The 72089-nt window shown below is 39.8% G+C and overlaps 1 protein-coding gene across 1 annotated transcript; it reads right to left on the bottom strand.

The window, feature by feature from the left end:
- Window positions 1-14114: 14114 nt before the first annotated feature.
- On the bottom strand, window positions 14115-61354 carry ptchd4 (patched domain containing 4). The gene is made up of 3 exons (XM_053337255.1): window positions 60929-61354; window positions 50475-50970; window positions 14115-15790 (listed from the first exon to the last, which is right to left on the bottom strand). The coding sequence occupies exons 1-3, from the start codon at window positions 61352-61354 to the stop codon at window positions 14115-14117; spliced, it is 2598 nt and encodes an 865-aa protein (XP_053193230.1).
- Window positions 61355-72089: the final 10735 nt, after the last annotated feature.

The following is a 72089-nucleotide window of genomic DNA, read 5'->3' as shown; positions in this document are numbered from 1 at the left end:
TACCTAAAACAGAGAGTTCTGGAGAAAATGTCCAGAGTTGCAGTAAAAACAAAGGCCTGTTTCAGACAGAGGCTGAATTGAGGGGCTGCATAAAGGGTTTGTATAATAAATAAATGATAGGGAGTTTTATTTCTTTAAATTATGCAAAGATATACCAGTAGAGTCCCAGAATATAAATATAGAGCTGTAAATGTTCACAATATGTTCTCCTTAAATACTTTTTAAGGAATGATGTTCCTTTAACTCCTACCTTTTTCTGGCTAGCATTGGTTAAATGATCAATGGCTGAATTCCATTTAGCTGCTTCAGTTTCAAGGTCCTGGAATTGCACATGCTGGCTCACTGTCACACTGTCATGCTTTCCTAGAATAGAACAGAGCCGATGTTGAAAAAAATAAACATTTACTCTAATTTAAAAAATGTAATACATTTTCAAAAAATTACAATTATAAATAATTGTGATTAAAAATTGTAATTAAAAAAATGTACTGTGATCATCTCACAGTCATGCGAGATAATAACACTGATCTAAAGACGCCATCATTACACAGTCTGATTTCTGAAGATAATGAAATAATTAAGTTACGAGTCCAAGATAATATCCACTGATCAGTCTACAGCTATACTGAACTATATGCTCATTGCTTGTTGGTGGAAATTTACTACTGCAATTTAACAGACAACTGTAAAACAACAACAAAAGTCACTCACACACGTTTCATAGACAAAAACCTTTTTAATGAAAATTGTGTTTTTTGTTTTTGTTCTGTCAAGTATAAAAGATTGATCATATGCATACTATTTATAGCTTCAACATAGCAGGCAGTAGAAAAAGAATTTACATTTAAAATATTCAGAGCATTCAAAAGCATACGTCTTCTAATAAATTGAAACTGAGACATTCCCTTACATTGTCAACTCACTATGGTTCTGTTTCTGGCTGGTCTGATCGGTGGTGTTCAGCCCCTTGCTACACAAGAGAAATGTATACAGTATGCAAGCCTGGGCTCAAATTCTATCCCAAATCCTTGCAGGTGTAAAATCCACAAGTGTTTTGATTTGGCTGCCAATGCCAGAAGTGGGCGGTATTGTAATGTGCTGAGTGATATCAGTCAAAAAAATCCTATGAAAAGCTTTGGGGGAAATAAAAGGATTCAGGATAATACTTTGAGCCAGGTGATTTCAGTCTGACGCATTTGCATTTTTTAAATTTCTTTTTGTATATCTCTTTTTATAACAGTAAATCAGCTGAGATGATTAAGCTAGGACATCCAGGAGGTCCTTGATGCTGATCATATATCACCTACATGTTTGCGCTGATGGAAGACTGCTTGCTCATTTGCTGCTGCTGCTGTGAAGGTCTGTGCAATTTCACATAGCTGATGTCCATCATCTGAGATTCATGACTGTATAACTGCAACACAAGTCAAACAGAAGCTCACATAATACTCACACAAGCTGACATGATGTGTATTATTGTGTATTATTGTGTATTACTGTGTATTACTGTGTAATACTGTGTATTATTGTGTATTACTCTATTGTATATCTGTTGGTTTGGGTCTGAATATTAGTGACTACTTTCTTCAACCTCTGTTAGAGGGCCAATACATGCAGAAGTATTGACACATTGTTGGTTCTGCAGCTGTATCATGCAGACAGTATGTTGCTGATGCTGGTTTATGAGCAGTTGCGATAGATAATGATGCCTTCAATCCAAACTTGAATTTCTTGACAGTATATTGAACACTGATAGCAGCTGGGCTTAAAGAGCAGAAGATTATTGTATGTAACAGTAAATATTACTATGTTTGATATAACACTGTATCTAAAAGGACATCATATGTCTATCATATGTATGTTGTTTTTTCAATCTTTTTATTTTTTTGTGCTATTCCTTTATTTTAGAGACCTGGAAGTGATAAAGACCAGACCAGAAAAGCAACTTGACCAACACACCAGCAGTTTTGCAGTCATCAGTCGATACGTTCACTCTAAGCCAGCTCATTTTCAAAATGCTCTCTATGTTCGAAAGTATTGTGTATCCAAACTAGCATGTTCATGTTCATAAAGACATTCATCCACTAAACAGCATTAAAACTAACAATACAACCAAATCTCTTCCTCTTGGTCTTATTTCTGTCATCCAAACAGAACAAAACACACATATGCTGTTCTCATTCACAATATTTCTGTTTGTTTTGTCACGATGAGCTGAAATGTTATCACCGGTCATTAAGTATGGAGGTGTCATATTTTTAGAAACAATATTGGTTAAGAGTGTGTTTATAATAAGGCTTCTGTTATAAATCTGCCCTTCAGAATCAAACCAAGAAATGCAATTTTTCTTTTTTCCCCACACAGTTTTTAAGTAATGAAATGCAGCATTTAACATACCGGCTAAAGACAAAGCACAGACTAATAAATAATACAATCCCTCTTTAGCTGTTGAAGAATAAGTTCTATATCAACAACGCATCTGGCTGATTGTCATCCTATTTTGTGTAGCATACAGGAGAGGACATGTGTTGTAGAATAAAAAATAAAATGGTCTGACATTGATTATTTATCCTTGCTTTCATTGAGTGTGGAACAAACAAATGACATTATATTTTTTTCCAACTCTTTTTCTGAAGCAGAATTCTTGTTGTTTATATGAATGTAATCTGATTGAGTGAATATTTCTTCCATTATTATTTCTACATTACTATATTTTGTTTTCAAGGGTCTCTGTATAAAAGCTATATATTAACCAGGCAAACAGTAATGCTCTGCATATATACAGCTTAATGACCATGTTTGTATTGAGTCATTGTCTATATATTAAAAATGATAAATAGACAGCTGGTCTTTACAGTTTCATCCAGCATGATTTCAGGAAAAAAAGCTGGCTTAGTGTGGACAGAAATCCAAAAATGAAAGAAAATAGTCTTTAAATATAGTTAAACTTGGCTGTAATCTCAAAGTGAAGTGACCAGGACTCTGAGTGAAGGTCAGAGATTTGCAACATTTGTGCAAACAGTTTAAGATGAATTATCGTAAAGAATTACTGTATAGTGTGAGCCTGTCTTGCTGCTTTCTATCATCATTTATTAGCCACATTTCACAGTGTTACAAACTGTAAATAAAACATAAAGGTGTAAATAAAATGATTAACAGAGAGAGAGAGAGAGAGAGAGAGAGAGAGAGAGAGAGAGAGAGAGAGAGAGAGAGAGAGAGAGAGAGAGAGAGAGAGAGAGAGAGAGAGAGAATTCTGTGGCGGTAATTCTCACAGCTGCCTTGAGCAGGAAGTTCAGACTACTTGATTATGTAGTGAAGAAAAGTGATCTCATTGAACAGGAGAGGGTGAAGGGATACATAACAGGATTGTTGATTTGGAGATGTTTTTTTTATTTATATATTTGGGGAAAACTGCAAAGATATTATATAGCCTAATAAATGAATAGATTACAGATCTAATCAGTCCTCAGCATGGGAGCACACAATTCATCAGTGGGACCATGCAGGCATGATAGAGATGACACAAAGGGGAGGACTGGTGGTGGTGTTGAAAGAAGGCGCTCAGGAGGAAAGAACGGGGAAGTGTGAGAAAAAAAAAAGAGGAAGGAGAGAGAAGGTGAGAAAGAGAGAGGGGGTTAGGAGGTGGGATGAGCAGGAGGGGAGGAGAGAGGAAGCATGAATAATCCATTGGAGAATCACGACAGGATTAAGACAAGGTGGGAGCCAAAAATATCCCCGGCCAAGGCAGCTTGGCGCAATAACGCTGCAATGGAGCACAACACGACAGCAGCCACTCCTGCTGCCAGTCTGTGTCAGCTCAGGAAGTGAATCGTTTGGGGATTATAAAAAGCCACTACGACGTTGCACTGTGCAGTAAAACTTCAAGTGTCATGCAGTATAGAGCCTAGTCCTCACACTAGTGCTCTACTCTCTCTACTGTCTGTATACTGTACACATCTAGGATGCAATTTAGTAGTAGTAGTTTTACCACTAAATAATGCAAAAACTAGGTAATCACTTATTTCATCACTTAATATTTTATATTTCCTCAATCATACTGATTATTTCTAAATCCTGACTTTGAAATTCAGTACCTTGTGGCTGAATTTTGGCATCCTACTGCAAAATACAAGTCCACCCTGACTAAATATGTACTGAGAAATAAAGGGACACTGATTTTAAACATCAACACAAGTGTACTTGTCATTTGGAGTACTACTCAACTTATGAAAACAGTTCTACGATGTCTTCAGTAGCTCTGCAGGGAGCCTTTAGAAGTTTAAAAAAAAAAAAAAAACATGATGTCATTGGGGTTTATCAGTTTAAGCTTAGAGACTGCAAATTTTGAGGCAAAGCTTGTGTATGTGTACCTGGGGGTATGGAGTGTGAAAGACGTTGGCATAATGTGTAAAAGGAGGCTGAATCAAAGTCACCACCTCTACCTGAAACATGGATGCTACACCTAGAGCTTTCTGCCGCTAGCTCAGCTGCTAGCTCGGCTGCTAACTCAGCGGCTAACTCAGCTAACTGGCTAACTGTAGACTGTAGTAGTAGTAGTGTTAGATGTAGTTACAATAACGGGCCACTAGGCAGGTTAACCACTGAGGACTCTCGGTCTTATATAGTAGGGGAGGGACCAAGGTTACGCCACTACATCATGGTGTACCCGTTTTTTGCAGGCTCAGAAAATCAGGAAACATGAAAGGGTGAGAAACAGTTTAAGGCTTTATCTCCACAGTACTGCATAGTTATCAGCCTTTTCACATGTTTTCTGTAACCATTTTCCAACATGTATAATATGTTTAGAAGTAAATCAATGAATTGACTTTACACAGACTTTAAGGCCTTTAACTGGCTCAAGGCCCTTAAATTATTCTCTACAAGATGAAATATTAATAAATACTTGTTAACACTCAAAAACTTCTAATTTCTCCATTAGGACTGTATTGGATCAAACTGGACTGACAGTGCCAACTTCATCTTTACTCAACTTACTCCCAATACCCATAAACCAGTGAGAAACGCAATGACAAAAATACAAATAAAGACATTCCTTGATTTAACTAAATCTGTGGGTGCATACAGGACCACAGTGCTCATAATAAGAAGCTGATTGAGAATAAAAGGTTTAGTGTCTTTTTAATGTTTGATATAAAAAGTGTGAACAAATTTGTTTTATTCGTATGTATCACAAACTAACTGACATTGGTCCCTGGGACTCTGGGAAAATTGACTAGTGGAGTGTCTTTACAGGGGTACTTCAATCAATCATTTATATTTGCTCTGGGACCCCCAAGTGAGTTAATCCAGCCCTGTGTGCTCTGATCTAAAAATATGCCTCTGCTGCATTGATCTTTTTTTTAAAAACCTATCTTTCGCAAATCCCCAGCTTCATAGAAGTGCAATCAGAAGATGTAAAATCTGACCAAAACTGAGGTAATTTCATTTTCTTTCCAGGCAAATGAACTTGTTCCAAGAATAATAATAATACTAATCACGTGATCCAAAGGGAATGAAGTCAAACATCTACACTTCACAAAACATTTCTTCTGAAACAAGCAAATCAGCATTTGACACAACAGACAGCAACTTTCTACGTGCTGTAAATAAAGTGAGCCGGTAAGACTCGTTACATCAGCAAATGACTCAATGTGAACATTTCTTATAGTGCTGCAGTCACCCTTTATTCATACATCTGCCTTCACTGAGAAACTTCCCATCATCCCTGCTGCTGAAATCTTCTCAAATTCAAATGAGGGCTTACCTCCTGTTTTGCCAGCATAATTTTTCTTTATCACCCCCCACCCCCACCCCCAGTGACTAGAGGTGGTGAGAAGGGGATTACAATTCATTCTTTAGCAAAATCTCAACATGTCAACCACAATGTCTGGGCACACACATGCAGGCTCTACTCTCAGTTTCATAGCTACATTAGGACATGTGATTGTGAGTGAATGGTATATGTTAAATAGTTATGAGAAAGGCATTAATAATGAACAGTGCTTTAAAAAAATTCCACAGTATAGTACCATCAAATAACAAGTTACCATCAAATTCAGTACATCTCCACTCACCTATTCACACAACACACATCACAGTTGACAACATTGTCATCTTTTCACAGTGTATCTTCAATGCACCTGATTCCAAATATGTACTTCACTCAGTCACAATATATGAAAAATACTGCACCTTAAAGACCTGCATTGAAATTGGGGGAAAACATATGTACGGCAACGCCATTTGTCATATGCTAAAAAGAGGGATACCACGCAATTTGAGAAACAGGAAACAGTCAAATCAGCAATTTGTATATTAAGACTAAACTGCAGAACCTGGACTCTAGGTAGAACCACAGCATGACTTTGAGTAACTGCATATTAGAGTTGCTAAAGACTGTAAGTTGAGATGCAGAAAACTGTAGTTTCATCTAATTTCACAAATCTACATCCATCTTTGGTATTAACTTACTATATTACAACCTTCAAAGAGTGTTCTGGAAATATGTAGGTTCTAAATGATTCTTAATAGAACCATAAAGATAAAAACCATTGGGGAAAGATTGGGCTAATGATCTGTTCAGTTACTTTTGAAATACCTCCAAAAAATATCTGGAAAACATCAGCTAAAGGTTCTTCAATCTACCAAAATATTTGTAGCATTTAAAGTAAGACTGTATAATTTTTTACAGACAAAATACTACACTATTATTTAATAAATAAAAGGTGAATATAAAAGCAACAAAACAGACCCTTTCCCACTCATGGATTTTGCTGGTTTGTTAGCAAACAAATAACATTTTAATATTGCTGTAACTGAACAATTATTTGCTAGATGATTAGATTAATCATCAGAAAGCTGTAGTCCAATCACACTACAACCAACACAAACTGAATGTTCTCTAGTGTTAACTCACAATCTTCAAAGTACATTTTTCTGTACAGTAGGCTATGTGGTTACTTTTAAAAGTTCCCACACAACTTTTCTTGAGGGTTTCCCTACAATATTCCTCATACCGTATTTACATTCAAAGTAAGATTATATACATTTTAAAAGAAGGAATAGCACATTTTCTCTCTGGCTGACTAAAAGTTATACAGAAGTAGTAAATTGACCCTTTCTCAGTTCAATACCCTAGAGAGGTTTCACGCCTCAATGTCTCTGGCTCTGGTGTAGTAGTAGTTTGTGGAAGCTAATGGTAGCTAATGTTCATCTAGTTTATTGTGTTTGAATGACAATAAAATACATCTTGAATCTTGTTTTCGTCATACTTTAGTTAGATATTTCTGTATAAGGACATTACTGGGTGAACTTGGCTACTTTATGACCTTTCTCTACTTGTTCTGATGCTAGTCTAGTTTTTTTAGCATTCACTTATGAGTGTTATTTAGAAGCCACATCAGAGGCTGATCACAAAGATATGTAACAAAATTCAACCTCTTAATTTTACTATTAGACTGATGTAAGAACTGAATAATTTAATTAATTTAGCTTCTCTGCCACAGATTATGTCTGAACTAAGAGAAACTGTCAAACCTGTTGGCAACTGAACAGAAATATCTGCTGACAATGAGAACAGCAACTTTATCAATGATACAGTTTTTCTTTACAAATTGGAATTATTTAAGTGTTATTAAGTGTTGTTCTTCACTTAAATTACCAAATGTATGTAGTAAAGCATCCTTGTAAGTGTTAGTGTTCTCCTTGTGGCTTAGGGGTAAAGATGTCTCCAGTATAAGTCTGGCTTTTTAACATTCACAGTGCACACAATTCAATTTCAGCTAGCATTACTAAAGAGTAGCCTCTCTTATTTTCAGTTTGAAAAGGATTTGCCAGAGTTATAATCTCTTTGTGAAACCGTTCCTAGGAATGCTGCAGATACATCACAGATACATCAATACTAATACTACTAATAAATTACTGCACATCATATGTTAACATCCTTCTTACCTCCATGTTTTCCCCCAGAACATTTCCATTAGTAAAAATGATTTGCTGGGTAATAAATAGTTAAAGGGAAAGTTAACAATGCTAATAAGATTGATCAGACTGTCCATAGAAATCACATAGCATTAGTGGTATACCCTTTTACAGTAAGACACAAGGCTCAGACTTTGGCAAAATCAAACTTCAACAGAATCCTCCAAATAGATCAATTAGCAAACAAGGTGTTCTCTTAATAGAATAACATGGTCACATTACACTGTTATGATTGTTTAGGTCAAATCGGGAAATTCATACAAAAGCCCCAATCAGACAGAGTTGTTTGGGCCAATGTGGGGAAATAGTAGCATGCAAATTGATTATTGACAGCAATGGAAACCTTTGGGTATTGTACTAGATAGATAGATAGATAGATAGATAGATAGATAGATAGATAGATAGATAGATAGATAGATAGATAGATAGATAGATAGATAGATAGATAGATAGATAGATAGATAGATAGATAGATTCCCGATTTAAGACGTATAAAAAGTGTAAGAAGAAGGAACAGGAATGAAAAGGAACTAAAATTGAATCTCACTTCCATTTGAACATGTAACCTTCTGCATAATGTTGAAACTTTGTGAAAAACACTGAAACTAGATGCGATTAAATAAGAGGTTTGATGAACATCCGCATCATGAGCCTTCTTTACTTCTCAATTTTACAAGATCTATGAGTTACAATAAAACAGTAATTTGTCCTCTGAGGCTGTGGTTGAAACAGATTTGCCATGTAGATTATTCAACAAGCAGAGTGGTGATTGCATAATTTTATTGCCCTGTATTGTGGAAATATTGTGCTGTCCCTGGTTGTACAAACAGAACATGTGCTGGTGAATGGTCAAAGGACTCCATTAGGCTTACAGTACACTTGTTCCTGCCCAAACATTGACTTCAAAAATATCACCGGAGAGTTTGTCACATATATTTTGTTTGAAATTCTGGTTTTGAGTTTGAATAAGATGCATTGCACTCATTAGCTCATTAGTTTAGTGAGAAAAAGATTTGGAAGCAACCTAACCTAATATCAGTACACGTGTGGATATTTTCACTGCAATGTCACAGTATCACATACATTTAAGTTATGATATGCCCATAGAATACAAAAGAGGCTACATGAAGATTCAAGAGGAGGTTATAGGATAGATCCAATGAAACTGATTTGTAACATAAGAAATTGTGCAACACTTTGAGAGGTTTGATTGACTGTAAAATGGTAACTATAATCTGCTTTCAAAAACAAATACCCATGGATGGATGATGGTTGGTTTTCACATGATGATAAAGCAGGTGTATAAATGTGACCCAAATAACCAAACTTTATGGCAAATGTGTGGAAGTCAAACTATAGTGCACTGAAAAAAAACATACATAGTTCAGCTTCATAGAACATAATACATGTCAACTTCAGGAGTATTATAGCACACCAGGCCAATTTGCAGTTCAAAGGATAAGACTGGCAGTATTCTGTGCCTAATTTTTAACAAAATCCATGAAAAGACCAAAAACTATTAATTAATTGATCCTGGCAACAAGTGTTGCTTGTGTAGCCAAAGTCTTATGAAGGGTTCCCACAAGGTGCATCTGTGCTGCGTTCTGGCTTCAATGTGGTTTTGTTCCATCCTACTCCACCAGGAGCATTTCTTAAGTAGAGCGTTTTGACTGAGTGCGAGCTGTCAGCCTTTTATATTCACTGTTACTACAGTAATTACAATAGCCTAGTCAAAGCTGAACGAGCACCATAATTACTGCAGTGCAACTAAACAGCCTGATTTGGTTGATTTGCACAGATTTTGTTGATTTGGTGAGTTTTCTTGATTTTTGTGCATGTACTACTTTTTATTTGTTAATATATGACTGGGAGTCTGCATGGGGCATTTTATTTTGAAAATTGCCCAAATGCTATTTCAGTTACTGACTTCCTGCCCAGCTTGATCTGCTCTATGTAGCTTGACATGGCTTTGACGTGGCTTCATTCAAAAATAGACTAGATGTATATGTTAAGTGGAACAGGGACACTTATGACGTGCTGAGGTACGTCTGGTGGGCTCATACACATTGACTAGAGTGGCTACAATCAGTTCCAATGGCCGTGTTGGAGCTGGAACGCTATGCAGATGCACCTGGTGGGATCAAGCTGTGATATAGAGTATTCCTCGGTGCCATAGAGCTCTATTGTTGTTCAAAAGATTAGATAGATAATTAGATAATTCATTAACATGCTGCTGAAAGTAGTCCAGAAAATGCAACATTTCCACCTGTTAAACTATTTTGTTACAAACTACAGTGCCCAGCTGTGAGGCAATTATATAGCTTTTTTAAACAACATGTATATATTTGTGACCAGTGGGGACTTCATGTCACAGACAGGGTAAGGAATTCGGAAAGTATCAAGAGATGGACTAACACAGTGCTGATTTTGGTTTCATAGGATTTGTTGACAATTTGTTGAAAATAATACCAAGCTCATCTGTCAAGCCATGTTTTTGTCAAAAAGAAGACTAAAGACACATTACGAATTTCCTTTAGACACTGAATATCACGTTGTTTCAAAAAATCCTTTGTAAGACTCAGTGTGTTGCCAATTCTAAACGGTTATAATCTTGAAAGGTAGTGAATACAATCTACAGCAATAGAATAGCTTTCTAAGCAGCAATGACAGTTTACCTTCAGGAACAGGACACCAATTAAATTTACAAATAATGTTTCAGAAGAGTTTACAATAATGCTTAATATAGAATTGTTTGCTTCTAAGCTTGGCCTGCCTCATAGCAAACTGCAATAGATATATTTCACCTATATTCTGTAAATTTCTAACCTATGTCTTGTGATCAGTAGAAAGCCTGATAGACTGTTTAGTTCTTTTAAAAAGGGTAGTTGAGTAATGAATGCTTCCCTTACATGTGATGGCCAGATAGAGATTATATAGGAATCAAGACACACAAACAAACAGTAAAATGGTGGCCACAATTTCCCATATAAAAGAGTGAATCATCAACAAACATTGACACTGCAGTGTGCAAGGAATAAGATCTAGTATACTGGTAACATTCCACTGTTTATTACTGGCCTACTGTGTTCAACTTTTTTCCCTTTTTATTCTTTTTTTTTTAAGAAAATCCTGTCATTAAAAATCTTTCTATAGTATATTTTTTCTTAGAAAATATAGAAAAGAGTATTGTACAGTTATTTTACACATGAAATATCCTCTGGCTTTTGTTTTGGAACATATATGACTCATTTTGTTCTTTTGCAGCACATGGTGTTACAGAATATGCATTGAAACAACAAACATAAGTCACTACAGCGTAGCAAAATAAAAAAATATGCAGACTTCATACATAGAAATTAAATACATGCATACATACAATACAGTGCCATGCAAACACAGTCCATTTTGGGAAGTAAATTATTTAGGATTTGCATTTCTTTCCCATTTTTCAAACATTTCATGCCTTCTTGCTATACATACATGACATGGCTTTTACATAATGTGGTGTTCACTGCAGCTGCTGCAGGAAGTAGGTTGCCAAAACCTCCCCATTTCTAAGTAGGGCAATCAATGTCTGCTTGATTAAAGTCATACGAATCTTATCAGAGACCATTCAACACATACTTTCTAAATCCACAGAAGTGTTTTCATATTAAAATATGACAGGTAAAAGATCTTTCTTTTCCACCTTTGTGTCTCATTTATTCACTGATATTAATTTATTTAGAAGTGGATCTTAAAAGCCTTTTTGATAAACTAGTAATTTGATAATTGATACTGACAATCTTCTTAACTCTCATACACTTTCTCACTGATATTTGGTCCAGCATGAAAACTATATCCTCCCCCAAGTTACCTGATTAGCTTTGTCTGTCTTGTGTGGGAGCCTTTTACTTCCTCAGTGGCAGCACAAAGGAACTAGACAGCAGTGTCCCTTCAATGACAGCCTCGTAAGAACCAGCCAATCCCCTAATAAGGTATTGACTGGTCTGCAATCAGCCACATCTGCTCACATACAGGGCCTCTCTACCACATACCACAAGGTAATATCTGTCTGCCAGAGGTCAGTGTGAGATTGGATCTGCCAAGGCTGCTGACCTTGGGAGTGTTTGTTTTGGGACTGTAACAGAGATTCTTATCGGCCCTTGGCAGATGTAGATAAAACTGCTTACCCTCTGGGGAGACAGCTTTTTAGGACTTGTAAGACTAAATACTGAAGAAGAATATTTGTGGATAGTTTTGATGGAATGTTACCTGAAGTACTACAGCAAAACATACTTAGTTACATGACCAGACCAGCTCCAGACCTACAGGGGGTCTGCACCCTTACTTTTGCAATGTTCCCAAGAGGGAGCTGAAGTTCTGACACCACTTCCAGTCCATTGTCTGTTCCACTAGCTTTTGTAACTCTTTATTATTTTATTGTGTTTTTCTAAAGCAGTGAAACATATTCCTTCACTTCTGATTGCAACAAAGTTAAACTTGTGTTAATTTATTGTGTTTCAAAAACTGCCCTTCCCATGAAAATCTTCTAGCATAGCAGTATGCATATTATACATAATGGTAACAGTGTCTTCCTCATCAGTCTGTCTAGCTGGTGATATTTGATTCCAAAAATATTGATTAATGCAGCTTTAAAGGGTGGGGAAACATAAATATTACTATTTACTCAATGTACCTCATGTGGAGATAAATTGAGTGAACAACATGCTCTTGATCAAGTTTATGTTGTTCTGGATTATTTGTTTTATTACATAATTTCTAACATCAGTTTGATTTTTAAATGGTGTTTTCTTACTTCTGAAACAGACCGGAAGTTCCCAGTTTCACTTAGGCTGTTTATCAGTTTTTCACACAGAAAGTATACTTTACAGAATGTAATTTAAAGCCTGCTTCAAAATTTGCTTCACAAACTTGAACAACACTAAATAGCAATCATTCAAATTAGCTCGATTAGTTAATGATTCACGGTTGATTTATATGAACTTACCAAGACTTTTTTGTTGTCATAGAAATCTATCAAATTAAAATCTCTGTACACTATTTGGCACCACTGCTAGTACTGAATTGCATTCACACCTTCCAATTACCAGTGCCATTCCTTTGAGCTATTGTAAGATGATCATGGAGACATTCATACTCTCACAGAAACTTTCCATTGTTATCAACCTACTGGAAAGTTGAATATTTCAAGTCTTGGAAACACTCTTCACTTTTGGTTTTACTGGTCTGGTGCAAAAGCAGTTAAGGATTTACTTAAGTCATACTCTGCACTGCAGGACAGTCACTGATCATTTCCTCCTCATATGATGCAGCCCACTGCAGTTCTTTTTGCCATTGCTTAAGACCTTATATGACCTCTGGAATAAAGCAGGAATATTTGCCTCCTGCTTTAAAAAACATTTTCAGTTCTATTCACACAATGCAATGTGCAGGATAATTCTTCATAATGGACACAGTGTATGCCATCTGCCCAGTTCAGCTGTTCAGCTATTTTTAATGTTACAATAAAGCATGCGGTGTGCTTTCGGTCCACAGTTTCTCTCGTTCCACAGAAGTTTGGTTTTGTCTCTTTTTGCTGTTATCAGTGTGAAGAATAAGCTGTGAGAAGTGAGGTGTGTGCACAGTCATCTTCTGCACAGTTATTAATTTATACACCTTTGTATGATCACACTAACCAATTTCACCAACTCGTCTGAGGGTCCTTGGCTTAACAGACTGCTATGCTCCTCACTCACACCTTTTGAGACAAGTGCTGAAGAAGATGAACATAGAATTGAGAATATTAAAATGTACTAATGTACTGTATGTTTGGAATTTACTTACAGTTCTGGTCCCTAACTTGTTTTCATGTGCCGAATAGTTAGGAAAGTTTTAGAACCATGATCATGTTGCAGTTTGTGCAAATGAGATACACTGTCCAGACTGAAGGACTTAATGACTGTCCAGTGGGGCTGCGCTCTACTCTGGCCCGCTTAGCTGCTATTGGTTGGGAGTGACAAGTGCCCACTCCACAGGGGACATCTCAGACACCCCCCTGTGCCCTGAGAGGTGCCTCACCACTCGAGAACACCTCTCATCCACCAATACTTGACGGACACCCATTGATACTCACTGCTAAAATTACAAACTACTCAGACATTTGTCACATGATCAGGATTCTCCCTGACTTCAATGCACTCTATCTCCTCCCTTTCTCTTTCCCTCTCCCTTTCCCGTTCCCTCTCCCGCTCTTTCCGCTTGGCCCGTTTCTTTTTCTTGTGTCTCTTTTTGGACGGCGGGAAGAAGGTTAGGAAGACGGGGAGGATGACGAAGCAGTGCAGCACGGTGCAGCCCGCAGTGAGGAGGGAGCACTTAAACAGTGTGTAGGTCAGATTGGAAGGCACAAACACCAGGGGCATGATCCCAATCACAAAGCAGGATGTATTCTGCAGGATTGCGGCCCCGTGCTCCTCCAGTGCCAACTTGATGCACTGCGTCCTAGTGTGCTCGGTGGCCAGCACAAAAGTATACAGGTGTGGTGCACAGTGATCCATGGCGAAGTTGAGGGTATAAATAAGGCACAGGATTGAGATGCTGTCCATGCCAACGTTCCAGAGGGTCATCAAACCCAAGACACCCAGCTCCACGGACGTAACTGTGAGGATTAGCCAGAAGTTCCCCAATGGGTTGATGACCAGGAAGAAAGTGAGGATGAGGATGGTGAGTACGCTGAAGCCTGAGGTAAGGATGGGCGAGATGACGGACGAGCTGTAGCGGTCCATAAACACAAACGTGGGATTGAAGGCAATGAACTTTATGCTGTTTATCAGCATCAATGGACGAAGCTTCTCAAGAAGCTCCACCACCTCCTCGCGTTTCTTCTCTGTGGTCCGTGCCACCAAATACATGCGTGAGGCGATAATGTCATATTCATCAGTCTCACGGTTCTTGGAGAATATTATGTCCTCAGTGAAGTGCTGGTACTCTGGGCTGCGCAGGAACGAGCCCTTGAGGATGGTGATGAAGTCGTTCTTGGTTGATGCACTCACATTCACCACCCGTAGGTAGTGGAAAAAGTTGTCCATCCAGGAGATCTTGTTGAAGCCATGGCTCAGAGTCTTTAGGTGCTCCTGCACTGTGGAGTTCCAGTACTCAATGGGCTCGTAAATGTAAAATCCAATCACAGGACTGTAGTTGCTGAAGTATTTCTGCTGGGTCAGAGCATACGAAACACTTGGAGAGTTACTAGCCAGCAGGTTCACAATGTTTGATCCATCACTGATTTGTAAACATCCCATGAATGAAAAAGAGGCATAGATAAGATACAGAATGACCACAAAGGGTTTGACATAGGTGTTGGTAATCCATTCTGTGTAGTGCTCACGCAGGAAGTGCTGGATGAAGTGATTCTGGTAGGGGACACTGTCGTGGTGTGTGGACAAGTCATGGCCATCACTCATCATGGTTTTAAACCATGTGGGCTGGCGGTCCAAGTATTCCACAGAGGGGATTTTACAACAGAAAACACTGTGGTAGCGATTCTGCTCCAGTTGTCCAGCAAACACCAGACAGGAGCCATAGAACGAGAAAACGTAAAAGTAGTTGACCAGGATTGCGACACACATGCTCTGGCAGAAAATCTTCACTGACTCAATGTTGGTGAAAGGACTAGCTCCCATGCCAAATGTGATGATGTAGAGTGAGCTGGTCATGGTGTAGCACACCATCACATCAGCAAAAGCATCTGCCACACGCTCTTTAAAGGGTAGGTTTTCCCTTGTTCTCCTCCAGCCTGCCAGCAGCTCGAACACCCCTTTGGTTCCATGGCCTAGAATAAAAGAGAAAGAAAAAGAACCCAGTAAGGATTATGCTTACACTGATATGTTAGTGCCATGTACAATTGCTTTAAACATGTATCATCTCTATATTAATATTAATATTTTTCCTCTTGGCAAGAAGCACTGCTCAATAAAAAAAAAAAGAAGGAAACATCCCTTCAGCATTAAAAGCAAATAAAAATACCTGCTACATTTTTTTCTGGTTAACTTTGCTGTTTAACGTGTGTTGTGTCATAGAGTTGTGAAGTAGGGGAAGTCGTTTTGGATATCCAAGGAAAAACCCAATGCATTCTTCTGCATAGATAATGTCCTCTGCATAGGCAGTTGAAGGACTTCCAAGGCGTTTATGGGCATAATACAAAAGATGACCTGGGTCTGGATCTTGAATAAAAAAGTCTGCAAGACTTTGTAGAGTTGTTAACTATGCTCCCAAGAATCATTGTGGTAACAAGCGTCCTATGACTGAGCTTAAAATTGTTCTATCTGTGCTGCTAATGATGAACATTCAATGTTAACTGTACACTGAACACAATCTGTAGCTTTAATGTATTCTGTAACAATTCTCAATGAATTTGGCAACAATTGCTTCATTTTTTAACTAAATTGCAAACAACAACATATTTTGCTCTGAATTAATGTAGTGATCTGATCAAGGCACATGGGTATTGTAGTATTTAGTAGGCAAGAATACCAGTTTTGATACCCCAACTCAACATGTCAATACCAAGTACCATTCTGATACCAGTTGTATTTTCTAAATATAAAATCTGTATATCTCAATAGCATAAACACTTTTTTTTACACTGACAAAGGCTTGAAACAGAGATGGCTGTTCTATTTGTCTGAACACTGTTCCTCAAACCGTGTGTTCCTCAAAACCGTCTTCTAGTACATTGAGAGCTACTAGAAACTGGAGCCAAATTCTTTGTATGTATGAGCGTTACTTTTATAATGAACCTGATTCCGATTCAGCAGAAATCATTTTTATGGATCAGATTGGATCCACTAAAGTCAGTATTGTTGCTGATACCAATATGTAATCCATGTATTCCTATTATTTGGAATAATCTGCAATATTGAACTGATCGAGAAACATGTTTCTAAAGAAATGAAGTTTAAATAATAAAAATGAATGTGTCATCATCAATGCATCTCATTCTCATTCTAAGGCTCTATAACAGCCCCTAGAGACTGCTGGTTTAAGTACATACTTCATAAGTACATACTTCTTATAAATGTATCCAAGAGAATAAACATTGTATTAATGATTTTGGTATTTTTTAATCAGTGCTGGCAAGGGTTTTTAATAATGTGACAATACAAATTCAAAATTAAAGATTAAATTTAATAAAACAAACATTAATTCTGATTCATATCTGAGATACATTTACACTTTCCTCTCTACCATGCACCAGTAAACAGAGGGTCCATTCATGTGAGTCAAATCTGTGGGATTTTCACCAGTCAAAATTATAGCTAGATATTAATACACAACGTTCAAAGGCATATGCTCCATAGTGCAAAATCTCCCACACAGGAACACCTGCCCACCCACACATTTTTATTTGTAAAATGTAGGAGCTGCATTTCTGGTGGAGGGTGAAAACTGCTGCGAGGGAGTGTGTTATGAATTTCTGAACACTAGAATCAATTTAATGTTCCTCCACCGCACCATGTAAATATTTCAGTAACAGTGAACAGTGGATTCAGTCCATCTGTATATTTCAGTGCCAGCATCAGCTATAAAATATTCCTTTCAAATTGCTCCCCTTGACAGCAATATGAATTCCCCCCTGTTTTACACATAGATAAAGTTAATAAACTATAAAGAATTATGCTTATAATGAGTCAACTAGATGGGCCTTTTTGCTTGTTTTTCCAACATTACACCAGGAGCGTCTGCATGCATTTCCCTTCAACAGTTACCAAATAGGATGTTAAGTAGTGTGTTATTTTCTAGACATGACTGGAAACGCTCTGAGCTTTATTACACTGATTGATTGCTGGCAGGTGGAGGTGGATAATAATAATGAGCACAACTGGTAAAGCGTCCCTGGTTAGTATCATTACTAACACTGCTGATGGATTCCAACAACAATTTTTACTGAGCACTTGTATGATAAAAACTTTATCTTAAATTACATCTAATGTATCTATGAAATTATAATTCTTATTATTCTTATTATTAATAATAAATGTGGCATTCATACCGATTAGGCTGCTACTTATTATTTGGTTGCAATCTGAAACTGCACCACTAGATGCCACTAAATCCTGAACACTAGTCAGTAAAAGTACACAAGTATTGTCAACCTCATATATTGCTGTTAAAAAGTAATGGTTTGGTCCCTCTGACTGATATTATTTTATATGTACATATATTATATATCATTAGATTATTAATAGTGAAGCATCAGTGTCATCAGTGAGCAGCATGTTACTGTTTCAACTGTTTTATTCAGTTAGCTAGTTTAGTCCAGTGGTCCTCAACCTAAGGGTTGGGCCCCTCCAGAGAGTCATGAGATTAATCTCAGGGGTCGTGAGATGATTAATGGGAGAGGAAATAAGGAAAAAGGAAAAAAATCTGATAAATAAATCTGTTTTCAGTTTTTGAATTTCATCTCTTTGATTTTTGGTGCAATATTGGATAATTTGAAAATTTATTGAAACCAGTGCACTGCCTGTTTAAAATGGGCCTTTTTGGGATAGGCCAAATGCTTGGCCTCTGGTATTGCTGCTCCAATGTATAGACAAAAGAACACTGTTAATGTGAGGTGTGTATGATTATATACACCAACAACATGAAAGAAACTAATATTCTATTATATGATGTAACAATTATATAGTAGTAAATACATTTTCTTTTCTCAATCATATTAGGCTCTTAGATTGTTTATTTTCTGGGTCTTCAGTTCTGAGTTGAGTGGGTATATTTGCTCCAAAGATTTGTGCTTTGCCTGTATCGGCTTCACAATTGCCACAGTCTCAGTGCATATGACACAAACTGGTTTTAAACTGCCTTTGGGAAGAAGGAACATGTAAGAGTCAGTTCATTCTTGAAAGGCCCACAGTTATGACCATGAAACTAAAACTCAATAATAGAAGACAATCTGTGCTAGTAGCTGTTGTTAGTTTCCATTCTGTATCTTGCAGTTATAACTGTTGACTGAACATCTTCATCCATTTACTCCATCACCATGGAAAAATGAAAATAGACATCAAGAGATATGACATTAAGCAAGTTTTGTTTATGTATTGTATTGAAATGATCTCAGAATCAAAGCTGTCCAGAGAATTAAGTATCAATATAAAAACATGGTATGAGAATGAAGAGTATACATGAGTTACATTAAATAGGATAAAACATTAAAAAAAATACTGATAAGACTCTTCAGATATACCTGCTCTCACTATGATTTCAGTACTGTTTTGATCAAGTCTGCTTTCTTGTAAGAAAATAACTAATTTCATCAATGACAAATGCTTGGGAGATTTCACAGCTGTCTTGTCTCCCTGTGAAACTACCTATGTCTTTGAAAGCCTCATTGTTCAAATGTGAGAAAAATCCCAATTACAACAGATGAGAGAGAAGCGAAAGAGTTTGAGCAACAATCAAACACAGCAACACGCTCGCTGGAGTGATATGCATTCACACCCATGTCAAACTAAGACAGGCACTCCAGTGGGTGACATGCTTGAACCAAGAATCAAGAATGGTAACTGTGTCTCCTCATGTTCAGTGAAAATGATTCTTGAATTCTCAAATATTTCCCTGAATCTAAGACATTAATCAAGTCCGTGTAAAGTAAGAATAAATATGTGTTCTGAGTTTGACATACCACAGAGAAGTGTGTCCAAATTTGAATGATTAAAATCGCCAAATATATAAAATTAGGCTTCAAAGTTGTGTAAAACTCAGCCTCTGTCTCTGCTCCCAAACGCTGTGGGAGTGCCTGCCGAGTCCGCTGAAACCCCCGCCCCCTACCAAGTGTCACCTGTCAATCTTTTTTCTGGGATGAAATCATAATGCCCACTCAGCTGTGTGCTACTGTGACAATTCTCGTGAGGGTTTTATGGGAGAGAGAGAGAGAGAGAGAGAGAGCTGTAGACACTGAGCAGGCAGAGCTTTCAGCAGCATAGCAGCTACACTAATCCAATTCATAACTTTGTAATGTGGCCATCGGCCGGTTCATGGTACATTTAGATCGATCCAGGGGTCCATGTATCAGTGCACTCGCATCTTTTAAATTAAAACCGATTTCTGATTTATATTGGTTATTTGTTACACCCCCAGTAACTACATTTAGACATTGGCAGATAATTTTTGGATGTTATGTTACTGCTTGTAATGCTTAAGTCACTTCCTGTCAACATAGTCGAATGATTGGACAATGCAACGGATGCAGCGATCGGTCTCATAATCACAGAGCTATAAGAACGCTTTGCTCTCACACACACTGCATTTATAGTCACACACACACACACACACACACACACACACACACACACACACACACACACACACACACACACACATACACACACACACGCTGCATTCATAGTCACACACACACACACTGCATTTATAGTCACACACACACACACACACATTGCATTTATAGTCACACACACACACACGCTGCATTTATAGTCACTCACACACACACACACACGCTGCATTTATAGTGACACACACACACACACACTGCATTTATAGTCACACACACACACACACACAGGCTGCATTTATAGTCACACACACACACACACATGCTGCATTTATAGTCACACACACACACGCTGCATTTATAGTCACACACACACACTGCATTTATAGTCACACACACACACACACACACACACACACATTGCATTTATAGTCACACACACACACACACACACTGCATTTATAGACACACACACACACACACACACACACACACACACACACACATTGCATTTATAGTCACTCACACACACACACACACACATTGCATTTATAGTCACTCACACACACACACACACACACTGCATTTATAGTCACACACACACACACACACACACACATTGCATTTATAGTCACTCACACACACACACACTGCATTTATAGTCACACACACACACACACACATGCTGCATTTATAGTCACACACACACACGCTGCATTTATAGTCACACACACACACACTGCATTTATAGTCACACACACACACACACACACACACACACACACACTGCATTTATAGTCACACATACACACACACACACGCTGGCACTCTCTAGATTGTGGAGGTTGGGTCATTAGCAGGCGTCATGGAGCCGCTATCAGAGAGCCGCTATGAGGGAGACGCTATCAGAGAGCCACTATGAGAGAGCCGCTATGAGGGAGCCGCTATCAGAGAGCCGCTATGAGGGAGCCGCTATCAGAGAGCCGCTATGAGAGCCGCTATGAGGGAGCCGCTATCAGAGAGCCGCTATGAGGGAGCCGCTATCAGAGAGCCGCTATCAGAGAGCCGCTATGAGGGAGCCGCTATCAGAGAGCCGCTATCAGAGAGCCGCTATGAGGGAGCCGCTATCAGAGAGCCGCTATCAGAGAGCCGCTATCAGGGAGCCGCTATGAGAGAGCGGCTATGAGGGAGGCGCTATCAGAGAGCCGCTATCAGGGAGCCGCTATGAGGGAGCCGCTATCAGAGAGCCGCTATCAGGGAGCCGCTATGAGAGAGCCGCTATGAGGGAGCCGCTATCCGAGAGCCGCTATCAGGGAGCCGCTATGAGAGAGCCGCTATGAGGGAGCCGCTATCCGAGAGCCGCTATCAGGGAGCCGCTATGAGGGAGCCGCTATGAGGGAGCCGCTATCCGAGAGCCGCTATCAGGGAGCCGCTATGAGGGAGCCGCTATCCGGGAGCCGCTATGAGGGAGCCGCTATCCGAGAGCCGCTATCAGGGAGCCGCTATCCGAGAGCCGCTATCAGAGAGCCGCTATCAGGGAGCCGCTATGAGAGAGCCGCTATGAGAGAGCCGCTATGAGGGAGCCGCTATCCGAGAGCCGCTATCAGGGAGCCGCTATCAGAGAGCCGCTATGAGGGAGCCGCTATCAGAGAGCCGCTATGAGGGAGCCGCTATCAGAGAGCCGCTATGAGGGAGCCGCTATCAGAGAGCCGCTATCAGGGAGCCGCTATGAGAGAGCCGCTATGAGGGAGCCGCTATCCGAGAGCCGCTATCAGAGAGCCGCTATGAGGGAGCCGCTATCAGGGAGCCGCTATGAGAGAGCCGCTATGAGGGAGCCGCTATCCGAGAGCCGCTATCAGGGAGCCGCTATGAGGGAGCCGCTATGAGGGAGCCGCTATCCGAGAGCCGCTATGAGGGAGCCGCTATCCGGGAGCCGCTATGAGGGAGCCGCTATCCGAGAGCCGCTATCAGAGAGCCGCTATGAGGGAGCCGCTATCCGGGAGCCGCTATGAGGGAGCCGCTATCCGAGAGCCGCTATCAGAGAGCCGCTATGAGGGAGCCGCTATCCGAGAGCCGCTATCAGGGAGCCGCTATCCGAGAGCCGCTATCAGGGAGCCGCTATCCGAGAGCCGCTATCAGAGAGCCGCTATCAGGGAGCCGCTATGAGAGAGCCGCTATGAGAGAGCCGCTACGAGGGAGCCGCTATCAGGGAGCCGCTATCAGGGAGCCGCTATGAGAGAGCCGCTATCAGAGAGCCGCTATCAGAGAGGGAGAGTTGAGATGTCAGTGAAGTACAGAATTGCTTTAAAGATTCTTGTATGTGTTTTGACTGGCACCAGTCTACATGTTTGAACTGCTTACTCCCTAATCTACGTTCATACTCCTCAGGTCTGCTGACCAATCACTGCACTCTATTCCACGCGCTCAGTTAAAAACTAAAGGTAACTGAGCATTTTCAGTAGTTCTGTCTAAATTGTGGAATAGTTTGCCACTAATGAATACTGTAGATTTGGTCCTTCTACTGATCATTTTAAAACCCATCTAAAGACCCTTCTCTGTGCTCATTCTCTTTAGCCTTTTCATTATCTTATGAAGTCATGCCTGACCACACTCTAGCTTGTATTTGTTTGTATTTTATTTGTTGTTTGTGCAGTGCTGTTTGTGTCATGATCTGATTTATGACTTTGTTGTTATTTTGATCCTGTGTTCTTGTTTGATTGTAACCTTCAATCAAATTAGCCCATAACTTTAGTCTCACTGTAAAGCACTTTGGTCAACATCCTTTGTTTTTAAATGTGTTCCATAAATAAACTCGACTTTAATCAATGAGAAAGTGAGAAAAAGCAGGAGGGAGGGGAGGAGAGGAGCACATGGCTGGAAGCATGACTGCCGCTCAATGCTAATCAGCTTTGGAGCTAACTGACAATTCTGTCTGAACGCTGAAAAATGCAGAACTGGATGGCCAATTTTTAACAAGGACTTCTCAAGGACTGTTAGGAATAACAGATATCATGATTATTGCAGTCATAAAACTTAACTAGTGTAATTGTGATGTTTTTTTAACAATGGTACACACACACACACACACACACACACACACACACACACACACACACACACACACAGTGGCGGTTCTAGCTTGAATGACACCAGGAATTGTATCTAATATATGTATTATATATTATTTATTATATGTCCACAAGGACATCTAAATATATATGTTAAATATAAAAAAATGTAACAAGATTTGTGGAAAACAAGAATAATATAATAGAAATTAAATAGAGAATAATATTTCTCAATTGCACAAATCCTTCATCAGAACAATGGGAAAACACACTTCCAGAATCCAGTTATTACACTATTGCACTCAGAACAAACACAATTCTGCACAAACTATGACTGAATAAGTTATCAGAAATTAGAGAACCACAAGGACATCCTGTTTAAGGCCTTCCTTTATTCAAAATCGTCAATGATGTCATCATATGAAATCTGCTCCCCTATATCATGAAGACTAAACCAATTCACCTTGGAGGTGCACACATTCGTTTTGTATTACCTATTTTTTTAACCATTTTCACACAACTCAGAAAAATAAAAATGTGCGTGAACTATAGGCCTGTATTTATAAATGAATGAAATGTGCGTTATTTGGAAGAAAGTCGAGGTGTGACTGACTTTAGCCCACTAATTCCATTAGAGTATTGCTCTATTAAGTATTGCCCCTGTCTGTTCCAGTAGGGAGACCCAGAGGTGAACTGCCCCCCCTCCGCTTCTCTCTCAGCTTCTGTGCGTGCAGCACCATCTCAGCAAGCAGGGACGCATGCACAACAGAGGCGCCAGTTTTCCAATTCCCCAGCACACAGTGATAGATTGACTTTACGTAGAAATAATAGAAAACGCTTCGTGGTGCAAAGGTTTTTTTTTTTTTAAGAGTTCATGGTGCTCCCCATGAGTCATAACAAAATGCCCTGGGTGCTTGCCCAATACACTCATATCAGGGACCGCTACTGCACACACACACACACACACACACACACACACACACACACACACACACACACACACACACACACACACACACACACACACACACACAGACACATGCAGTATGACTACCATCTTAGCCACGACTGAGTCTGCAGGGAAGACCAGACTCTCATTTTCTGTTCTCATCATCTTCACCCACACTCAGACACCCACACTCTAACACACTCTAGAACAAACACACATACAGACTGCAAATGAACAAGTCTGTCTCCTTTCACCTGCCCTTTCCCTCTATAGAAGAGTTTGTAGGTAGTATAACACACTTGTTGGCGGTTGTAGTTAAGGACATCGGCACTTGGTTCTCACAACAACAAATTTGGTCTTTTCAAACAGAAATGATGTACGTGTTTATTTGTATATTAAGCAGGCAAGCGAGATCCAATCACAAGTGGTCACTTGAGACACATGCTGTACTTGGAGCTGTCCTCTTGTGATTGGATAACCAATATCACATGTTAATGCCATGTGTTAAAAGGGCCATTCATTCTTACTCTTGAACATATGTTATATTCTTGTGGAAAAGATGAACACCTGTGGGAAGGGATTGTTACCCTCCTAAATGAATTGTTCAGTGTACATCTTATTAAGTCCCCAGCTCTGTGTATTTTGGGGTTATTGCCGGACGATATCACTCTGACTAGAAGACAGAGATTATGGGTACGTTTGGCAATTACAACAGGATGTAGAATAATTTTGAGACCATGGAAGTCATCTACCCTGAGCTGTTTTAAGGAATGGATCTAATGTCAAGAATGGCGACGTTTGAACGGGTCACTTGCAGAGTAATGGGGAGAGAGGATATCTTCAACCAAGTCTGGGGCTCGTTTTTGACATTAATAGAGGGGATGTCTGATTAATAATGTGGCACCTGATGTAATATAAATGATAGATTGGTTAATTCAAGGGTCAAATGTAAGTTAGATATAAGGCACATGTTTTGTTTTGCTTGTTTTTTTGGTTTAGTTTTTGTCTTTGTCTATTCTCGTATGTGATGTGTTCTCTTGATGTATGTTTTCACTTAAAAGAGGACAGTGAACAGTTTGTATGATTCCAATTTTGTGATGTTATATTTGCTCTGTCTCAAAAATATTAATTAAAAAAAAAGGGCCATTCATTCTTTCAATTTGACCAGGCTATTCTGATCTCAGAAGGCACTCAACTGACTCATGACCTCAGGTGGTTTCTTTCAGGTCATTCTCTGACCATAAATATTGGTTTAGCTGGTGATTATCTTCAAACACTTCAATTTTACTAATAAACTGATAAGTAAAATAAGGCAGGATTTGAATAGATGGGGATTAATACCAGATGGAATTAGAAACAATAAAAATGATGGTTCTTCCACAATTCTTCCTATTTTTATTCCAAACATTACCTATATCAGACCCAAGACAGTATTTCAACACAATATGATTCCAAATTTGATTTGGAATATCGGTGGCAGGGCCCCGGGGGTGGATGAGATCCGGCCCGAGTTCCTCAAGGCCCTGGATGTTGTGGGGCTGTCATGGTTGACACGACTCTGCAGCATCGCGTGGACATTAGGGGCAGTGCCTCTGGATTGGCAGACTGGGGTGGTGGTCCCCCTTTTTAAGAAGGGGGACCGGAGGGTGTGTTCCAATTACAGGGGAATCACACTCCTCAGCCTCCCTGGTAAGGTCTATTCGGGGGTGCTGGAGAGGAGGGTCCGTCGGATAGTCGAATCTCGGATTCAGGAGGAGCAGTGTGGTTTTCGTCTGGGCCGTGGAACAGTGGACCAGCTCTACACCCTCTGCAGGATCTTTGAGGGTGCATGGGAGTTTGCCCAACCAGTCCACATGTGTTTTGTGGACTTGGAGAAGGCATTCGACCGTGTCCCTCAGGGGATCCTGTGGGGGGTTCTCCGGGAGTATGGGGTATCGGACTCCCTGATAAGGGCTGTCCGTTCCCTGTATGACCGGTGTCAGAGCTTGGTCCGCATTTCCGGCAATAAGTCGGACTTGTTTCCAGTGAGGGTTGGACTCCGCCAGGGCTGCCCTTTGTCACCGATCCTGTTCATAATTTTTATGGACAGGATTTCTAGGCGCAGCCAGGGTGTGGAGGGGGTCCGGTTTGGTGACCTCAGGATTGGGTCACTGCTTTTTGCAGATGATGTGGTCCTGTTGGCTTCATCAGACCGTGACCTCCAACTCTCACTGGATCGGTTCGCAGCCGAGTGTGAAGCGGCCGGGATGAGAATCAGCACCTCCAAATCCGAGGCCATGGTCCTCAACCGGAAAAGGGTGGAGTGCACTCTTCGGGTCGGGGATGAGATTCTGCCTCAAGTGGAGGAGTTCAAGTACCTCGGGGTCTTGTTCACGAGTGAGGGAAGGATGGAACGGGAGATCGACAGGCGGATCGGTGCGGCGTCTGCAGTAATGCAGACTCTGCACAGATCCGTCGTGGTGAAGAGAGAGCTGAGCCGAAAGGCAAAGCTCTGGATTTACCAGTCGATCTTGGTTCATACCCTCACCTATGGTCATGAGCTTTGGGTAGTGACCGAAAGAACAAGATCGCGGGTACAAGCGGCCGAAATGAGCTTCCTCCGTAGGCTGGCTGGGCTCTCCCTTAGAGATAGGGTGAGAAGCTCAGTTATCCGGAGGGAGCTCGGAGTAGACCCGCTGCTCCTCCACGTCAAGAGGAGCCAGATGAGGTGGTTCAGGCATCTAATCAGGATGCCTCCCGGACGCCTCCCTGGTGAGGTGTTCAGGGCACGTCCCACCGGTAGGAGACCCCAGGGAAGACCCAGGACACGCTGGAAAGACTATGTCTCTCGGCTGGCCTGGGAACGCCTCGGGATCCCCCGGGAAGAGCTGGACGAAGTGGCTGGGGAGAGGGAAGTCTGGGCTTCCCTGCTTAGGCTGCTGCCCCCGCGACCCGACCCCGGATAAGCGGCAAGAAGATGGATGGATGGATGGATGGATGGGTTAGGGTTAACCCCAACTGCAAAACCTTTACTGAATCACCTGTTCCAACCCATGGTCACATCAAATCACAGCTTTAAAATTGTGAGATGACTATGTATTTTCTGGCTTATTCTTTTCTATTGGTCTGTGTTCATGCTATGTGATTGGCAAGTATCAGTTCTGTGAAAACAAAAAAATGGCTGACATTCCTTTTATTCTCAGTGGGAAATGTAATATTTCAAAACAGTTTTGGAATTAAAATGCATTTCAGTAACATTCTTAGAAAGGAATGTGCATTTTATTTCATAATCCTCATTCAGTGAATGTATGTGATGTTTTGTTCATCAGTTATTATGAATAACTCCAGGCTTTCTATTGTTGCTATGGACACTGTTATTGCTGAAACCTCGTAGCTGCATATCTTTGCGTTTTGTAGTAATCTGAACTGTTATGTTATTTGTTGCTTTGTATAACTGTTCGAAAAGCAAAAACAAAACATAGAGCTTAAAGCTCCTCAGGGAGAAACTGTATTTAAGATCCAGTATTTGTAGCTTTGTGATTGTTTGACTGGAGGACCCATCCAGAAGTTTTTTGTCTCAGCTGACAGAAACTTGATAGTAAAGTGATGTAGATGCAGGCCAATAGAAAAAAATAGGAAAAAAAATGTCACAATTTTAGAATCGTAATTGTGAAATCAATATATCAGTGCTGTAGACACATTCTGATGTGAGACTGGGTTGCCTGTTCCACTTCTATCTGATGGGTGGATAGCCTTTGCTGTTCTCCAGCCACTACAGGCAGTATGTCAGGAAGCAGGGATGGTAAAGAGATAAAAGAAAGATGGAAAGCTGTAGCTCAGAATGAAAGGATGACGAGGTAAGAGGCGTTGTATCTCAAGCCTCTCCCGGATGCAGGTACAACTCTGAATGGATTGTAAGAGGGCAGTTCGTCACCAGCTGTCCTGCAGGCTATTTTCTGCTGAAGGAAGAGGTGGGGGGAGGACTACAGTCTCACTGCCTGACCCAAGTTCCTTTATAATGGAGGCCCAGGCTGAATTTGCCATCCCCTCCTCCCCTGTCGCACACCAAAAAGCCACTGAGTCATTAAACTAAATTACTGCTCTTAAGCCTCTGTGGCATGCAGACCCCCAAAACACATCCATCATGTAGCGAGAAAGCGTGTCAGCCATTCCCGCCTACCGTGGATTCTTCCAATCAGGATGACTTTTCACCATGCTGGTTTGTCATACAGGTGGAGATGACAGAGGAGCTAATATCGCAAAGAGGAGGTCCCACTGCAGAGGAGTGGCCCAAACTCAATAAAAACAGATGAGGGGAGTGAAAGTGAGGAAAGACAGGGGAGCCGAAAAGCAGTCACTCCTTATAAACTCCAGTCACTTCATCTTTTGCAACCATGAAAGAAGTTTCTGCAGTTGAACTCTTAAGTTTAAACACACATATCCACAGTGCTGGCTACATTTGCTGGCCTTGCTAATATAATTGTAGATGTCAGCTCATCTACTGTTTATGCTTACAGGGTACATACAGGATGACTATAGAAAGACAGTGTCACTAGCCTGACTGCCAGGTATTTATATACACCACGTTCCAAATTATTATGCAAATTGGATTTAAGTGTCATAAACATTTCTATTTTCTTTTTTCAATTAAACTCATGGATGGTATTGTGTCTCAGGGCTCTTTGGATCACTGAAATCAATCTCAGACACCTGTGATAATTAGTTTGCCAGGTGAGCCCAATTAAAGGAAAACTACTTAAGAAGGACGTTCCACATTATTAAGCAGACCACATGTTTCCAGCAATATGGGAAAGAAAAAGGATCTCTCTGCTGCCGAAAAGCGTCAAATAGTGCAATGCCTTGGACAAGGTATGAAAACATTAGATATTTCACGACAACTTAAGCGTGATCATCGCACTGTGAAGAGGTTTGTGGCTGATTCAGAGCACAGACGGGTTCGTGCAGATAAAGGCATAATAAGGAAGATTTCTGCCAGACAAATTCATCGGATCAAGAGAGCAGCTGCTAAAATGCCATTACGAAGCAGCAAACAGGTATTCGAAGCTGCTGGTGCCTCTGGAGTCCCACGAACCTCAAGGTGTAGGATCCTCCAGAGGTTTGCAGTTGTGCAAAAACCTACTATTCGGCCACCCTTAACCAATGCTCACAAGCAGAAACGGTTGCAGTGGGCCCAGAAATACATGAAGACTAATTTTCAAACAGTCTTGTTTACTGACGAGTGCCGTGCAACCCTGGAAGGTCCAGATGGATGGAGTAGTGGATGGTTGGTGAATGGCCACCATGTCCCAACAAGGCTACGACGTCAACAAGGAGGTGGGGGAGTCATGTTTTGGGCCGGAATCATGGGGAGAGAGCGGGTAGGCCCCTTTAGGGTCCCTGACGGTGTGAAAATGACCTCGGCAAAGTATGTAGAGTTTCTGACTGACCACTTTCTTCCATGGTACAAAAAGAAGAACTGTGCCTTCCGCAGCAAAATCATCTTCATGCATGACAATGCACCATCTCATGCTGCAAAGAATACCTCTGTGTCACCGGCTGCTATGGGCATAAAAGGAGAGAAACTCATGGTGTGGCCCCCATCCTCCCTAGACCTCAACCCTATTGAGAACATTTGGAGCATCCTCAAGCAAAAGATCTATGAGGGTGGGAGTCAGTTCACATCCAAACAGCTGCTCTGGGAGGCTATTCTGACATCCTGCAAAGACATTCAAGCAGAAACTGTCCAGAAACTCACAAGTTCAATGGATGCAAGAATTGTGAAGGTAATATCACAGAAGGGGTCCTATGTTAACATGTAACTTGGACTGTTAACATGTTTTTTTTTATTGAAATAGATTTTGATTTCAGTAATTATGACCTCCTCATGCTGCAAATTCAACAAATGACCATTTTCAGTTCTTTACAACCTATAAATGTTTTGAAACTGTGTTGTGCATAATAATTTGGAACAGTGCATTTTGAGTTTTTTATTTTTGAAAAAAATACTGTTATCATTGTGACGTTTGTTCAATAAAATTCTAATTATAACTGCTGATGACTTGAAAATTATACTGACTGTCATTCTCATTGACTATTTAGGAAAATCAGAGAAAAATATCATTTGCATAATAATTTGGAACGCGGTGTAGATATAGGCTGCTCGTTCTGCTTATGTCTTACTGCAAATACATAACTAACCAAATTGTCTCCAAACATCATATTCCACTGTAACCATGTGATCAACAGACAATAAAAAACTATCAAGCATGTCTATGCTGAATCACAATCAACATTCCCTTTGACTCTGGCAGACAGGTCTGTTACATCAGAGCACATGCGTTCAATAATTTACTGGAGTTGCTGATCTTTACAGTCTCCCAGATTTGGTCCGGGGGGCAGACACCCTCTCTACGTTTAAGAGTAGGCTTGGGACTTCCAGTGACGTCATGAAAGACATGACAGCTTAGAAACGGAGCTCCGCCAGACGAAAACAAAAAAAAGTGACAACTATCGGTAATAGACGTTCAGATATCAGTAAATCTGCAGGCTACACCATGGCTTCGAGTGCAAGACAAAGAACTCTCAACAAAGGTAGCTGGAAAGAAAAGGAAGAGGCATGGAGACCATCGAGTCCGGCTAACGCTAGCCTCAACACACCAGCTAGCAGCGTGAATCAACCAACGCTAATGCTAATGGAGGAGTTAAAAAAACTATGCCAAGAAAATCAAGACGGGCATAGCCAAACTAAAATGTCCCTTGGACGACTGGAGCAAGCGGTTACCGATATAAAAGACCAAATGGCTAAACATGAGGAACGCATGGGACAAATAGAGGAGAGAGCAAGTGCGGTTGAAGACACGGTCATGCGATACCTGGTTCACCGTGATATAGACCTCTCGGAAAAGTGTGAGGATCTCCAAAACAGACTGAGACGGAACAACATAAGGATTTTTCAGATTAAAGAGGGAAGCGAGGGCAACGATACAGCCGAATTTGTGAAAGGGCTGCTCCGAGAGACATTGAAACTACCACCAGAAATGGACATTAAGATTGAGAGGGCGCACCGTTCACTCGGACCTAAACCTAAGGATTCAGCGGCACCTCCCAGGTCAATAATAGTGAGATTTCTGGACGCAGCAGTAAAAGACGAGATCATACGAAAAGCATGGAGCCAGAAACAAGTGTTCTTCCAAGATAAAAGGATCTTCTTCGACCAAGACTACTCTCCTGATCTACAGAAGAAAAGAGCAAAAGTTCACGAAGTTATCAAACAGCTCAAAAATAAGGAAATACAGGCAAAATGCCTGTATCCAGCACAACTGAAAATAAGATTGATGACTGGAGACAAAACCTTCACGACACTAACGAGTGCTGCACCGCTGCTGAGGGAGCTAGGAGTCGAGGTGCGCTGTGGAGAAAGAGAGCACATTGAGGATGAGCTGAAGGAAGGCTGGAGGAACAGCACAAAGAGGAAGAGGGATACGGTGTTGCCAACATCGGATCTTAAGGCCCTCCTGCAAGGAGATACCTGAACCAACTCCACATATTAAGGTAGCCTAGAAGAAGTTTATTAACTGAACTAAAAGTTAAAGGGGACCTTAAAAATATTGAACGTCATAAACACTGTCATGATACAAATGTAAGTAACATTTGATAGTTGAATGTCACAAATGTATATATGTTTTACAATGTTCTGACGGATGCTGTACTTAGGGTTAGCATGAGTGGATTACACTCACTTAGACCTTTTTTACACACTTGTGTAATAGTGGTCGCTCTCATATTGAGCATTGTTCCCACAGAGAGGGCAGGTCACACCCCTCTGTCCCATTACCATCGGGGGTCGACCACAGTTAATTTAATGTGGACGACTGGAAATGTGGAAGTTCTGTTCTACGTTATTAATGTTAGGTTTTTTTTTTCTCTGACATATGTTATGGACCAAAGTTTACTCAAATGCATACAAGTAAAGCAAATCTATATAATAAGTTTGTTTAAACAAAAAGGGGATCACACCATAATGTCACATAGAGATTATGACATACCTGAACTTTATTAGTTACAATGTAAGAGGACTTAATAACCCAATTAAGAGGAAAAAAATATTTGGACAATTGAAGAAATTACATTGCTCTGTAGCCCTACTTCAAGAAACGCATTTACCTGAGATAGAACATCTTAAATTAAAAAGAGAGTGGGTTGAGCAGGTTTATAGTGCATCATGCAGAGGGGGGAAGAAAAGAGGAGTTGCTATTCTGTTTAGCAAGTCTGTTTATTATAATAATGAAAAAATATTCCAAGACGAGGAAGGCCGATTTGTCATGGTGATTGGAACGATTGGTGGCACAAAGATAACCATTTTAAACCTATACGCCCCAAATGAAGACTGCCCAAACTTCTTTAAAAAGATTGCAGGACTAGTGGCGGATAAGGGAGAAGGAATTATACTTGTGGGAGGAGACTTTAATTGTATTTTGAACACAAAATTAGACCGATTACCAGTTATAATAAGATCTCAGTCCAAAATGTCTAAAAGCTTATCAAGCATGATGTCAGAGTTGGGGTTGGTGGATGTTTGGCGACATTTTCATCCAAACGACAGGGATTTTACTTTTATGTCCCAAATGCATGGAAGTTACACAAGGATAGATTATTTCTGCATGTCGAAAACAGACCTATACCGAGTAAAAGAAACTACAATTGAACCAATCACTATTTCTGATCACAGCCCAGTTGTTTTGAAAATTGATTTAGGGCTAAATGACCATTTTAAGTACTGGAGGTTAAATGTCTCACTATTGACAGATACTCGAGTTAAACAAGAAATACATGCTGCTTTATCTGAATATTTTGCAATAAACGATGATGGTATTGTTTCTCCTTCAGTAGTATGGGACGCAAGTAAGGCCACAATACGTGGGAAGATTATTTCTATTGGCTCTAGAATAAAGAAACAGAGGCTTATAAAACAGCAAGAATTGGAAAATGAAATAAAAAGTTTAGAAAGAGAACATAAACAATCTAGAAAAGAAGATATACTTAAAAAGCTTAAGGAAACTAAACAACAATTAGATGAGGTACTAACACATAAGGCAGAAGGAAGTCTTAGGTACATAAGCAGAAAATATTACGAAATGGGAAATAAATCGAGCAGGTTATTGGCCTTTCAGCTCCGGAAGGCCCAATCCAACCGTATAGTTGCTAAAATCAGAAATCCAGAAACCAACCTTGTTGAGACTCACCCTAAGGAAATATCAAACGCATTTGCTAAATGTTATGAACAGCTATATAAGGCTGAGGTACAAGAATCTCAGAAAGAAAATATTAATGATTTCTTGAAACCTCTCAAAATGAGCAAATTGTCGAACATGGAGGCAGCTAAACTAGCAGAGCCTATCACAGAAGCTGAAATAAGAGAAACTATTGCTAAATTAAAAAATAACAGATCACCGGGAACGGATGGATTTAGCGGGGAATACTATAAATGTTTTGTAAATGAACTTACCCCTATACTATGCAAAGTATATAATTATACATTAAACTCAGGAGATCCTCCAAAGTCATGGTCAGAAGCAATTATTGCAGTCTTACAAAAAGAAGGAAAAGACCCCGTACAGTGTACTAGTTATCGCCCGATAAGCCTCTTATGTGTAGACTATAAAATTTTAACTTCTATCCTAGCCACTAGAATTCAGAACTATATAAAGAAACTGATAAAACCAGATCAAACAGGATTTATTATAGGCCGTCATGGAACAAATAATATAAGGAGAGCACTAAATTTACAATCAATTGCAGCAAGAAACAGAACACCTTCAATGCTTCTCAGCCTGGATGCTGAGAAAGCATTTGACCGGGTTGATTGGCTTTTTCTGGAACAAACGCTGTTAGAAATGGGATTTGGAGAAACTTTAGCTACTTGGATTAATACACTTTATAAAAATCCTAAATCAAAAGTTAGGGTTAATGGGTGCTGTTCTGATTCATTTAATGTGGAAAGGGGTGTGAGGCAGGGAGACTCTTTTTCACCCATTCTTTTTGCACTTAGTATAGAGCCCTTGGCGGAAGCTATACGTCAAAATGCACAGATCCAAGGATTGGAGGATGAAGGAGGAACAATCCACAAGATAGCCCTTTTTGCGGACGATATTTTGATTTTCATAAAAAACCCACTTCTTTCTATTCCTGCACTCATGCAATGCCTAAACAAATACAGCTCGGTCTCAGGATACAAAATTAATGAAAACAAATCGGAGGCAATGATGATATCAGGGAATTGGCCTATACAGCTAAACGATAACGTCTCCTTCCACTGGTCTAAGCAGGGATTTAGGTACCTGGGAATTGTTCTCACTGCAAACTTCACGCAATTATATGATGTTAATTATAATAAGCTAATTAGACAAATAAAAAATGACATAACAAGATGGGAGGTTCATCCCCTTTCTTTGCTTGGAAGAGTCGAGACAGTGAGGATGAATCTCCTGCCTCGAATGCTGTTTCTGTTCCAATCCTTACCGATGAAAGTGCCCATTACCACCTTTAATATGTTGGATAAACTCATTTCTAAATTCATTTGGCAGAGAAAGAGACCCAGGATAAGACTCAAAATTCTTCTTTTACCAAAGGAAAAGGGGGGTCTAGGTCTTCCAAATCTCAAATATTATTATTGGGCTGCACAGTTAAATGCAGTTGTAGCATGGATCAAAAATGATCAGGAAACTGGGTGGGTCCAGATTGAACAGAGTACAACTAAGGGTATATCTTTATCAACACTACCCTTTATTAACATGAAATCTGTTAATAATGCAAACATTGAAAATGAGTGGATAAAACATACACTAGAGGTTTGGACAATAGTTAGAAAAAAGCTTGGAGGTCCATTATCTGTGTCAAGGGCCATGCCAATAATGGGCAACATGGAATTTCCTCCCTCAGTATGGGATAGTGGGTTCAGAAGATGGGCCGATAAAGGTCTTAGCACAATCAACTCACTATTCAATGGAATAGAGTTCAAATCATTTACCCAGCTTCAGGAGCAATGTCAACTTCCTTCCAATGATCTGTATAGATACTTTCATAAGACACTATATAACAAATCATAAAGAAAGAGAGTTGCTTAGTAAAAACCCAAATAATATTGAGGATTATTTTATTACATTGGCGGAAAAACACCTCCCAATCAAAAAACATGTTTCACATATATATAAAAGGCTTATAAATGATACCTTGCAAAATACTGAAAGTATTAAAGGAAAATGGGAGTTGGAATTAAATATTCTAATTACAGATAATGTATGGGAAGAGCTATGTATAAATTGTCATAAAGGACTTAATAGTCAGTTATGGAGAGAATTTGACTGGAAATTAAAAATAAGGTATTTCAATACGCCACTCATAATTTCAAGGTATGTGAAAGAACCTAATGTGGAATTGTGTTGGAGAACTGTGGAAACATTGGAGATCATTCTCATATCTTTTGGGACTGCCCAGTTATCCAAGAATTCTGGAAGAGAGTCAAGGAAGAAACTGACACGATCCTACAAGTGAATTCCTCATTGGACCCATTGATATTCCTGCTGGGAGCTATACCTCAGGAAACATACAGTTCAGATCAAAGATACATGTTACGGATACTTTTACTGATTGCTAAGAAAATGATAACTGTTAACTGGAAAGATCCAAAACCACCGACCATAAACCAGTGGGTACAGAGACTGAAAAGGGTCTACACAATGGAGCGAATGACTGCAAGTCTACAACTGAAAATGGACACTTTTGAACAAAGGTGGAACTGTATTACTCTCTATTTGGACGACTAATGGAAGAATATGGGTTATTATAAGACTGTCGTACATCTCTAAGATTGATATTGTACTGCTGTTATTCCCTTTGGTGCAAATATTTATTCTCTGTGCGATCTCTCTTTATGGTATTTTTACTGCATTTTATTTACCTGTATTTCAATTCATATGGTCCTATGTCAGTGAATGTTTTGTTTTTGTGGAAAAATGAAAAATAAAAAGTTCAAAAAAAAAAAGAGTAGGCTTAAAACTTTCCTTTTTGATAAAGCTTATAGTTACAGTAGGGCCAGCCAGGCTTGTCCTGGACCAGCTCCTAGTTTATGCTGCTATAGGCTTAGGGCGCTTTCACACCAACAGCAGTCCATTCGAACCAAAAGCTCTTAGTTTGGTTTGTTTTCGTTGGTGTGAAAGCATCGATCGCACTCAGGTGCACACTAAATCAAACGGACCAAGACCTCCAAAAAGAGGTGGTCTCGGTCCACTTGACTCCGCGCCAAATGCCGACCTACTGGAAGATGAGGGAACGTCAATCGGACGAATCTTGATTTGTTTGCAGGTGTGAACGTGGACCACACAGCAGCCTGTATGCTACATAGTAACTATTTATTTTATTACTTTTGCCTGGTGCGGACCAAATAATCAAACTAGTGGTGTGAAAGCGCCCTAAGACTGCCGGGGGACTCCCATGATGCACTGAGCTCCTCTCTCCTCCTCCCTCTCTCTCTCTATCCATCCATCTATATCCATTAACATTCATGTACTATTAATGCATTCAATAACCTAAACTTCTTCCCCGGAGTTGTCTGTGCTTTCTCGTCTCACAGGTAATCTGGGCCTGTAGATGTTCGGATGACGGATTCCAGTCCCGGACCATCTGGCTCCATTGTTGATTTTCATTGTGCTTCTCTCCTCTATCCTTCCTTTCTCTCCTCTCAACCCCAACTGGTCGAGGCAGATGGCCGCCCACTCTGAGTCTGGTTCTGAGGTTTCTTCCTGTTAAAAGGGAGTTTTTTCTTGCCACTGTTGCTCATGTGGGAATGTTGGGTCTCTTTAAAGTTAAAACCTGAAGAGTTCAGTTTAGAACCTGCTCTATGTGTAAAGTGCCTTGAGATAACTCTGTTGTGATTTGGCGCTATACAAATAAAGATTGATTGATTGAATACAATGAAGGAAGTGTCTGTTTTTGCAGTATAGCATTTTGTTGAAGCTATGCTGAGCTGTTTTGATTTTGACTGAATTCTGAAAAAAGGAAAATAAGCAGTTGAGATGGGCTTTGGTGCGCATTAATCACAGAATAATTTACTGAATGCAGTCTAGCCTTCTGTGAGACAACAATGTATTTCAAGTCACAGAGAGTGCAAGGAGCACTTATCATTACACCCAACAAACCAAACAATCAATGCATCAACATGAGTCTGTGAAATAACAGAAAAAACACTGCTGTCACTCTCTCAATCTTGATATAAAATTACTTCATAAGCAATTAGTGACTGCAGTGAACAAAAAAATGCCCCATTGGACTGAAATATTCAATCGCAGGAAGTATGATGTCCATTGAACAAAAGTTAAACATTTTTCTGTGACCCATTAAAAATGCAAGGCCTCACCACTCTTTGATGATAATTTTAGCACAGATACGAGAGGTTCTTTTGAGACTCCACTTCCTGCTGAATGTCCCATTAAAAATGGATTATCCCCCAACACACCACTTTATTTACTCTCATCTGTGTAAGTGGCTCTCATCATGGTCAATATTCACACACTTTCAAAATTGTTAAATCTAATGAGAGGCTGACATGTAGAGGGTAGCAAGATGCAACTTGTTTAAACAAATTATTTTTGCATATTTTCATAGTGAATACAATAAAAAATACATTGATCATGCATTAATGGACATGATGTGTATAGAGTGTATAAACTCTACAATATATAATAGCTAGAGAGTTGTCCATTTATGGTAACTAACAACGACAAGTTGCTGTCAAGTCGTGTCTAAAATAGCAACTTTTGATATTTGACTGACACAAATGGTTGACAAGCCCTAATTGGCAGCGCTGTACTATAGCTGTTTAAGCTAATGTGATTTTGGCAGGTTGACAGGACAAACTTTATCACAGCGCTGACATTTGAAGTTCTCAATTCAAGTTGCCAAAAGGTTTAAGTGTGAGGTTGCAACTTCTATTCACTACTCTGGGTTTGGCCATTTACACATGACAACTGCCAAGCTGGCTGCTAACTACTAGTTAGCCAGCTGTCAGAAAGCTGCCGTTCTCCATCATTTCGTCTATCAAAATGATGTGGTGTTTTGTAACTCTCACAAATTCTTTTAATCAGACATTTTCCAAGAGTTTCATTTTGCAGTTTGGCTAAAAGCAATAACTGCCATTTAAGCTATCAAAATTGACATTGACTTTGGCTAAATTCTGTGTCTTTCACAGCTTGTTAAGACACTTAATTAATATAAGTGTGGTACCAGTGTGATTAGAAAATGACTTTCTTTTCTTTGTTGTTTTAATACAACAATGATTATGTTCAACCCCATCTCCATTCATTGTGTATCATCATCACCGTTCACTGTCCAGCACTTTACACTCAGCAAGAGCCTACCAAGCTAGCTGCTAACTCATCATAATTTTAAGAGCAGTGTTTCTATTTTGAGAAAACCAAGCATAAATAATAGAGATACCAGCATGCAAAGAACATATTAACCAACTGACAACCAAGACCTTCATTTAGCCAGTGAAAGAAATGTAATTTACTGGTGTTGACTCTCATTTAAGTTGCCAAAATAAAATCTATTCAGTCATCTAAATAAAGAAATTAAAAAAGATGCAGGGAATCATTGTGTATTATCATCTCTCTTCACTTCCTTGGCCTGAACATGAGATTGATGTTCTAACGTGATACAGACCTGAAGCCATCAGCAGTGGCCAAAAATCTCCAATACTTTCCGTCACACACATCAATGCAGAATTACACAGCTGGCTGATTAATGACATGTAATATGTTACACTTGGAAGAACCTGTAATAAGAAAGTCACTGAGGATATATCTAAAGTTGATTAGAATTATGTCTGTTTTACTGCATACCAGTAAATCAACAGATTACAATTAAACCATACATTCTGCTATGCTCTGAATTTAGTTAGTTAGCATTAGCTTGAAGATGCATTGTGTGTTATGTGGAAATGTGCTGCATCCAGGTATGTTCTCATTTTATTTCCATGACCGTGGATCCGTGTCTGACTGTGCATGTGTTTCCCAGTACACACCTGCCTATTTATCATGACAGGATACGTTCCTTTATATGTTGTATATGTGTATGTGTCTTGTGAGTGTGTGTGGCGGTCCACTATATCCTAACCAGGGAACTCTGACGGTAATGTGTAGATCAGTATCATTTGACATGATGAGGAGGAGCCACTGTGGTCCTGGAGATCATATCTCCATATGGCACTTGTTTAAATCTACACACACACACAAACACACATTTTGGCTGTTACGCGTACACAAGACTGCATCCATCAATTCCGTCATCCCAAAAGCTGACCAACCCAAGTACAGCTCAGTGCACTTACATGCATATAAGAAAAGACACACATGCATCAGGCTGGGTCAGCTGAGTCAGGGTTGGTGACTGCATGGCAGTGGGGAATACAAATGACTCGCACTGTGATGCAAAAGGGCTGACAAATGAAGCTGTAAAGCAGATTATCTGGTGTGTCTCTATTTGGTTCTGTAGCTGCTTCTGGAATCAGTGCCTAGGCAGCAGACTTTGCACTGCGTCTGACGGCACCTTCTGGGAATTCATGTTCATTTCCAGGCTGTTTAAAGATGTCCAACTTAGGAATAGAGTGCTATCAAAGTAAAGTCATAGCCATAGCAATGCTGTTATTGTGTGTTAACTAAAGCAGGTGGGACCCAAATGGATTGGCAGTATTTCTTAGGGCTGTGAAAGTATGAGCTTTTTCCAACCCCAGTGACAATGCAGGATATGCCTGGATTGGCAGTGTACTGCCAATGCCATTATATCTTGATGAAGATGAGGGCATAGCAGTTTGTCATTTCTCTCCAGCAGGTCAAAAGCAGCTTTAGATAGTCTAGTTTATTGTTGATGGAGCTGACATTGGCAAGGAAGATTGACAGGGGGCAGGTTGACTGGAATTATCCTTGCCACATTTCTTGTTTTCTTGGGCTCTTAGTGTGCCTCTGAGTGGTTGTTCTTGTGGGCCGATGCCGATGCCGATGCTGAGGTCTTGTGATGCATGCAGCAAGCCAAGGCAATGCAGATCCTTCAGTAAATCCCATCTGTTTTTTGAGGGCTTTTTTGGCATTTAAAAAAAAACTGTGGTGATGAATGTAATGAGCCCAACCCCGCGGTAGGCATCACAACTGTAGTATTGCATGACTAATGCTGGTTACAAGTGAAAAACAATGTTGCAAAATAACATGTGTGGCTGAGTTCACAAAAAAGTGAAAACAATGCTCTGAGTATGGGAAGTTTATTCTTAGCCTTGGGAGCAGTATGTATGACAAAATAATCAAATTTTAAAGGTCGATTTACAAGTTTCTTGGACTTTTCAGTTCCATCTCACAGTGTTCAACAGTGAATGGAGCTGGCACAGGTTTCATTACGTGACCAAAATGAAAAATAAGCATCAGTTTTAAATTACTTGCACTTAACTTAAATGTTTCTATTTTATATAACTTATACTTCCACTCCACAACATTTCATCTCGCCCAATGACAGCTGGGATTGACGCCTGCCTCCCCGCTACCCTATGTAGGACAAGCTGTTTGGAAAAAAACATGGATGGACGGACTACATCTCAGAGGGAAACATTGTACTTCCTACTCCACTACATTTATTTAATAGCTTTAAATAACCTTGTTATATTATCCATTGTGTCAAATCTTCATCTGAAAAGGTTACTTTTCAGATGCAGATTTGACACAATGGATAATATAACAAGCTTTTAAAATACAACACGTTGTTAAAGATGAAACCAGTCAGCAGTGTGTAGTCGGCTCACATTTCAGATGTCTATGAGTTGTTAACAGCTCCACCAAATACTGATTTTCCCCTCTTAATTTCACACATGCTTTCATTTCAATAAATGTTCAAATGATCCAATATTTCAGCAAAAATCAAAGATTATAGAAAAAGTCCAAAAACTCATCATCAATCATCTCATGACCGCTGAGATTTATTTGGTGAGTCTTTGGAGGGGCCCCACCCCTAGGTTGGGAACCACTAGACTAAACTAGCTAATTGGATAAATTAGCTCAAATTAGTTCCACCTCCAGCAGCTATAGCAGTAACATAATGCTCTAACACTGATGCTTCAGTATTGATCTAATGATGTCATAATAATATATCAGTCAGAGGGGTAAAATTAATACTTGTGCTTTCATACTTTTACTACATTTTGCTATATGGAGATATTTGGAGCTGTTAGTTCATCAGATCAGTCAGAAATAATGCAGGGAGGAATAGTACGAGCAGTAACAGCTACAGTGATGATGATGTCTGATGAAGAGCTGCAGACAACCAGCACACCTTCATCAGGTAAAGTGCTTATTTTACTTGCCCTGCTGTGTAATGGAAAAACACTCAGAGCTTGCCAGCTCGACTCCAGTCATGGCTCGGCATGACTTCCCCCAGAACAATGGAAAAATGCCATAATATTAACAGAGGGGAGCAGTGAACTGGCACACTGTGCATGGAGCAGATGACCATATAAAGACAACCATCACAAGCCAACATCGACTCGGGCTAAAAGTAGAAAAAAATGTTGTAAACTGAGTGTTGAGAGCAGTTTGGTGGTTTTTGCTCACAGGCAGTACTTATACATATGTTTACCTAATTAATGACACTTTTAATATAAACATCTGACAATGTAACATTATATGTGTGATTAAAAAAATTAAGAGCCACAGCCCCCCCCCCCCCCTTTAAGTTGCTTATTTTACCCAAGAAACTGAAAAAGTGTAGTGTGTATGTGGCAATACATATTGAACAATCAGTTCTAAGTCACATCACCATGGGAACGTGCAGATATGGCACACAGAAACTGTTATTCTTGTTGTCTGGTCTGATTATACTGTGACTTTCCCTTCCTGCCACTTAAATCAGATTTACCTGTAGGAAACGAGAGACTCTGCATGCTATAAATAAAGTGAAGTGCAAATTATGCAGTCACAATTAGAGATGCTAGTGACACATGCTACTAAAATCTGAAGAAATGCGTGGCGATAAACACGAGAAGAAGCAGAACAGGATACCGGGAATGGGACCAGGAATAAATCAGTTTGCCAGAATAAAATACAAGTCTTCCTGTTGCCCACAGCAACATCAAATTCTGGTGGTAACATTAGGAGGTGGATATCGTATAGACTCTGAAAGCTTCAATGCATTTTTCCATCTGGGACTATGTCACCATAGAGCTATATTAATTGATGAATAGACCTGGTTCATGATTCCTTCCTACAGTCCTTAATAACGACCCTGAAGCTGTCATACCACCATCATCCCAGAGCCACTCACAGCAATAACATCCATAGATCGATCATCAGTCATCCAGCACAACTTATAGAAACAGGCAGCAATTCCCAAAAGGCTTTTCACTATCAGCAGAGATGGCCACAGTGCGTGACTGGCCGCGAATGCTGAGCGGCACTCTATCTACTCTATCTTACCTTCACAGGATTAAAAAAAAAACTGTCTGTAAAAACATCAAGGTCTAGAAAGAGAAAGCTCCAAACAGCTTGTAAATCATGCAGCACCACTGACAGGAACATCACAGGCTGAGATTGATGTGGCAGAAGACAGAGTGGGTGTGAAGGAGAGAACTTTCCATGAAAATATCTTTAATGACCATTCTACAGCCAATCAAGCTTCTAAATGGGTGAGAAGAGCAGCTCACCAAAAACTTACATGTTTTGATAACCTGAAAAATTATTTCCATGAGAATAATCAATCATGTAAATACACTCAATCAACTGTTGACAAGTACCAGAAAGATTTTAGAAGCAACTTCAATAGAAATGAATATGTGCCATATTTAGATGCAGTATCCAGTTCTCCACAATCCATCCATGGTCCACATGCATACATGCAACTGCCTCTCACATTTGCTTTACACTCTTTCTAAACCTTCAGTCTTAGTCTATACGTCTCAGTTTATAATTAGTTTGATCAGATATGATCCTCCTTCAGTCATCATTTTTCTAATATACTAAGTGTATAAAGCTCCTTCAGTAAGCTTATGATGCCTTAGTGTTCTACTGAACGTTTTAGAAGGTCTTTTGTTCCAGCTTTTAGTTGTTGTTCTGATCATATGCTGTAGATCATGTTTCTAATGTGTTTTATTTATATATTTATTTGATTGTACTGTCCGTATTGTCATATGTATGTATGAGATGCTTGGTGGCAAATGAGTTTCCCCTCTAGGGGATAAATAGTTTTCTAATCTAATCTATGTGTATTATACTGTAGTTTACGCTAATGCATTTTGAGATGTAAGTAAGTGTCATTTTTTTCAGGTTTCATAAAGGAGCCAATCTGTCAACTGTAACACCTACTGCACTGCAAATAAACATATCTGCATATTCCCCTCTTATGCATTGCCATACTGACTGTTCAGAAGCAGTGGCAGAGAATAGATACAAAGTATGTATACAAAAAATGTATTGACTTGATTGCCCACATGGGAACCCACAGGGCTAAAATGAGCCATGATAGTTGATAAAAACACATATTTTAATGGAACAAGGAGACCCTCTATACAAACTGAATTCACAGACACATGCATATAGTTTTACCAAAATGAATGATATTAATCTGGAGCCTTCAAGACACAGAAGGTCAGTGGTCCAGGGGCAGTTTCCGGTTTAGCCCTGTTGGTAATCCAGCCTCACAAAAATGTGACTTTCTAGTAATATATTAAGAAAGTCAGAGTTTATGACTGATTATGGGGACAGGCATTGGTTGTTAGACTTTCCACCCACAGAAAAAAAGCACACAAACCTGCTCATGCTTCATGCAAGGCAGCCATTTGAAACAATTCCTGCTCTCACTGTGAGTCAAATATGGTTGAGCTGAGAAAGATTGGATTACAGCTCAGCACTGAGGAGCACCATCATGTCCCCCGTGGGATGTACAGTTGCTGCCTGTTGTGTTAAGTAAATAAAATACAGTTTGGGAAGGTCAATATACTGAGTTGATTTAAGCTTGTCAGATCCTGGGGGAGAAAGACAAAGCTATCACTCCCTCTCTTTCTCAGCATGTACTGTATGTTTCATTAGTCCTGCTCTGGTTTTTCTTCCTTTCCTCTCCTCTCTGCCTGGTTTTACACTTCTAACGGCCATCACATATCCAGTGAGAGAAGGAAGTGACAAGCCCAGCTCAGCAGTAATTGAGCAGCTCGCAGATGACAAGGCAGATGACACAGGGGAGTAAGACAGGAGGAGAAGCTGCTCCATATTAAACAGAGGTCTGCCCGAATGTGGAGGTTAACTGCCCTGTGCAGGGTTTCTTCTTCTCCATGATTCAAAGGGAAATGATGACATCAGCTAGATTGTTCAGAGAGAATAATGGTTTAGTTTTACTAGGATGTGAAAGAAAGGCTTTGATGAAACACATGAAGGGAAATGATGCAGCTTTAAGGTTTCAGCTTGTGAGGCTAGAAACTACATGGATGCTATCACACTACTACAAAAATAATTCTGTTTCTTCTTTGAGAGATACATTTCTATGAACTTCCCTGTGTGTGTCTTATAGGGCTGGGCCTCAAATATCACACTTACTTAAATCCACTGAAATGTGTACGTGACATCAAGTATCAAACCCAGTTCAATTCCAAACGTTTGCATCAAATAAGTGGTCAGATCCATAGTGCTGTGCCAACTTTTGACAATTTAATTTGGAAAAATGTACTAAAACATTTATTGTATTTACAAAGTATCAAAACATTTAAAGCCATATTTAAGTTGCCTTATTTATAACTTATTTACAATCTAGTTGTAGATTTCAACAAACTGACTACCCCTCCCTCTCTCTCCCTCTCCAAGTGTATAGGAGAACCTGCAGTTGCTGAGAAAACCACAAAAGGTCCTCTCTAGAGCCAGTGTTTGATTTGTCTGTTCTGGGCTACTGTAGAAACATGGTAGGCTCCTTGCAAGAAGACCCACTCCCCTAGTAGATCAAGCCCTCAGGAAGAGAGCCAGGCTTTGAAGCTAATTTATATATATATATTTATATGTATGTATGTATATGTATAATGACTGATATGTATATGTATAATGACTTTTTACAATCAGAATTTAATCCAGTTCATTAGATCACATTTGGTAAGTCTTGAAGGGTATATTGTTTTATTAGTTTTATTTAGCCAGACAGCTAAACTGGTATATAGCTGGCTCAGCCTGTGGAAGTCGCTAGTGTGCTTGCTCTGTGGGCTCCACAGATGCAGATGCTGTGTGGAAGAAGTCAAACTGTTTTGGCTTCATAAGCAACTGAGCAACTTTCATAGGTATGAACGGGTCCTGCCTCCAATCCTGTATCCAGCTGTCTTTATATATCCATGATGTAGATATAAAGGCTCATTCTAACGTAACAAAAACCAAATGCTTATTGTTTTCAGGTGTTATACACCAATAAAAACATACTTATGAATACTATATTTGATTTCCTTCCACTAGATGCTACTACTGTAAATGGGCAGCTGTGGCTCAGGAGGTAGAGCGGGTTGTCCACCAATTGGACTTTTGCCGGTTTGATTCCCGGCTCCTCCAGGCCATATGTCCATGTGTCCTTTGGCAAGATACTTAACCCCAAATTGCTCCCGTTGCTGTGCCAACGGTGTATGAATGGTCAGTTTCCTCCTGATGAGCAGGTTCCTGTGTGATACTGTAGCTCTTGTCATCAGTGTATGAATGTGTGTGAATGGGTGAATGTGACATGTAAAAGTGCTTTGAGTGGTCAAAAGACTAGAAACCCTTTTATAAGTACAGTCAATTTACCATTTCAATTCTAAACACTGAACCTTTAAGTTAAATGTAATCACACTTTAATTACACTTTATATATTATTCCTTTTAAAAGTATTTATTAATACCAATTACAATTAAATTCATATTTCAAGGGGCCTATTAAACTTTAAAGCTTCCACAGCCACGTGGTCCATCTTCTCTGTTTAACATGCGTTGACCAAACTAGCAGATACTGCACCAGTTTGAATGCACACAGGCCAAACTGTTATCATGCCTCCATCAAAATACCTGTAAATAATGGAGCATTACATGTAGAAGTCACTGTGTAACATACAAACTGTAACATTACACTAGTCATTCCAGGAAAAGTTTACTGCTCAACACTGCTATTGTACCAAGAATCTTTACCCCATTTGAAATTGTGTGCAGGTTTTCTTCAGTCGCCTCTCTTTAGTTGACTTCAATTGTCCTCGTCTGATGACTAGACCGTTCTTCCAGTCCTCGCTGTTAATAAAAGCTTACAAACTGCTCAAAGCTGCCAACACCACGTCTCACAGTGTTGAGTGGTACCTCGACGCACATAGCACTTGGCATTTAGGTCAGAGTTTAATTTCCGTCTCATCAGAGTGAAGAGTTTTTTGGCTTCGAGTGCCAGCAGATATGCACCATTTGGGCGGTCATATTGCTTTTACTTGTAGAGTGGCTTTCATCGGGGCCACTCTACAACACAGGTCTGATAGACAGAGAGGTGCGGGGATGGATGGAACTTCTGGTAGTTCCAAATGTCCTGTACTTAACAGTGACGGAGCCCAGTACGCTGCCAGGAACATGCTGCACAAAAGCTCAATTGCAAGGCAAAATTTATTACAGAAAATAAGCTATTGCATAACTTTCTTTTGTTTTTTCATATACAGTACAGATGGCAAAAAACACATATTCAAAAGAACAGCATCACCAATTTAAAAAAAAATCAAAATGAGACTAACTGTTAAGCAATATAAAAAAATCTTTATCACTAAAACTGCAACAACAACTTCAACTTCACCACCTGACGTATGCAAGACCAACATTCACTTTCCTTTAAGGCCTGTTTTTGGTCTCCACCAACTCAATAATAAATCTTTCTTTACTAGCTTAATGCTCCACTATGCTAACATTTTGATAATTTTATCTACATTTCAGATTACACATAGCAATTTAATCCATTGTCAATATAAAAACGATTTAGGACTGCAGCTTTACATGAAATGTATGACATTAAATGTGGAAAAACAGGAAAAGGGGATCGGACTTAAATCCATTTTAATAATCTGAAAGATGCTATGATCACAAAGTAATTCTACACATAATGGATTTAAATAGCACAGTGTGGTCCCAAGTGATATTGTAGTCTTCACAGAAGGGATGAAGGGAGCCAGAACCAACTAAAAAGCCAGGGGGACTATATTCAGATAAGATAATTAGGTCTGTAGTGTATATCACCACCACAAATGAATCATGGGACTGTGTAGAAGGAGATGCCAGTAGCTGCCGGCTAACTCATTAGCACAAAAGTTGAGAATGTTAAATGTTTTTCATATAACTGGACCAAATGCCTTTTAACTAGCCTATTTTAATGTAGTCACATATAACACTGTATGGCAACCGTTATAAACTAGTAAAATTGAATTGAAATCTAAACACAGCTTGATAAGATGAGAAAGTGACAGGGGGGTGTCACACTACCACTGCAGATTGGGTCATCTAGGTGACAAAAATCAGTATCAATTTCTGTTTTGAGTTTCTGCCCTGATGTGGCGTTGATATAGTGATAGGGGTGTGTCTAAACAGGACCTCCCACGAGGCGGGTGGACATCTGCTGCCTCTGAGTTCCTGTCACAAGAAATTACAGACTTAATCAAGTCCTCTCCATCTCCTTCACCCTTCTCTACCTCCTCGATCACACTCCTCTATCTCTTCCCTCTGTATCTGTCTCTGTCTATTCCCTGCCTCCACTTTAACACCCTCTCCTCTGACCTACACATCACACGCATTTTTCACCTTGCTCGTTTCTCCTTGACTTTCCTTTTTAGCATACCCCCCCCCCCCCCCCCCCCCGCCCCTACAATCACACCTCCTCCCTCTCCTCCCCTCCCCTGCCTCTAGGTCATACTGAGCTGATCCAACCTCCTGTTCCTGAGTCTTACTTAAACTTCAGTTATGTCAGCTGGCCTGCAGCAGAGCTGTACCAAAGCCCCAGGGATCCAGTGACCTTAGGAGTGCCAGAGGAGGAAATGCAAGATACTGTACAGTATTTTCTGAAGAATAAAATGAAGGAAGAAAAGGACAGGGAAAAAGAGAGAGGAACTACAATTAGTATATCAAGTGATGATAAGTTTTGTCTGAATATTGGTTAACTGATTAAGACAGTAAGAAGGTCTTATTATTGGAATGTACAGTAAGATGGTTTGTTTACTTTACATTACAATCATTTGCCGCTTTTGTCCAAAGTAATGCGCCCCTCCCTAAAAGCTCATACATTGTAGAAATTTGAGTTGAGTTTTTGTACAAATAAGTACAAATAAGTCACATACTTGCCAGTTTTGACATCATGTGTTGGCAAACGTATCTGTAAAATATCAAATCTTTTGAAATATTAAAGGATAAGGCTGCTGATATTCTACATTTTATACCAAACCTGTGAAAAGATGAGACTGTCCTCCCACGAAAAATGACACAAGAGTCAGTCTCCCAAAAAACGACATACAGTTATGTTTGATTGACAGATGCCATCTAGCGGACGTGGTAAATATGACCCGGAGCAGAATATCTACAGTATATATCAGTATGTGGAGGAGGTGGGGTGGATGAGGATGTAACCCAACAGTAGGCCTCTGTTCCTTTCCTGTTTACAACTGCGAGTCCAGAGCTTTAACCCACACCAGTGATCATTGTAACCTAAACCACCTAACCAAGTGTTTTTTATACCTAAACTAGACCTCAACCACAGTGTTGTCACATCATAAAACATCATTATTTTTAACAGTGGTTTCTAATGGTTTTGGAAAGCACAGACAAATGATGTCATGCGGCTTACTGGTGATTGGGTGCCAGACTAGAAAACACTCCTTCATGTCATTCTGGAGTCACATGGTCAAATCACATATTTGGTTGTATAATTTGAAGGACTTGTTAGAAAAGATGTAAACCATGAATGAATTGATCCAACTCTTGATGTACTGTAGTTGTATCTTAAGCCTGATATGTCTTCCTCTTTGCCACACAGCCACTCCATTACACTGGGTGACATGTTGCTTCATTACCATGAACACACACACTAAATTTATTTTGACTCAAGCCCAATTTCCACCAGGTCCATCAGCGGCATGGAAAAGAGCAGATTCCAGGACGTGACACAGATTCAGACACAGAATCGGCATAATAGTGTTAACTGTGGAACAGTTTTTCAAAATAAAAAAACCTGTGCAGCCTCCCGATTGTATTTCACTAACAAACACGAATAAACAGACAGATAAAGACTCCATCTAGCTATGTAGCCTACTGACACATGAGATAAGCACAAAAATCTAAGAAAATTACCAAATCAACCAAAATTGAGCAAGTTAACAGAATCGGGCCATTTAGTTGTGCTGCTACTACAGTAATTACTGTAGACTAGCTACTACAGTAATTACTGTAGACTAAAGGCACTTGTTTGGATTTGATTGGGCTGCCGTAATTACTGTATTAACAGTGCAACTTCATTTTAAAAGGCAGATTTCTCTCAGGCAGAGGTCGGAGCTAAACCATGACGGACCTGGTGGAAATCCCGGGTCAGTCCTGTTATGTTGCAGTAAATACAACTAAATGTGTTACAACAACTAAAATAACATATTTACTGTGTAAAGTGTTAAAAATTAAACAATGTATTTGACATTTATTTTTAAACATTTACATCTTTGTTAAAAAAAGAAAGACATATGGTTTGTTATTTTTTCCTGCAATATATTATTACTTCATCACTTTAAATATTAATCTGAAATATTTCATCAATGTCTCTTATTAAGAAGAATGTAATCTGTAGCTTAAAGACTAATTCCAACTGTATTTTTTCCATACAGTTGATTGGTATTCTCATATGCAATGCATTCTTATGGTTGATATACATTCTAATAGAGTTTATTATTAAATACATTACAGTGACGATAACATCAACTGAATCTCAGTAAACTAATGAAAAACCTTGCACAACTCTACTGTGTCTTCCAAGCTAAAATCTGAAAAAGACCAACAGAACTGCCTGACAAAATGATATGTTGCACAAACACACACAGACACTGCTGGAATCCCCTCTGAGCAGAATCCAATCACAGTTCTGTTAATCTTCCTTAACCGACCACTACACACACACGCATGTGACACACAGTCAGTTTCAGTCACGACCCCATCACTCACCCATGGCAAAGAACGGGATCCCCAGCAGCGTGGAGTTGAACTTCCCGTCCGATATGAAAAAGATCCCTGCAGCTGTCACGTTAGCGATGCATATCGTCAGCACGCCCAGGAGGCCCAGGAACGGCTTCCCCCTCAGGCAGTCCCGCATGGAGCTGGAGATGGTGGCGGCCAGGAGCACCAGCACCAGGCTGACCAGCACCTCCCCCTTGGCCAGCACGCCCGTCTGGTGGAAGTCCCGCCACAGGCTGAAGGAAGTGAGCGACTGGATGTGCAGCTGGTCAGGCACATGAATTGCCTCGACTGTGGACAGCCGGCTGACCAGGGCGCAGAATTCATTCTCCCAGCGTTCAGCGATGGCATCCTGCACCACTGGCCCATGGTTGCGGAGGTAGTAAGTGATCTGGACAGCACGGGCGAACTTGACCTGCTGGTCACGGCTGTTGGGTGAGAAGGACACGCCACCCAGCTGGTGGCCGATGAAGGACACACGGCCGTCCTGCAGGGGATTTGGAGGGAGGAGAGTGATGAGTGAAGACAGATTGAGATACAGTTTTACATAAAATACATCAATCTACCTTTTTTTCTGAAAATGTCGGCTGGGTATACTTTATTGTGCATGTGGTGATTTTCTAATTATTATGCATATAAGTATTTTTCTAATTATTCACTACAGTTTATTATTTTCATTTCAGAACCACATTAATGCATTGTGGAAACTTCTGTGAGTGATTGTGTGTGGATGCTGTAAATGGTGACAAAGCCTCCATATAAAGTTCAAACGCAACTTCAACTGCCTCTGTCTTTTACTGGACATCCCACAGCGTGTCTGAATCCTACTAACCAGCAGTAGTCAAACGGGTGAGGGCTACATCAGCCAACCGTACGGGTGAGAGCTTCCTATAGCTAACCGTTTTTTTCAATGACGTTAAGCTAATGTTGGACTAAAGTTCAGTCTAGGTCCGTAAAACTAAACCACATGAGCACTTTTTTCATGGCTAGTGACTAGCAAACATATTCCTAATTAGCATGTTAGCGTATTTCAGAAATGTTGCTGGTATTTCACAAGGTGTCTAATCCAACTTTTTGGCCATTTTAATCATTTTTAGCATGCTGGACTTTTGCTAGTTAGTTATATATAAACTGGCTGTCACTTTTTTGTCAGTTTAGCTGGACTTCCTGTGTTTACTGATTAACCATGTCAGTGTTTTAGCTAGTTTTGAATGATTATAAACAGTTAAACAGCAGAAACTAAGTTCAATAATGTTAGGTTGTAGTTTATTACAGCCAATCAGTCACAGATTTATGTAATCATGATTCTTTCTCTTACTTTAGGGGCTCCGCATACATTTCTAACCAGGAAGTATTGTTTAAATTGCCTAAATTTACTTTCAGTAATCTGTGCAGAACTGAAATAGTTCGTTAGCAAACAAATATCGCACATCTCTTCAATGTGCTGAATTGATTTTATTACTGTTAATTAGAGCGCGGCTGATATATCGGCCAGTATATGTAGTACGATGCGCCAAAAAGTTATATAGGTACCATTTTATGAATATTTTGTCCTTTTTCCTAATTCAAGTTTAATATATACATATATGTTTGACAGATCTATGTGTCTTTTATATATATAGTTCTTTTTATTATAAAATATCCAATAAAGTTTACTGTTTCGGTGCACCGATATAATTTTATATAATGGAATGTATTGGTAAAATTGGTAAATCATATTTTTGTATATATTCTGTTTAAGAGTTATCTGCTGATATATCAATATCATAGGGCGGCTGTGGCTCAGGAGGTAGAGCGGTCATCCTTCAATTGGAAGATTGGTGGTTCGATTCTCGGCTCCTCCAGTCCACATGTCGATGTGTCCTTGGGCAAGACACTTAACCCCAAATTGCTCCCGTTGCTGTGCCAATGGTGTATGAATGTGAATGAATGGTTAGATTCCCCTGGTGAGCAGGTTGGCACCCTGCGTGGTAGCCCCTGCCATCAGTGTATGAATGTGTGTGAAAGGGTGAATGACTTGTGATGTAAAAAGCTTTGAGTGGTCACACAGACTAGAAAGGCGCTATATAAGTACAGTCCATTTACCATCAGAATAGTATTGGCGTAGTATTAACTGCCAGCAAACTTCACCAAGTGTGAGATATTTCCAGAAATTCACAACATCTCTAACCTGAAATACAATTAAATGGAGGACGTTTCCAGACCCAAAACAGACCCAAAAAAGCTTGATCCAGATTTGGGCGGAAATACAGTTCAGCTTGAGAATTCACGCTGATTTGACCTTTCAGTAGTGATGTTATCTGGATATATCATATTTTAGGTTACATTTTCAGAATTTTAGAATGATTAATTGTATGTATGTTGTATAATGTTGGCTATATCGACATTATATCCACCAGGTATCAGTCTACAATATATTAAAACACTAACATAGTAATTATGTCCACAGTTCATCAACTAAAAAACACACACAAATTGTTATATCAATTTGAACTCCTGTGTGACACTGTTTTGTTGTCGTAACCAGAACAATGTCAACTTTAATTTGCAGCTTATTGTGGATATGATTTATCTTGTTACGAGCACAATAATCCAGCACAATCAAACAGCCGCAATCACAGTAGGGGAGCTTGATATAAATCTCATGCTTCTAGATAAATAAATCCCTGTGATTGTTTGCTTCAATATCTGTAAACAATTTACTGCAGTAAAAAAAAAAAAAAAAAAGGAAAAAAAGTGAGTTAAAAAGAGTTATTCTGCTCCGGCATGAAGTGGGCAGAAGAATAAATTGGTGGTTGAGGACAGTACAGCTTGACATAAAGTAATTGTAATCCCATCCATAAGGTTTCTGTCAGACTCTTTATCACTGACTACCTCAAATACATCAATTTATTAGCCAATATCTGCTTCTTGTTTTTCTGAAACACGTTGCACCTGAAATTTGTCATTTCCTGACAGTATACAAGTGTGCTTATGTACTGTAATCACTCAGAAATTGCTATGGGAACTCCCAAAGCTTTAGCTCTCATTTCTCTTGTGTAATTGCACGAAGCTCAAATTAATCTAGTGCATTGACTTTCATTTTTGAGATTCATTTGAAAGCATTTCAAATGAATCTCAATAGTCACAACACACATCTATAAACTTTTGCATCCCACGCAGTGACAATGCATGCTTAGATTGTGTGTTATTGTTGTAATCATTGTGCTGAAACACATGGAAGAACACATTTGATCATCTAACATACTGAACTATGTTACAGTACTACCTCTTCAGCTCTGAAAATAAAAGTATATATCCACTTTGTTTTCTACCCTTGTTTGTGGCACATTGTAGAAAGAGAAAATATGTGTGTCGAAGGGAATGAGAGTGTGAAGGTAGGTGGTGGGGTATGGAGTATCACACAAAGGCGAGTATGTGTGTATATGTGATATCAGTGAGAAGTTGAGTGATATGTGAAAAGGGGGGAAGTGACACCTCCCATAGCTCTCTGTGTGCAGCGAGAGAGGTGAAGAAAGATGCTTCCACGAAACCATGTACTGCTTTTACAGTTTTCTAACACAATCTAATTGGTATTTTATATATGCATGTCCTTTGGTTAAAGGGGCACGTGAGCAATTTTACATGTGAAAGTATAATATTTTCTGTAACTGCAGAGGAGAATCACAAAGAAAATCTAAGAAAATTGTGGATGGTTTCCAGGCAGGGAAGATCTACTAAAAGATGCTTTAGAATTGCATTATGGGAATTGTAGGATCCAGAATTTTAAGAGGTTGACTCAGTCTAGGACAGGTAAGGGGCATTGATACTGCTGAGTTAAAGGGTTAAGGATTAGCTTTGGAGCCTTTAAAATGTACACATTATGGGTGATTGCAAGAACTGTTATTGGTCTGTGATTGGCTGACAGGAGTTGCCTATTCAGTAATGAGTCATGGAGGAATAGATGTTACCTGGATGTAACTGTGTGACAGCATGTGTAAACTACTCTATGTCACACAGTGAGTGAAGGGAAGTGAATACAAGTACTGTAAGGAACATTACTTCGGTCTAGTGCTTGGGTGGTGCTATTAGCAGTATGATTAACAAGCATGATTATAAATCTAGACTAGACTACATTGGTAGTACTGTTAACACCTGGCATTACATTTCCCACTCTCAGCTTTATCATCAAAGTAGGTTAAACTGCAATTGATTGACAAATCACTCAGCTTTATGGAAGTACAATAGATGCATAATCAGTAATAATCATCAATCAATAATCATCAGTAACTGTATTGGTAGCCAAAATAGAAAGCCTTTGTGCTGTCACCAAAAGTGGAAAATGTCAGTTCTTCAGGCAATCCTGTGAAGATGCTAATTTGGATTAACTACAATCTATTGGTATAGGGTTGGGCATTTTATAATGGTATCATATCATGATGACATGATTGCAATGTGATATTAATTTGCAAAATTCTGCAATCCCAATGTGTGCTTCTACTATCAGTGCCAAAAGCGTTTGAATGTTTTGTTTTAATTACGGCTCTTAATACAGTTTCATGAGACATTCATGCTATTAACTGTTTGTTATTGCCATGTATCCAAAACAAGGCAATTATTGTCACACACATACCAAGCCAGTCAGCCAGTGCCTCATCTGTTCTTCCATCCTCCAATCATATCCTGTCTTCTGCTCCATTTAAACTGCCACAGGCCTGCTTCTGTATATCAGCTGTTTCCCCAGCGGCTGCCACTCTCACCTCCAGTATTATGATTCATTAAAGAGAATGGGGGGAGGGGAGGGGGTGTAAAACAAACGCTGACCTTGGCTTGACATTGCCATGCAGGATCCAACCATAACTACCTAATAGCTTAATTCAATCCAGCACCCAACTTCACACTCCACTCATGAATGTAACAAGAAGCCTAATCTTGTCAAACACAATATTATTAGTGTTATACTAAATGTAATGCTAAAGTAGAACACTTGTGTCTTATTAATCCATTTTGACCAGCAGAGCTTTTATGTGCAGAAGCCCTGAGCCTCTTGTTAGTGATGCTTATATTCCTTTAATGACGACTCAATTACTTCTTTATCTTGACATATCAAACTGGTATCTCAATATTATGGACTTAAACAATAAGCAACACAAAATCTGATCCAGACTAATCACAATCTCAATCAATTAACCATGACCATTTTGAGATATAGATTTAATTTGTACTATTTAAGGATATTAAACATTTTCAGCCTGTAATGTAAATAGTTCATTATCTTTTATTTTAGTGACTCATATACAGTTGTGTGGTGTTGTGCTCATCAGACTGTGTGGCTTTGCAAATAAAATCAGGGCAGGATAAAAAACTATTAAACGGTGACGTGTATGATATTTATTGTAAGTTGACTTATTATTATTATCCTAGTAAACCGCAGAAATGATGTAGTGTCTTCCTGCTATACACAATATAGTGAGTCATCATTTGCTCTTCATTTAAGAAGAGCCAGACTACAGCGTCAATGGCAGGTAGGTAGTTAACAAACCCACAGCTTTATGTTAACATAGTTAATCATTTCTAATCCATTCATTTTAGATCTCAAGACTTGTTTCTACAAGGCCCCAAATGTCAACATGCCCTGCAATCTAAATTACAAAATATAGTTTTCCAATGCAAAAAATAACTAGTATCCAGTATCGGTATCGGGTTCCGATACCAACATTATTCACGGATCGGAAATTTCCGCTCAACCTATGGAAATTTCCTATCCACAAGCCGTGTCTGTGCTTTAATGTTGTCTGCTGAATGACTCCACAAGTGATTCCTGCCGGCTGGTCTGCTAGCTGGCTGCAAAATGTGGAATGGATTTCCTGAACGGAGGCGTGTCTCAATGAGACACAGCGTTATGAGACATGCCTCCGTTCAGCAAATCCATTCCACAGTTTGCAGCCAGCTAGCAGGCCAGCATTTAGCAGCACTGTGTGTGGAAATATGTTACACTCCAAACACTGCAAAGCAAGACAGCAACATGCAATGTTTGCAAAGCCATTATTCCGAGAGGCGGAAGCTCCGTCGCGATGTACAATACCACTAATATAATCAAACATTTGAAAAAGCACCACATGAAAGAGCACATTAGTTACACAGTCTCTGGTGTTGCCAAATGCCAAACCTACTGTACTTGATTTGTGCTCTTCAGGTGCACATTGTTTTATTGATAGCGGTGTGTGTAAGATGTTTACACTTATTGCACTTTTCTTTTATTTAAAATATTTGACATTTGAAAACCTTGATTTGTTGATGCTACAAGAGCTAGCCCAGTGTACTTAAATTAGTGATGATCAGATGACGCAGCCCCTTGTATTTTATTTGGAGAGGGGCAGTGTAGAGAAGTTTACCCTTTATTTCCTATTTGACACTTAAAAACCGTGTTGCTGCATAGTAGTGTCTACTTGATTTATATCTGTGCTGTTCAGATTAATATGATATATATTTGTTTTTTGATAGTGTATATTGCACTAGTAGTTTAACACTATCTTGGAATTTAATATTGACAATCAATTTGAAACCCTTACAGTTGCATATTTGTTTTCAAGATGGGATTTTGTGCATTTCTGACCTTATACTTATCTCAAGTTGCCTTTTGGGACATACATGCATACACACAACAATAATGGAAATAATAATATTAAAGCAAACAGAGCTCTGGTATCAGAATGGTTTCGGTATCGGCAGATATCCAAATTCAGGTATTGGGATCGGATTGGAAGTGAAAAAATGTGGATCGGTGCATCCCTAAAAATAACCAATATGACTATTTTCTGATGTGCCACATTTATAGTCAAGGTTTGGTTAGGTGTGTTTAACCTACTTTGTTAAGGATATGTAGACACTGTGGTCATGGTTAAAAGAAACCAATACAAACAGTAGAGACAGAATATAGATAAGATATGCATAAAATAATAATTAACAAAAATAATAGCAGTGATGCCATTACAGTTTGTCCAACAAATGTATTGCTCAAATTTAAAATGTCCTGCTCAATATGTATTTTGGTCATATCTTTAAAAAGACAAAAAACATAAGAGATCCTTATTAAAAATGTTACCAACATATCTCAATATATCGGTAACTGTCTTAAAAGTCCAGTATCAGGCAATTTTACTCACATGACAAGTCAGAAAATTTGAACAAATTGCTAATTTTCTGGTGAGGACAGTCTGAAATGTTACCTGTTTATCTTGATATCATAAGATTATTAATTTGCAATCTTATGATTACAAATGTTAAACAAAAAAATATATGTTCAATCATGGCTGCTCTGAGCCTCCATACTCTCATACTGTTACACATTAATGGAGCTGTAAAGCTGGAGATGTCCATATCTGTATGACCTGAGACAAACTGTGTCCCTAACTGCCAGTAAGGAAAACCTTCTATGAACTATCAGCAGATAATCACACACCAGCCTTACCATATGTCCAATCTGTTGCTGTAACAACTTTGGCACCTCAAGTAGCAATCGACAATCTCTAACCATCAGGCATTAGCACACTGATGTGGTTGCTGGTGTAAATGCAGGATGAAACCACAGACCAAACCTGACAGCTATTTGTCACGTCTCATCTTTCTGAGTACACTAAACCTAATTCCTGATAATGTTTCAATTCATATTCATTTGTATATTAGATATGTCTCCAAATTCTACGTTGTTCTAATGTTAGAATTCTTCATCCTAACTATATGTTCATGTAGCCTCATCTAGTGTAACTATTCTCATCACATCTTGTCGTACTAAACAACTGAGTATACAGCAGCAAGAGAAAACTTTTTTTTATAAAGTCTGTATAACAAGCAGAAATAAACCCCTGATTGTGACATCAAAGAGCAGGGTGAGGCATAAGAAGTCAGGCAAATGAATTAGCCCAGACAGCTCGTCAGAGAAGTAGTCAGAGAGGAAGAAGGATTGAAGAACACAGAGAAGTGCAGACTGGCTGATCCAGAGTGAGGAGAGTGGGAGAGGAAGGAGGTCGCATCAACCTTCAACATGGTGTTATTCATGTTGGAGAGAAGTTCATGCTAATGTACAGTATATGCTTGAAAGGCTCCTGGATACTGTAATGTGAAATGTGTTAGGGTTTATGTAAAAGCATATTGTAGTCATGCTAGCACGTGGCTCTATGGATGGCAATGTCAGTCAGTCAGTACACTACTTTGGTCCAGACTGAAACATCTCAATAAATATTGAAAGGTTAGGTATATTTGTGGCTGTCCTGAGGTTAATTCTGACTTTTTCTCTAGTGCCACCATGAGGTTGATATTTGTGTTTTTACATAAAATGTCCTTAGACCGTCAATTCAGATTCAGATTCAAAAAATTATCACAAAAGAAAAACAACAAAATAAAACAAACTTCTTTTTCCATAACCAATGTTCTACGTACTCTGGATAAAACACAGGCCTCACTGAACATTTTTCATTGGACCTACTTTCTACCAAAGAAATCCCAATAAAACCTGAAAAACTGGAAAAAAATATAATCTGTCATTGTCACCTCAATTTGTGTAATTAAGGATTACTGTAATCCATTCACATGTACATATAATCGAATGAGTTATTTTCTCACCTAACTGTTCAGTCTATTTAATGTCTGAAAACAGTATGAAATGACCATCAACACATCACACAAGCAAATACTTCATTTTAACTGAGATGAAACAGAGAAACATAAGAAAGATGGAAGAACATATGGATGAAGCCCCATTACAACATCCAGGTCTAGAGTTTAAATATACAGTAGTTAGTACATCATATAGTAAAGTCTGCTGTAAGTGACTATTTGTTCATTGAGAGATAAGACAGTGAAGTGAGTCTAATTGCCTGTTTCTACAGTAGGAAAAGCACTTGCATATATATTTACACATTGCACAGATCATTTATATTTGAGGGGTGATTGCACAACTTGATGTGACACAGTAAAGCAATAACATGACAGAAATGTGAATATGTACTATTACGGGCCTTTTATGTCACTTTTTTGACAGAATTACACAGTGTTGTAAACACAATATTTTGGCGATCTAACTTGTTTATAACTTGCAGATTAGCAGCCAAACAGTGTGCAGGACAGTGAATGGCCTACTAACACTGAGACGCACCCATTGCTGTGGCTGCTCTCACTGGAAGTTACAACCTGCCATGCTGGAGACTATTGTGGTGCATTAAATATGTGCTTGTGTCTATTTGAGACTACAGTACATGTGTGGCAGTGCAGCGCTGTGCTAACTGCCCTGGTCATCACAGTGACTGTGTCCATATTCTATTAAACACCACAGTGCTTTCAAGTGCTTCCTCAAGGCCACAAAATAGAATGAACCCTTTACAACAAGCACGTCATTAATGATAAACCACCTTGCAGGCCATTTGTCTTGTGGTGTGACAATGACAGTTGGGATTCATCTGTAGCCAAACACCAGTTATTGCAAATCATGTTTGTGTGCAACAGATTTTTAGTTTAGAAGCACATAGTACAAGGCTCCATCTGTAAAGCATATCTGCACTTTTCCTGTAGCTATTTATGGGCCTGTGAATGTACACTTGTGCATCTACATGTAGCTTCTTCACATATTTTGTTGTGTATAACTGCCGTTAGAAGGTTATCTGTGACTGATATGGCTGCATGAGTGCAGTCACATTCTACTGAGCAACAGAAAGAAGGAGGATGGGCCAGGCAGGCTGTAGCCATGTCACGCTGCATGTGCAGTCAGAGGAAGACAAGAGGGAGACACTGCATCAAAAAAAAGACAGAGGGTATCCCTGTGTTTGTCTGTAAGAGAGAGAGAGAGAGTGTGTGTGTGTGTGTGTGTGTGTGTGTGGGGGGGGGGGGGGGGGGGGACAAGGAGTAGAGCATTCAGGGGCGATATGCAGCCAATCAATTCACCTGCTGCACCAACAAAGAAGGGTGAAAACTGCGACGCCGGCTGTGTGTGTGTTATGGAGAGGGTTCCCTCGCTGGCTGATATATGTGGCGATCTGCAGCCTCACATCACATCACATCACATCACATCACATCACAGAGAGAAGGCACAAGCCCACCGCGTTCATTCAGAAATTATGGCAAGCTCCGAGGGCCAGACTGCTACTGCTATTCACACGCTGACTGCTGCTGCACCGTCACCACTGCTCTCACAGACACATTTCGGTGGGGGTGGATGGGGTGTGGGGGGTGTTGTGTGTGCGGGCCTGCCTGATATGCATGTCAGAGGAGCCGCAGCGTGCAATAAAAAAAAACCTCACCTTTAGTGTTGTATTCGGATAGTTCACTGGCACCTTGTGGAAAGTGCTGTTGGAAAGCACAGCCTGCCTGATATCTTCGAAGATGGTGATGATATCATCCAAGAGGCAGCGCTTGTCCCTGTGGCTCAAGACGCAGAGGTGCGCGAACGTGTAATTGAATCCCTTGTAATTGACGCGCAAATCCAACACCTGCTTGTGGACCTGCAAGACCTGGTCGGCCAGCTCCAGGATGTTCCCCCCGGACTTGGCCAGCAGGATCAGCCTGCCATATCTGCCCGGGGTGTGCAAATCCGAGTACAGCTTGTGCTTCGACTGGTCGATGGGAAACAGGCTGTTGGCGAGACTCCTCTCGATCTTGGCGAGGCTGTGAGTCGGGGCGACCAGCACCTCCAGGTCCGTCTCCGGCTTGAATCGGCTGAGCACGGTAGATCCGAAAATGATGGTGAGGACCGCGGGGACAGTGAGGAAGAAAACGGGGTGCCTGCTAACGAATAAGCCCAGCCAGTAAAACGAAGCCTTGAGCCCTCTGTGTATCACTTGCCGCAGCATCCTCCACAAAATCCAGCTTGCAGATGCCCCGTCTCCTCCTAAGAAGCACATGTGACATCAGACTCCGTTCCCCGGCTTAGTCCAATTCGTAGGAGAATTACACCAGGCTACAACACCAGCACCACCATGCACACACGTTCACACGCGCGCACACGCACTCACACATTCAGTCACTCACTCTCTCTCTCACACACACACACACACACACACACACACACGCAACAACACCTGGAAAAACAGCACTGCAGCAATTCGCGGCAAGACGCACAGACACACACACAGACAGGTGGACAGTCAGAAAATCATCGTGCATCGGTTGGTCCAGACGAGTCCGCGTTGTCTGTTATCAAGCCATTCCGCCTCCCGTGTGAGGGGAAGAAAAAATGCCGTGAGTCTCTTTCACTGCACCGGCTGCAGTAGCAGCGACGAGCCGCGGCGGTGTGTGTGTGTGTGTGTGTGTCCTGTCTGCCTCTACAGTTCTCGCACCAGCGGTGGCGCCTGATTTATGTACTTAACTGTAACCATGTGGCGGGGTTGAAGAGAGGGAAATGATGATACCTGGTTATTTTGGGAACAGTGGAGGCAACAGGCGACATAAGAGTTGTAAAAAAAAATGTTCCTGCAGGTGGCTGAGTGACCAACAGCACTTGCAGGGATGAGTCAGTGTTACCTTCATAAATGGGGGGAAAGCCACTATGTGTTGTGCTTCATGCTGAGTGGTTTATACAGGGCCATGCAGGGAGGCAATACAGACATCCCTCATTTAAAAAAAATCGCCTGCATGTTAGGTGGCTTGTCACTTGGTGGCAAGGACACACACACACACACACACACACACACACACACACACACACACACACACACATATATATAGACCCCACTAAAACCCCAGCCATTACCACTTCTGTTATTCAAGTATATTATTGTAAATTGATGCTGGCATTCATGTTAAGTGTGCATCATCTACTGTGCATGCATCACTAAGAGAATAGAGCAGTTGTGTGAAGACAACAGCCTCCAGGATATTTTTCTACACATTTCCCCTTTATTTATTTATTTATTTATTTAACATGTTAAATGACACACAATAATGGAGTGATATCCATTTAACACCTGCTGGTTGACCTTGAGTGAAAAAGCCTCAGCAACACTAGGATTATGAAGAATTTTATAATGACACAAATGCATTTCAGCCTGACTCATCATCACTGATGATGATCCGGCCACCAGTGGCAGTACTGAGCACCTTGCAGCTGAGCAGTACTCCAGTCAGCGGGATGGGGAAGAAATCCTGCACCATCTTCGATTTTGTATTTTGTATTGACTTAATAAGAGACAGCACCTCTCTGTCATAATAAATCATGTTTTTTTGTTACATTACACCAGATGAGAGGTTGTTGTTTTTTTTCAACAAGTCCTTCAAACAAACAACATGATAAATTATTGGTCAATGCCTCCAAGAATAACCCAAACAAGCATTGTCTGATCTGAGTATTGGCAGGACATCAAATGTCACCTTTGAAAACTGACACAAATCACCATAACAGAATTATTTATATAATCATATTCTCATAGATCCACAGATTTAGCAATGCACTCCTACTTGCTCTGGTTTCTAATGTATTTTCACCCCCTTTACCTCTGTTACCATTTCGTAATTTCCTGTCCACCAGGTGGCAGCATACAGCAAGCAGCATCACTGTCCCTATATTCTTCTTTGTCTTGATGTCACAACAATTACTCAGTCAGTAAACAGCATGAAAAATTGACGACAAAATAGTTGAGACGCCAGCAAAAAACAAACAAAATATCTGTAAATATTTAAATACTTGGGAGACTATTTTACTATTCCTTAATATATACAATCACGTTTTGCAAGGTGTGTAGGAAAAATTATGTTTTCCAGCATGCTAGGTTGGTTAAACATGCCCTAGAAGTGTCTGACCTCCTCCCTACTTTACCATTCACTTCTGATAGATATGAGTCAAAAAACACTCTGCTCTGTCAGTTATGTGCATGTGCATTTTTAGGCATATTCCTAAAGGACATTCTTCTTCTTCTCATTTTTCCTCAAACCTTAGTTTCAAACTAAAACACACCGGCAGCATTGATGCACATAAAGACCCCCAAAAAAGCAACAGTTTTATCACATTTACTCCCCACATCGGCACAACCTGATTACTACTGTATACATCTGTTTTGTGTGTGTGTGTGCGTGTGTGTGTCTGTTCAACAAATGCAGTGCATCAAATGACACAACACCAGTAAGTGATGCACTTTAAAAGTCACAGTGAAGATTACTTTCCATCTGCTGAGTCCATATGTTTGTCGTCCTTCCTGTAATAATTTTTATGAATGCCTGAGTGAGTGTAATATCTGGGTTCCAACATAAGGTTATCCAGGACCAGAAGTGGTTGTGATCATGTCAGGTAATGAGGTATATCTGTGGTATGCTTGTATCAAGACCCTGATGAAGGCCACAGGTCAAGTGTTTCATTTCATAATAATAATAATAATAATAATAATGCATTTTATTTAAAGGCGCCTTTCAAAGCACTCAAGGTCACCTTACAAGGCACATATAACACAAGGCCACTCTGAATAGGTGCGTTTTCAGGCGGGATTTAAAGGTGGAGACAGAGTCAGAAGTGTGACTGTCTGGTGGGAGAGAGTTCCATAGGCGGGGGGCTGATCGGCTGAAAGCTCTTGACCCCATGGTGGTTAAGTTGGCAGATGGAGCGAAGAGCTGGTTAGCAGAGGAGGAGAGTTCGAGAAGGTGTGTAGATGTGAATAAGTTCAGAGAGATATGATGGTGCCAGGTTGTGAAGGATCTTGAATGTGAGGAGTAGAATCTTAAAGTCAATGCAGGATTTGATAGGGAGCCAGTGAAGTTGCTGCAGGGCAGGAGTGATGTGTTCAATAGAGGGAGTTCTGGTTATGATACGAGCGGCTGCGTTCTGTACAAGTTGGAGTTTGTGTAGAGATTTCCGCAGAAGACCAAAGAGGAGAGAGTTACAGTAGTCCAGACGGGATATGATCAGGGTGTTTACCAGGATAGCGAAAGTGAGGGGCGGTGACGATTGATGTTACGTAGATGGAAGTATGCAGACCGAGTAACGCTATTGATTTGGGCTTCGAAAGATAGTGTGTTATCCAGGATGACACCCAGGCTCTTTACTTGGGGGGATGGAGGAACAGTGGAATTGTCGATGGACATGGAGAAAGTGTTGAGTGTTGCTAAGGTTGAGAAAGCATTTACTTTGCCACATTGCCAAACACAATGAAAAAACGTACCTTTTATTTCAGAACATTTTACACATAAATCTGGAATATTACTATCATATTTATTTATGATAAATAGATATTATTTATAAGTTAACTGGCGTAATATATGTCCTCATTAACCATTTGTATTGTAGCTTAATCTGGAGTTAATTGTTTGGGTGTGGGTCTTAGTACAGATTGATTCCCAATCCTCTAATGAGATATCCAATTCCAGGTCTTCCCTCCATGCATTTCTTTTGTAATCTGAGTTTTCGGATGAATTGGATAATATCAAATTATATAATTCTGAAATGGCACCTTTACTTAGGCTGTCTTTAGATATGAACTTTTCCAACTTTGATATAAAGGGTTTAGTAAGGAGACCATCTTGACTTGTTCTAATAAAGCTTCTGAGTTGAAGGAATTTAAAAAAATATTTTTTATCTATATCATATTTATGCCTTATTTCATAAAATGACATCATATTGTCTGAATTAGTTGAGTACAAGTCTTGAATTTTTCCCAATCCTTTTGATGCCCATGTTCTGAATACAGCATCCGCTCTTCCTGGTGTGAAACACTGATTTCCCCAGATGGGACTGAACTGAGATAATAAATTAGGGTCTTTAATGCATTTTTTAACTTTAAACCACACCTTAATCATATTTTTAACAATAGGATTAGTATTCTGTTTCATCAAATTTGGCAACGTGTCAGAGTATAAATACAAAGGTAGAGGCAAACTTAAACCTTCTGATTCCATTTCCTTCCACTGAGGAATGTTCTTTGTTGAGAAATAACATTTAATGGATCTTAGTTGTACTGCCCAGTAATACCAGGTCATATTTGGGAATTAGGCCTCCATTACTATATGATAGGTGGAGCAAAGAGAATCGAATTCTGGCCGGCTTGTTTTGCCATATAAAACCGATGAATAGCTTTCTTAATTTCTGAAAGAAATCTTCAGGTGGTGGCAGTGGAATGTTTTAAATAAGTACAGTATTTTGGGGAGAACTAGAATTTTTAGGATATTAACTCTACCAATCAGGGACACCGGCAGAGACATCTGTTGATTGATTCTGTGATTTCTTCCATTGAATTTTCATAGTTAATTTTGACAGTTAAAGCTAGTTTGGGCACAATTTGTATTCCCAAATAAGTAATCTGGTCAGCCAGTTTGAATTGGGAGACCGCTCTGGGTGGATTTTCCCTTTCTTTCTCATCAAATAGTAAAATTCAGGATTTAGTGTTATTTATTGTGTATCCTGAGAACCCACCAAATACTTTTATCAATTCTAACAGAGCAGGAATAGATTTACTAAAGTGCGAAATGAACAAAATAACATCATCCGCATAAATTGAAAGCTTATGCTTGTCTAATTGTTATTCCAGTAATGTCTACATGTCTTCTTACAGCTAATGCAAATGGTTCAATGGCCAAAATAAATAATAATAGGGACAAAGGACATCCCTGTCGGCATCCTCTTTTGATTGCAATTGGTTCTGATTTGTTTTTATTCGTTATTATTTCTGCTGTAGGATTTGTATAAAGTAAACGAACCCATTTTACAAAATTATTTCCATATCCAAAACATTCCATGACATTAAAGAGATAAGGCCACTCCACCTTATCAAAAGCCTTTTCGGCATCTAAAGAGAGGAGGGCCTTATCTGAGACATTCTCCAATCCCTGAGTGATATTTAAAACCCTCCTAACATTATGAAATCCCTGTCGGCCTAGAATGAAACTATTCTGATCCCTATGAATAACGCTAGGGAGTGTTTCTTTTAGCCGTCTCGCTAAAATTTTACACAGAATTTTGAGATCTGAATTCAATAGATTTATTGGTCTCATATTCCCGCATCTATCATTAGGCTTTCCTGGCTTTGGCAACAATGTAATCGAAGCACCAGTCAAAGACATAGGTAGACCACCATTATTGAATGCTTCCAAAAACATTTCCAGTAGAGGTTTTAGTAATTTTTGTTTGAATTTTTTATACAGGTCTATAGGAAGCCCGTCTGGTCCGGCCGTTTTACCTGCTTTCATGCAGTTGATAGCTGCACCTATTTCCTCCTCTGTAATATCTTCTTCTAACTTCTCTGTTGTTTACTTTGAAATGGTTGGAATATTCAGTTTGGCCAAGAATGTGTTTTGGGCGTGGGGTCATACTCAACGTGCGATTTGTAAAGATTCTCATAATATTTTCTAAATTCTTTATTTATTTCAGTAGGGTCATAATGTATTACCCATTTAATCCCTGCTGTTGTTTGTGTTGTGTTGACTCTAAAATGATAATCATTTCCTACATACTCTACAAATTCTTCATCTTTTAGCCATTTCTGATTTAAGTTCCATCTCGGTGGACCCTTTACAAAGTTCTTGTCCACATAGGTCATACAGCACGGTCCGTGATCTGATATCAATATGCTGTCATAGTAGCAGTCCTTTACTTTTGACATCAGTGTTGCCGAAATCAGGAAATAATCTATGCAATAATAATCTATAAGCCTGAAAAGTACTTGAATGACAAGAATAAGCAATATTGCTAGGATTCACGTGTCTCCAGATGTCTAACAAATTCAGTTCTTTAATAAAATGATGGATAGTTGTTCTGCTTCTGTTATGAGTTTGATCAGCACCTGTAGATCTATCATATACCGGATCTAATGTACAATTCCAGTCTCCTGCAATGATGTATTCACCTGGAAGGGATGCCCGCGTGAGAAATAGATTTGTGAAAAAATTAGGCTCATCTGTGTTAGGGCCGCAAATGTTTACTAAAGTTAAGTTTACTGAGAGCAGAGACCCCTGGATGATTAAAAACCTACCAAATGTATCCCTACTCACATTAAAAACCTGAAATGGCACTGAATTGTGAATCAAGGTCATAACTCCCCTGGATTGAGATGTAAATGACGCTGTGTATATACTCCCCTGCCATCTTCTACTAATTTTTATATTATCCTCCTTTAGAATATAGGTCTCCTGGAGGAAGACAATCTTTGAATCTAAATCTTTCAGCTTGTTCATGACCTGTTTGATTTTCTTAGTATTTTGTAAACCCCGTTCTACTTTTTGAGACATTGCGAATAGTATACCAAAAAAAATCCCCTTACCAAGAATAATATGTCTGAGAAGAATAGAACATTCAAACACTGAAACCATAACCATAACAACAAATCAATCCCATACTCCAAACTGATCGGGAGCCCCCTCTCTATTAACGTTGCTTCCAGCTACTATTGGACAGATCACAGGATCAGTCCTCCTGGCCTTCTCTAGGACCATATGTGAGAAGAAAAAAACAAACATGTACATGACTGTACTTTCTAGTCTGTGTGACCACTCAAAGCGCTTTACATCACAAGTCATTCACCCTTTCACACACATTCATACATTGATGGCAGGGGCTACCACGCAGGGTGCCAACCTGCTCATCAGAGGAGTCTAACCATTCATTCACATTCATACACCGTTGGCACAGCAACGGGAGCAATTAGTTAGTGTCTTGCCCAAGGACACATCGACATGTGGACTGGAGGAGCCGGGAATCGAACCACCAATCTTCCAATTGAAGGACGACCGCTCTACCTCCTTAGCCACAGGTTGCACGTTGTATGTGTGTGTGCTGTGGTCCGAGTGGGTTGTGTGTGTATGCTGCTTTTGTTCCGAAAGGAGGTATGAATGATGTCCGCGGTTGTCGTTTTGTTTTGTATATATCCAGGTAAGAAGAGTTATGGCGTGATGAGGTGAGTGTGGGTCGGCTCCAGAATTGTGGCAAACGGAAATTAAAACGGTTTAAACTACGTTATTTTTCCCTGTATATTGGCGCACAGAGCTTCTGCTCCACCTGCTCGGTCCTCACGGCTCCACTCTCTCTCTCTCTCTCTCTCTCTCTCTCTCTCTCTCTCTCTCTCTCTCTCTCTCTCTCTCTCTCCCGACTCCCGGAAATAGAATCGGACTTTCCCGCAAGGAGTGTTCAGTTTCCGGGTATCCGGGAGTTTTATCCGGTTGTCACAACAGCAATAATCATCATTGAAGCACGTTCCCCGTCTGTATACAAAGGAAGCCACCCCCATCCCCCAAAACCCTGATTTCACTGCATAAGCGTTGTAGGCGTTGTAGACCATCCTCATCATTGTTGACGCAGACTTTAATCCTGCCCTTCCAGAGCCTGATTTTCCAAGGAGAACCTCTCATGGTTGGAGAAACAGAAGCAGGAGAAGTAGCATATAAAAGTAGGACATGTACAGTCGTTACCTCTGCACTTGAGTTATTTCTTGGCATGAGTAAAACCTCACTCACCGGTCTGCCAAATGTGCCTCCCGAGCAAAAGATGTTCTTATTGGTTCCTTTTGGTTGTCAGGAACTCTTAGGATGTATTTGCTGATTTAAATGACAAAGCTTCAACCCTGCTCATTAGACCACATGGAACACTGCAGAATTCATGTCTGTGCATTTTCATTGAATAAATCATTAGAAGTTCAAGCTTTTTCAGTGTTCCAAATAATCATTCTTCAGCGCGGCCACGGTTGCTGAAGAGTTGAGATAAACAACCTTCTATTGTAGCACACTATCAGCTGGGCTGGAGTAGCCTTTACAAAAGCCTTTATCTAGACACAAAACATTGGTATCAGAGAGCTCATGGTTGGCACAGCCACTCTGCAGCCCACGCAGTGTCACGGAGACACAAGACATTCTAAAGCTTGTTTTGTATCAAATTTTAATGTTGTGAGGGTAGGGAAGGGAAGGTCTTTTCAAATAGAAGAAATCTTCACCATTGTAAACCATTCACCACCATGCCATTGCAAACATAATATGTTGTGATATAGCTGTCAGATACAACTACTTATGAATCGCTAAGGCACGATTCCTCATCCAAGTACACAGTTTGTGATAACATAAATACTGTATGTATTACTGGCCTAAATGAGTGAGAAAAAACTATGTACTCATTTTTTTCTGCTTCCAGAACAGTAAATCCTCCCCTCTGGAAGGACTTAATTAAAGGCCACACAGTGACCACATTCCATTTAGCCTCTGATTGGATGCCAAGAGCCTCCTTTAGAAACCAAAGTCACTGGCCAGTGGGGACAGGGCTGCTGCTGGTAACCTGATAGCAGGATGAAAGTGCACTGCAGTAAAGCAGTATGTACAATACAGCTTACTTTTTTACCATAATTAATAGGCTGTCCTCATAAGATACCATATATACATTTTTTATGACTTTGGTTCCATGCCAAAACAAAAATAACATTATCTAAATAGAGAAGACAGTTTCCAGCAATGCAAAAAAAATGTAGTTCAAATACCCAGAATTATTTACCAGTTATTGTTTAAAAGCACAAAAGTGATGGGATGGCTGTAAAATGTCAAATTCATACAAGAATATGCATGTTTTGTCAAAAATAGCTTCTTCAGATTGGAAATTCAAGTGATGGGACACTTGTAAAGGTACAGGAATGCATACAGGTACCCTTAATCCTCCAAAATCCATTACATGTATCCTTACTGTAACATCTTACAAACATGAGGGATTTATCACCTACCTCATAAAAGCTTTGAATTTTTGTAATGCTTCGGCTTGCGCCCTTCCTCCTCTCCTTTTTTATTGCATTAGTGCCACCAACTCCCACTCATTACAATATTGTTGCTTACAAAATGAGCAGTGCAAAGTGTTCCTTTTAAAGCCATAAAAATCAGTATTTCCTATTAACAATACATCGACTGACAGTGTAAAAAGAAAGCTTATAGTTACAAACTATGATCAACCAATTCAGCAGTTCCCCTTAGCTCTACCACACAGCATCCAAAGGTAGACACTAACTGGTGAACATAGTGGAACATTTAGTAGCAAAGAGAGGAATATGGCAACGTTAGTGAAGGTAAGATCAGGTTGATTTTGGACTGTGTAGGCATCCGTTTCCTAATGTTTCCATAAAAATGTAATAAAAAATGTAATCTGTCATGTTGTGTGCAATTGGCCCATGCATACACATACAACACACACATAATACATTTTAAATATGTCACGATGGCAATTTTTCTCTACGTAATGAAATGTAACAGAAGTTCTAAAATGAAAACTTTAATTTTAAAAACATTCCTATACTGGCAACCTGTTCTCTGCAACTCTTGAAGCATCTTCTGTAGGACTGTGTACACAGTGTTGTTCACTAATATTTTGGTCATATCAAATGAATACTATCATAAAACAACTGTACACAATAGTTTCCTTCTCATTTTATTTTTCCTAGTGTATTTGACAGACATTATTGGTGCTGGAGTAAGGGGCATGTAATAGGCTGACGTGTTTTCCTTAACTCATCCACATACTGTATATGCCCAAATCTAACCAGCTAATCATGGCAACCCGACAGATACACCACTATAAAGTGTAAGCCTGCAGACCTCTAAAAGACTGGCTCCTTCACAAGGCTGCTGTTTCTTACAATCTTTACTTATTTTCTTTCAGATACAAACAAGTGTACATATGCTTTCAAGTGTTTTGTGTTTGTTGTTTCATTTCACATTGTGTGGATTTCAGCAGAGCAGTACAATTCAAATGATGTATGCTGTAGTTGTGTGTGTGTGTGTGTGTGTGTGTGTGTGTGTGTGTGTGTGTGTGTGTAGGGTCTGTGTCACTTTATGAAAGTGATTTTCTGCCTGAGTGGTTGTTTCCCAAATGCTGGTGATGTCCTGTAATCCTGCAGGGCGCTCCAAAGGCTCGGGTGTCATTCTCACAGCTAATCAGAGCCATTCATCAGCACCTCCACAAAGGCTTATACACACTGAAGAAAAAGGCCTTTACACTGAGATGTCCAAATCCTATTTTCATGAACAGATACACACTGACATGCACACACGCAAAAAAATAATGCCAATTCACCCTGCTACAAATGTACATTGACATATACCCACACATAGACTCACATACTCTGCAGGCTGAAAACTAGCTTGCTGTTTGTAGCTAAACCTCAAGTTTGCCCTTTGGGACACAGTTTAGCTAGAGTGACAACCTAAAGAACTCTTGTATGTTTATATAATATAAATGACTAAATAAAGTTTTCTTTTCTTTTCTTGTTCATTGTTAACAAAAGTAACTCTACTGTAGTATATCTAACTACCTAGCTAGCTACGTGGTAACGTGGCTATAGGCTAGCTAGAATTTCATGGTTTTGGAAAGTTTTTCTATGCGGTAATGGAGCTCATAAATGAACCTCCTTAGATAAAAAAGAAAAGGTTCATGTCGTTCACCACCGACAGTGATACTCCTTTCTTTGTAACAAGGTTATTTGAATTAAGGACAGGATCCAAAACTTGAACTGAATTTCCACATCTAACTTGCTAGTCAGGTCACATTAACATTATGTTGGCTGGAATACACAGGGGTTTTCACGTTGTCTGCATTGCTTAATATTTTAGACATTTAGTGCTGCTGATGCTGTTTTTTTTAGAATTTATTAGACTGATGTCGTAGGGGTTTGCTGTCTTGTCAAAGAGATATAAAAGCAGAAT

The sequence above is a fragment of the Scomber japonicus genome, chromosome 17 (genome assembly GCF_027409825.1).
Source record: "Scomber japonicus isolate fScoJap1 chromosome 17, fScoJap1.pri, whole genome shotgun sequence".
Classification (NCBI taxonomy): domain Eukaryota; kingdom Metazoa; phylum Chordata; class Actinopteri; order Scombriformes; family Scombridae; genus Scomber; species Scomber japonicus.
The sequence above is the reverse complement of the archived record's forward strand: the minus strand, read 5'-3'. Positions and strand labels throughout refer to the sequence as shown.

Excerpts from the sequence above, each read along its gene's own strand:
- ptchd4 (XM_053337255.1), bottom strand. The coding sequence starts at position 61,354 with ATGTGCTTCTTAGGAGGAGACGGGGCATCTGCAAGCTGGATTTTGTGG. Across the intron at positions 50,971-60,928 it reads AGCAGGTGTTGGATTTGCGC|GACGGCCGTGTGTCCTTCAT; the intron begins GTCAATTACAAG and ends AATCCCCTGCAG. Across the intron at positions 15,791-50,474 it reads GATCCCGTTCTTTGCCATGG|GCCATGGAACCAAAGGGGTG; the intron begins GTGAGTGATGGG and ends CTTTTATTCTAG.